The following is a 66,320-nucleotide window of genomic DNA, read 5'->3' as shown; positions in this document are numbered from 1 at the left end:
CCCGGCCTCACCCTACTAGAATCTGAAGTCAAATGTCTACTGTTTGCTGATGATCTGGTGCTTCTGTCACCAACCAAGGAGGGCCTACAGCAGCACCTAGATCTTCTGCACAGATTCTGTCAGACCTGGGCCCTGACAGTAAATCTCAGTAAGACAAAAATAATGGTGTTCCAAAAAAGGTCCAGTTGCCAGGACCACAAATACAAATTCCATCTAGACACCGTTGCCCTAGAGCACACAAAACCTACACATACCTCGGCCTAAACATCAGCGCCACATCTAACTTCCACAAAGCTGTGAACGATCTGAGAGACAAGGCAAGAAGGGCCTTCTATGCCATCAAAAGGAACATAAAATTCGACATACCAATTAGGATATGACCAAAAATACTTGAATCAGTTATAGAACCCATTGCCCTTTATGGTTGTGAGGTCTGGGGTTCGCTCACCAACCAAGAATTCACAAAATGGGACAAACACCAAATTGAGACTCTGCATGCAGAATTCTGCAAAAATATCCTCTGTGTACAACGAAAAACACAAAATAATACATGCAGAGCAGAATTAGGCTGATTCCCTCTAATGATCAAAATCCAGAAAAGAGCCGTTAAATTCTATAACCACTTAAAAGGAAGCGATTCCCAAACCTTCCATAACAAAGCCATCACCTACAGAGAGATGAACTTGGAGAAGAGTCCCCTAAGTAAGCTGGTCCTGGGGCTCTGTTCACAAACACAAACAGACCCCACAGAGCCCCAGGACAGCAACAACAACACAATTAGACCCAACCAAATCATGAGAAAACAAAAAGAGAATTACACGACACATTGGAAAGAATTAACAAAAAAACAGAGCAAACTAGAATGCTATTTGGCCCTAAACAGAGAGTACACAGTGGCAGAATACCTGGCCACTGTGACTGACCCAAACTTAAGGAAAGCTTTGACTATGTACAGACTCATTGAGCATAGCCTTGCTATTGAGAAAGGCCGCCGTAGGCAGACCTGGCTCTCAAGAGAAGACAGGCTATGTGCACACTGCCCACAAAATGAGGTGGAAACTGAGCTGCACTTCCTAACTTCCTGCCAAATGTATGACCATATTAGAGACACATATTTCCCTCAGATTACAGAGATCCACAAAGAATTTTGATAAACTCCCTTATCTACTGGTGCCATCACAGCAGCAAGATTTGTGACCTGTTGCCACAAGAAAAGGGCAACCACTGAAGAACAAACACCATTGTAAATACAACCCATATTTATGTTTATTTATTTTCCCATTTGTACTTTAACTATTTGCACATTGTTACAGCACTGTATATATACATAATTTTTATTATTTATTTCACATTTGTTTACTATCTACTTCACTTGCGTAGGCAATGTTATCATACGTTTCCCATGCCAATAAAGCCTTAAATTGAATTGAGAGAGAGAGAGGGGGAGTGAGAAAGAGAGGAGGGGGTGAGAAAGAGAGAGAGAGAGAGGAGAGGGGGTTGAGAAATAGAGGAGAGAGAGGGGGTTGAGAAAGAGAGGAGAGAGAGAGCAAGAAAGAGAGAGGGGGGTTGAGAAATAGAGGAGAGAGAGAGACAGAGGGGGTTGAGAAAGAGAGGAGAGAGAGAGGGGGGGTTGAGAAAGAGGAGAGAGCGAGAGAGGGAGAGAGGGGGGATGAGAAAGAGAGGAGAGAGAGAGCAAGAAAGAGAGAGGGGGGTTGAGAAATAGAGAAGAGAGAGAGACAGAGGGGGGTTGAGAAAGAGAGGAGAGAAAGAGAGGGGGTTGAGAAAGAGAGGGGATAGAGAGGGGGGAGTTGAGAAAGAGAGAGAGAGAGAGCGGGGGGGTTGAGAAAGAGAGGAGAGAGAGTGGGGGGTTGAGAGAGAGAGAGAGAGAGAGGCAAGAAAGAGAGAGGGGGTTGAGAAATAGAGGAGAGAGAGAGAGACAGAGGGGGTTGAGAAATAGAGGAGAGAGAGAGGGGGGTTGAGAAAGAGAGGAGAGAGAGAGAGGAGAGAGGGGTTGAGAAAGAGAGGAGAGAGAGAGATGGGGTTGAGAAAGAGAGGAGGAAGAGAGAGTGGGGGGTTGAGAGAGAGAGAGAGAGAGAGAGGATAAGAAAGATAGGAGAGAGAGAAAGAAAGGAGTGAGAGAGAGAGAGAGCGAGAGAGAGAGAGGGGGGGGGGCGTTGAGAATGAGAGGAGAGAGAGAGGGGTTGAGAAAGAGAGAGGAGGGTTGAGAAAGAGAGGAGAGAGAGATAGGGAGGTTGAGAAAGAGAGGAGAGGGAGAGAGAGGCGGTTGAGAAAGAGAGGAGAGAGAGAGAGAGAGGATAAGAAAGATAGGAGAGAGAGAAAGAAAGAGGAGTGAGTGAGTGAGAGAGAGAGAGAGAGAGAGAGAGAGAGAGAGAGGGCGTTGAGAATGAGAGGAGAGAGAGAGGGGGGTTGAGAAAGAGAGAGGGGGGGTTGAGAAAGAGAGGAGAGAGAGAGCAATAAAGAGAGAGGGGGGTTGAGAAATAGAGGAGAGAGAGACAGAGGGGGTTGAGAAAGAGAGGAGAGAGAGAGAGAGGGGGTGAGAAAGAGAGGAGAGAGAGAGACAGAGGGGAGTTGAGAAAGAGAGGAGAGGGAGAGAGGGTGGGTTGGGAAAGAGAGGAGAGAGAGAGTGGGGGGTGAGAGAGAGAGAGAGAGAAAGACAGCGATAGAGGGGATAAGAAAAATAGGAGAGAGAGAAAGAAAGAAAGAGAGAGGGGGTTGAGAAAGAGAGGAGTGAGAGAGAGAGAGAGAGAGAGAGAGAGAGGGGGTTGAGAAAGAGAGAGGGGGTTGAGAAAGAGAGGAGGGAGAGAGAGGGTTGAGAAAGAGGAGAGAGAGAGAGCAAGAAAGAGAGAGGGGGTTGAGAAATAGAGAAGAGAGAGAGAGACAGAGGGGGGTTGAGAAAGAGAGGAGAGAGAGAGAGAGGGGGGTTGAGAAAAAGAGGAAAGAGAGAGAGAGAGAGGGGGTTGAGAAATAGAGGAGAGAGAGAGAGAGAGAGGGGGAGAGAGAGGGGGGATGAGAAAGAGAGGAGAGAGAGAGAGAGAGCAAGAAAGAGAGAGGGGGTTGAGAAATAGAGAAGAGAGAGAGGGGGGTTGAGAAAGAGGAGAGAGAGAGAGAGAAAGGGTGAGAAAGAGAGGAGAGAGAGAGAGAGGGGTTGAGAAAGAGAGGAGAGAGAGGGTGAGAAAGAGAGGAGAGAGAGAGAGAGAGAGCGGGGTTGAGAAAGAGAGGAGAGAGAGGGGGATTGAGAAAGAGAGGAGAGAGAGAGAGCGAGAGAGAAAGGGTGAGAAAGAGAGGAGAGAGAGAGAGAGAGTGGGGTTGAGAAAGAGAGGAGAGAGAGAGAGCGGGGTTAAGAAAGAGAGAGAGAGAGAGCGACCAAGAGAGAGGGGAGAGAGAGGAAACGGATTCAAAGTGCAGCAAAAGTGCAGCACATCTAACCAGCACAATCTAACCGAATGGCAGAACGTTCAGTGCATTCTGAAAGTATTCAGACCCCTTCACTTTTTCCACATTTTGTTACGTTACAGCCTTATTCTAAAATGGATTAAATAAATAAAAATCCTCAATCTACCCACAACACCCCATAATGACAAAGTGTAAACAATTTTTGCAAATGTATTAAAAATAAAACACTGAAATCTCTTATTTACATAGGTATTCAGACCCTTTACTATGAGACTCGAAATTGAGCTCAGGTGTATCCTGTTTCCATTGATCATCCTTGAGATGTTTCTACAACTTGATTGGAGTCCACCTGTGGTAAATTCAGTTGATTGGACATGATCTGGAAAGGCACACACCTGTCTATATAAGGTCCAACAGTTGACAGTGCATGTCAGAGCAAAAACCAAGCCATGAGGTCGAAGGAATTGTCCGAAAAGCTCTGAGAAAGGATTGTGTCGAGGCACAGATCTGGGGAAGGGTACTAAAACATTTCTGCAGCATTGAAGTCCCCCAAGAACAGAGTGGCCTCCATCATTCTTAAATGGAAGAAGTTTGGAGCCACCAAGACTCTTCCTAGAGCTGGCCGCCCGGCCAAACTGAGTAATCAGGGGAAAAGGGCCTTGGTCAGGGAGGTGACCAAGAACCCGATGGTCACTTTGACAGAGCTCCAGAGTTCCTCTGTGGAGATGGGAGAACCTTCCAGAAGGACAACCATCTCTGCAGCACTCCACCAATCAGGCCTTTATGGTAGAGTGGCCAGACGGAAGCCACTCCTCAGTAAAAAGGCACATGACAGCCCGCTTGGAGTTTGCCAAAAGGCACCTAAAGGACCATGAGAAACAAGATTCTCTGGTCTGATGAAACTAAGATTGAACTCTTTGGCCTGAATGCCAAGCGTCACGTCTGGAGGAAACCTGGCACCATCCCTATGGTGAAGCACTGTGGTGGCAGCATCATGCTGTGGAGATGTTTTTCAGCGGCAGGGACTGGGAAACTAGTCTTGATCGAGGGAAAGATGAACGGAGCAAAGTACATTAAGATCCTTGATGAAAACCTGCTCCTCAGACTGGGGAGAAGGTTCACCTTCCAACAGCACAACAACCCTAAGCACACAGCCAAGACAACGCAGGAGTGGCTTTGGGAAAAGTCTCTGAATGTCCTTGAGTAGCCCAGCCAGAGCCCGGACTTGAACACGATTGAACATCTCTGGAGAGACCTGAAAATAGCTGTGCAGTGAAGCTCCCCATTCAACCTGACAGAGCTTGAGATTATCTGCAGAGGAGAATGGGAAAAACTCCTCAAATACAGGTGTGCCAAACTTGTAGTGTCATTCCCAAGAAGACTTGAGGTTGTTATCGCTGCCAAAGGTGCTTCGAATAAAAGTACTAAGTAAAGGGTCTGAATACTTATGTAAATGTGATCTTTCAGTTTTGTTTCTGTTATACATTTGCAAAAAAAATCTAAAAACCTGTTTTTATTTTGTCATTATGAGGGGTGAAAAAACAATTTAATCAATTTTAGAATAAGGCTGTAACGTAACAAAATGTGGAAAAGGTCAAGGGGTCAGAATACTTTCCGAATGCACTGTATGTAGATGTAGATTGTTATTGATTATTGCATTGTTGGGTTTTGTTCGCAAGAAAGGCATTTCACTGTACTTGTGCATGTGACATTAAAACTTGCTTCCATTCAGCCACAAGAGCATTAGTGAGGTCGGGCACTGATGTTGGACGATTAGGCCTGGCTCGCATTCGGCGTTCCAATTCATCCCTAAGGTGTTCGATGGGGTTGAGGTCAGGGCTCTGTGCAGGCCAGTCAAGTTCTTCCACACCGATCTCGACAAACCATTTCTGTATGGACCTCGCTTTGTGCATGGGGGCATTGTTATGCTGAAACAGGAAAGGGCCTTCCCCAAACTGTGGCCACAAAATTGGCAACACAGAATCGTCTAGAATGTCATTGTATTCTGTAGCATTAAGATTTCCCTTCACTGGAACTAAGGGGCCTAGCCCGAACCATGAAAAACAGACCCAGACCATTATTCCTTCTCCACCAAACGTTACAGTTGGCGCTATGCATTGGGGCAGGTAGCATTCTCCTGGCATCCGCCAAACCCAGATTTGTCTGTCGGACTGCCAGATAGTGAAGCGTGATTCCACTGCTCCAGAGTCCAATGGCAGCGAGCGTTACACCACTCCAGCTGACGCTTGGCATTGCGCATGGTGATCTTAGGCTTGTGTGCGGCTGCTCGGCCATGGAAACTCATTTCATGAAGCTCCCGACGAACAGTTATTGTGCTGACGTTGCTTCCAGAGGCAGTTTGGAACTCGGTGGTGAGTGTTGCAACCGAGGACAGACGATTTTTACGCGGTACACGCTTCAGCACTTGGCGGTCCCGTTCTGTGAGCTTGTGTGGCCTACCAATCTGCGGCTGAGTCGTTGTTGCTCCTAGACGTTTACACTTCACAATAACAGCACTTACAGTTGACCGGGGCAGTTCTAGAAGGGCAGATATTTGACAAAATGACTTGTTGGAAAGGTGGCATCCTATGATGGTGCCACGTTGAAAGTCACGGAGCTCTTCAGTAAGGCCATTCTACTGCCAATGTTTGTCTATGGAGATTGCATGGCTGTGTGCTCGATTTTATACACCTGTCAGCAACGGGTGTCTGAAATAGCCAAATCCACTAATTTGAAGGGGTGTCCACATACTTTTGTATATATAGTGTATCTCTACAAGACATGACATCATATCCCAATGTTCCATTGTCAGTACTCATGCTAACTGTATGGCATGCCTAGATTAATATATTAATTTGATCAAATATGAAATAACATTTTATTTAGGACACAGTGCCATTAATTTGTTGAAATATGCCTACTGCTGCACTCATGGGTTTCCATTTGTTGCTGTTGGTATGACTGGTATGCAAAATTGTGTTCGCCTACCTATCTGTGTGGAGAGACCCATATGCAATCATTGACATAAAAGGGTCAGTTATTTCCATTCTACACTGAACAAAAATATAAACACAACATACAACAATTTCAAAGATTTTACTAAGTTACAGTTCACATAAGGAAATCATTAAATTGAAATAAATTCAGTAGGCCCTAATCTATGGATTTCACATGACTGGGAATATAGATATGCATCTGTTGGTCACAGATACCTTTAAAATAAAAGGTAGGAGCATGGGTCAGAAAACCAGTCAGTATCTGGTGTGACCACCATTTGCCTCATGCAGCGTGACACATCTCCTTCGCATAGAGTTGATCAGGCTGTTGATTGTGGCCTGTGGAATGTTGTCCCACTCCTCTTCAATGGCTGTGCGAAGTTGCTGGATATTGGCGGGAACTGGAACACGCCGTCGTACACGTCGATCCAGAACATCCCAAACATGCTCAATGGATGACATGTCTGGTGTGTATGCAGGCCATGGAAGAACTGGGACATTTTCAGCTTCCAGGAATTGTGTACAGATCCTTCCGACAAGGGGCCTTGCATTACATGCTGAAACATGAGGTGATGGCGGTGGATGAATGGCATGACAATGGGCCTTAGGATCTCGTCACTGTATCTCTGTGAATTCAAATTGCCATTGATAAAATGCAATTGTGTTCGTTGTCTATAGCTTATGACTGCCCATACCATAACCCCACCACCGCCATGGGGCACTCTGTTCACAATGTTGACATCAGCAAACCGCTCGCCCACACGACGCCATCTGCCCCGTACAGTTGAAACCCGGGATTCATCCATGAAGAGTACACTTCTCCAGCGTGCCAGTAGCCATCGAAGGTGAGCCTTTGCCCACTGAAGTCAGTTATGATGCCGAACTGTATATGCATACATTTAAAAAAGTTATTAAAGTATTAATTACCAAAATTATGAAGATTCCGGTAACTTTGTTAAATTACTGGTAGCATTGCAACCCTACCTATACCTCACCACTGGCACAGAGTTGTTCTCTCTCACATAAGACCCAGCATAATGTCCTCTGTTCTTTCAGAGACACCAGCCTACTGTAGAGACACCAGCCTACCCTGCCAGAGACCCCAGCCTACCCTGCCAGAGACCCCAGCCTACCCTGCCAGAGACACCAGCCTAACCTGCCAGAGACACCAGCCTAACCTGCCAGAGACAGCAGCCTACCCTGCCAGAGACAGCAGCCTACCCTGCCAGAGACAGCAGCCTACCCTGCCAGAGACGCGCCTACTGCCAGAGACAGCAGCCTACCCTGCCAGAGACAGCAGCCTACCCTGCCAGAGACAGCAGCCTACCCTGCCAGAGACAGCAGCCTACCCTGCCAGAGACAGCAGCCTACCCTGCCTCCCTTAGACCAAACCTTGACCAGACTAAGCACTAATCCATGCATTAAGCTAATGTCTCTAAAAGGGATCCTGATCAAAAGTGCCAGGACGATAGTCTATCTTGCCAACTACTTTGATGAGTTACAAGGAGTTGGCAAGACAGCACAAACAGATCTGGGACCAGGCTATGGAGGTCAAATGTAACAACAATTAGGCTACTTTTTTAATACCTGAAAACCAAAATGTAAACAATGGGATGGCATACAGTAACAAAGACCAAAACAAATCTGCAAAATGTTGGTTTGTTTTTGGTTTATGTAAATTGCTTGAGAAGAAAAAAATAAAATGCCAGATTTTGTTTCAAGAAGACACACACTAGACATCCACTCTGGGTTTTCTTCAACACAGTTCAGAATTCATACAAAATTGCACATTTATTAAATCCACAGTTTTCCCAAGCTATGTGAATGGGTAGACAGTGTTTGTTTTGTTTTCTGGGAGTGGGAACTTATCAAAAAACTAGTCGAAAGATCAAAATGTCACCCAACGACTTGTCAAAATACTGTATAGAATATATTACATCATAATTTGAATCTTTTAACAAAATGTCCCACACAAGCATTCATTCACATACCCTGTACATAATATCAGATCAAATTAAAACAAAGAAATTAAAAAAGAAACTTCTCAAACAAAATCAAATTTTTAAGTACAATAATTTACAATTTTGAAAAACAAAATAAACCAAAATAACCAGCAAAATGAACAGTTCCTCATTTAAATATTGTCATGATATCGATGACAGCGTTTCATCAAAAGAATTTCTTTGCTGCTGCTTCTTGTTGACTTCTGTAGAGGGAGATGAAATAATATGAGAGAAAGGAGAGAGAGAGGAGAGAGAGAGAGAGAGAGAGGAGAGAGAGGAGAGAGAGGAGAGAGAGGAGAGAGAGGAGAGAGGGGAGAGAGGGGAGAGGGGAGAGAGAGAGGAGAGAGAGGAGTGAGGAGAGAGGAGAGAAAGGAGAGAGAGAGAGGAGTGAGAGGAGAGAGAGGAGAGGAGAGAAAGGAGAGTTATGAACGAAACAACACTTGATTTTTTAAATGTATGTTTAAGTGTTATACTATTTTGATATTGGAGACTGCACTGTATGGCTTGCAAATTAAGCATTTCACTGTACTTGTGCATGTGATAAATAAAAACGTCTTGCTCTTACTTGTACATAATGTAGCTGAAGAACAGGACTGATTGGATGACCACAAATACCAGGAAGTGTGTGGTACCCAAACAGGAAGGCATTGGAGGAGGGTCAGGGCAGATCACCACCTGCTTTTCACTGGGGCTCTACATGCAGCATAAGACACAAAGATACACTGTAAAAAATACTGTACATATTTATATTCCTCATGTCCTCTCTCTTTACCTCCTTCTCCAAACACATTGGAGGAGAAGGTCTGAGGGAGAGACCCCTTGGATCTTCTCTTCCAATGTGGTGGGCGAAGGAGGCGAAGATCGAGGAATCAAGAAAAGACTTGAGAAAGACGTGTGGAGAACCCCTGGAGATTTACAATCTAATAAGCTATTGACAAACCCCATTGCGCGTGATGAGGTGTTCGATGTTCCTCTTGACCACGTGCAGATGTTCCTTGATGTCGTTGAAGTGCTGGACTGTCTCATACGTCCCCATGCCTACTGCGTTGCCCTGATGCTGGCTGGCACCAATCTGTTTCAGAGACTCATAGAACGAGTTTCTGAGGAGAAAAACAAACAAATGGAAGAGTCAGATCTATGTCACTGTTGACCACAGTCCACACCGCAGTAGAAACATACATACAGTAGGAAAAATTGGAAAGATTTAGCAATTTTCTACATCTCAACATCAGCACACCAGAAAGGTTAGCTAAGAAAACCCCAGCCCAAGGTAAACAACATCTGAAGTAGGCAACAACATGGAATGAATTCCAGCTAATACAGAATGAAGAGGATTCATTGAATATCTCGATGTCTTCGTATACCTAAATAATCTAAATGAGGTATGTGAACTTGAAGTCTAAGGTATTTCGGAGATGATTGAATTAAGGTTGGAGGACATGTTTTCCCTATGATAGTGTGTCAAATCAAATCAAAGTTTATCGGTCGCGTACACCGATTTGCAGATGTTGTCGCTGCTAGCTCCAAAAGTGCAGCAATGCCTAGCAATAAAAATAACAACACACATAATCCAGAAGAAAAAATAATCTGTTATGTAGGATGAGTCTTGACTAGAATACAGTATATACATATAAAGTGGGTAAAACAGTAGGTAAACATTATTAAAGTGTTCAATGACTATGTACATAGGGCAGAAGTCTCTAAGGTGCAGGGTAGAGTACCGGATGGTAGCTGGATAGTAACAGCGACTAAAGTTCAGGGCAGAGTAACTGGGCGGAGGCCAGCTAGTGGTGACTGTTTAACAGTCTGATGGCCTTGAGATAGAAGCTGTTTTTTAATCTCTCGGTCCCAGCTTTGATGCACCTGTACGGTCTCCGCCTTCTAGATGATGTGAATGTGTGACCCAGACAGTCAGACAGGTTTATCCATGTGGTAAAGCTACTGGACAGTCCTCTGGGAACAACGCCCAGAACACTTATCCCAATTAAGAGGGAGATGAGACAGAGAGGGTGGGCAAGCATACGTGACCACAACACACAGGCCGATATACTACACACAATGCATGTGTCCCTTACATGATGCATACGTTATATTATATATTTTATGTTATCCAAACCGTATACTTTGTTTATTATCCAAATCGTATATTAGTCTATATCTATCTATCTATCTATATCTCTGCCTTTGATACTGTGAACAATCAGATCCTTCTCTCCACCCTCTCCGAGATGGGCATCTCCGGCGCGGCTCACTCTTGGATTGCGTCCTACCTCACAGGTCGCTCCTACCAGGTGGCGTGGCCACCTTCTGATAACCAGGTGGCGAATCGCATCTCTGCATGTCTGGCAGACATATCAGTGTGGATGACGGATCACCACCTCAAGCTGAACCTCGGCAAGACAGAGCTGCTCTTCCTCCCGGGGAAGGACTGCCCGCTCCATGATCTCGCCATCATTGTTGACAACTCCGTTGTGTCCTCCTCCCAGAGTGCAAAGAACCTTGGCGTGACCCTGGACAACACTCTGTCGTTCTCCGCTAACATCAAAGTGGTGACCCGATCCTGTAGGTTCATGCTCTACAACAGTCGCAGAGTACGACCCTACCTTACACAGGAAGTGGCACAGGTCCAAATCCAGGCACTTGTCATCTCCCGTCTGGGTTACTGCAACTCGCTGTTGGCTGGGCTCCCTGCCTGTGCCATTAAACCCCTACAACTCATCCAGAACGCTGCAGCCCGTCTGGTGTTCAACCTTCCCAAGTTCTCTCACGTCACCCCGCTCCTCCGCACACTCCACTGGCTTCCAGTTGAAGCCCGCATCTGCTACAAGACCATGGTGCTTGCCTACGGAGCAGTGAGGGGAACGGCACCTCCGTACCTTCAGGCTCTGATCAGTCCCTACACCCAAACGAGGGCATTGCGTTCATCCACCTCTGGCCTGCTGGCCCCCCTACCTCTGCGGAAGCACAGTTCCCGCTCAGCCCAGTCAAAACTGTTCGCTGCTCTGGCACCCCAATGGTGGAACAAGCTCCCTCACGACGCCAGGACAGCGGAGTCACTCACCACCTTCCGGAGACACTTGAAACCCCACCTCTTTAAGGAATACCTGGGATAGGATAAAAGTAATCCTTCAACCCTCCCCCTACCCCACCCCCCTCCAAAAAAAGATATATATATACACAGTGGGGGAAAAAAGTATTTAGTCAGCCACCAATTGTGCAGGTTCTCCCACTTAAAAAGATGAGAGAGGCCTGTAATTTTCATCATAGGTACACGTCAACTATGACAGTCAAAATGAGGAAAAAAATTCCAGAAAATCACATTGTAGGATTTTTTATGAATTTATTTGCAAATTATGGTGGAAAATATGTATTTGGTCAATAACAAAAGTTTCTCAATACTTTGTTATATACCCTTTGTTGGCAATGACACAGGTCAAACGTTTCTGTAAGTCTTCACAAGGTTTTCACACACTGTTGCTGGTATTTTGGCCCATTCCTCCATGCAGATCTCCTCTAGAGCAGTGATGTTTTGGGGCTGTCGCTGGGCAACACGGACTTTCAACTCCCCTCCAAAGATTTTCTATGGGGTTGAGATCTGGAGACTGGCTAGGCCACTCCAGGACCTTGAAATGCTTCTTACGAAGCCACTCCTTCGTTGCCCGGGCGGTGTGCTTGGGATCATTGTCATGCTGAAAGACCCAGCCACGTTTCATCTTCAATGCCCTTGCTGATGGAAGGAGGTTTTCACTCAATCTCACGATACATGGCCCCATTCATTCTTTCCTTTACACGGATCAGTCGTCCTGGTCCCTTTGCAGAAAAAACAGCCCCAAAGCATGATGTTTCCACCCCCATGCTTCACAGTAGGTATGGTGTTCTTTGGATGCAACTCAGCATTCTTTGTCCTCCAAACACGACGAGTTTAGTTTTTACCAAAAAGTTATATTTTGGTTTCATCTGACCATATGACATTCTCCCAATCCTCTTCTGGATCATCCAAATGCACTCTAGCAAACTTCAGATGGGCCTGGACATGTACTGGCTTAAGCAGGGGGACACGTCTTGCACTGCAGGATTTGAGTCCCTGGCGGCGTAGTGTGTTACTGATGGTAGGCTTTGTTACTTTGGTCCCAGCTCTCTGCAGGTCATTCACTAGGTCCCCCCGTGTGGTTCTGGGATTTTTGCTCACCGTTCTTGTGATCATTTTGACCCCACGGGGTGAGATCTTGCGTGGAGCCCCAGATCGAGGGAGATTATCAGTGGTCTTGTATGTCTTCCATTTCCTAATAATTGCTCCCACAGTTGATTTCTTCAAACCAAGCTGCTTACCTATTGCAGATTCAGTCTTCCCAGCCTGGTGCAGGTCTACAATGTTGTTTCTGGTGTCCTTTGACAGCTCTTTGGTCTTGGCCATAGTGGAGTTTGGAGTGTGACTGTTTGAGGTTGTGGACAGGTGTCTTTTATACTGATAACAAGTTCAAACAGGTGCCATTAATACAGGTAACGAGTGGAGGACAGAGGAGCCTCTTAAAGAAGAAGTTACAGGTCTGTGAGAGCCAGAAATCTTGCTTGTTTGTAGGTGACCAAATACTTATTTTCCACCATAATTTGCAAATAAATTCATTAAAAATCCTACAATGTGATTTTCTGGATTTTTTTTTCTCAATTTGTCTGTCATAGTTGACGTGTACCTATGATGAAAATTACAGGCCTCTCTCATCTTTTTAAGTGGGAGAACTTGCACAATTGGTGGCTGACTAAATACTTTTTTTCCCCACTGTGTGTGTGTATATATATATATATATATATATATATATATTGTAAAGTGGTTGTCCCACTGGCTATCATAGGGTGAATGCACCAATCTGTAAGTCGCTCTGGATAAGAGCTTCTGCTAAATGACGAAAACGTAAATATATATACAGTGTCTATATATCTCTATATACAGTATCTATCTATCGCTCTCTATATATACAGTATCTATCCACCTCTAGTCAACGGTGTGCTTAGCAAAACAAAATAATTTGTGAGGATGGCTGGATCACAGCTCCTCCACTCCAAAAGTTTGATGAGAAATAATAATAATAATAATAAGCCATTTAGCAGACGCTTTTATCCAAAGCGACTTACAGTCATGACTGTAAACATACTGTAATGAACAATTTATCATCTTAATATTACAGCGAATAGTCCAAATTCATCCTTAATTCTCTTTTGCTTTCAAAAGTTAATTTATCCTCCAACCCCAAAAAATATCATGAATAATGATTGCTAAATTAATCTCCTCTAAAAACACATTAACCCAGATATACTGTATCTGCAATCTAGCAAAGTTACATTATAGACATAATGTATTGACACCACTTATAACTAAGACCATAAGCATTCATTTTAGCCAAATTTAAAGGCAAATTTAGGATTTGTAATCTCTTAAATGGGTTGTGATGCATTTGACAGTTTACTGAGTATACAATACTCCTGGACAGGGCTTGATTAAGAATTCATAGGCCCCGGGGCTTTGTTTATTTTTTAGCAGTAGTGCTGAGCGATTAACCAACATTTCTGTTATTTGTCCGTTTTTAAACAACTAATTGACCTACATCGGTTCAATTATTTGAATTCCATTTTGTTCCGTTTTTCCCCTGTGAGCTCAATGAGCACATTGCACAGTTTCTCCAGAGGTAAAGCAGATCCAAACTGAACTGTGCGATGTAGTAGGGAGTTGTAGTTTCCAACAGGCCAATATCCTACATAGTTTAGCGCATAAAACGTGGTAATTAACTACAATGACCATAATCCATTGCGCATCTACTTGTCCGGTGGTCAGTGTTTACGCCTTATACAGAAGAGGCAGAAGAATCCAATCGTGAGTGGAGAGAGAGAGCAGCTGTCGCTTCACCAGGTATCTCTACCTGAAAATACATGATCTAAGTGATTGACAGTTGGTATTCAGCAGTCATAAAACATGTAGGCCTTATTTACATTGAAGAACTACTAAAATAGTGATTTAGTCAGACAGCATAGGCAGCAGCTCTATAGAGATGAGATGATGACTTGGAATGAAATAAAGTCATCAAATAAAACAAATGTAATATACACAACAACTGAAATATTTTATTAAAGTAATGTGAATAAATGATTAGTAGGTGATAAGCAGTAATGGGCAGTCACTACCATCATGGGACTTGTATTAATTGTTTTATTCTGTGTTACAGCATTCAACCCAAATAATCGAAACCGAAATAAAAAAAACTATTATTTTCGAACAATCCAACCGAAACGCATTTTTCTGGCATGGTTTAAGTCCACTTGTAGAATCTATGCCAAGGCGCATTGAAGCTGTTCTGGCAGCTCGTGGTGGCCGAACACCCTTTAAAATACACTTTATTAATCAGTTACCTGATCAACGCCAACACAGGCATACGTGCTCTGAAGGCAGCGGCACACATCGGTAGAACACCCAAGGCAACCCAGAAACAATGTGAATGATAGTGCGGGTTTCATACAGTTTGGGTTCGTTAAGCCCCACCAAAAGTCCCCCCCAGAGCTAAGAAATGACAGCCAACGTACTGTAATGAACAATATATAAATCGTAATGTAACAGTGAAAGGTCCAAAGTCAATCTCTAAATCCTCTTTAGGATCTTCTCTTTTACTCCCAAAAGGCCATTTATCCTTAAACTTCAGAAACAAAATCTACCATCCAACAAAAAACGGCATGATTGCTGAATTAATCCCATGTTCTTAACCCAGATGTACAGTATCTTAATAAAAACGACTTACTTAGTGAAATGTTATATATCATATTCAATCTACCAAGGTTTAAAACAGAAAAAAATGTCTTCAAACTATTTATAAATAATACCAAAAGTATTGACCTTAGCCCAGGGCAAATTTAGGATTGGGAATCTCTCAAATGTGTTGTGATGGTGGCCTAGTGGCCTGAGCCGCCGTCTATGGTGTCGGTTTGGGTCTGAATCCCGCCTACTGCCCTTTGACACAAACTCTTCTCTCCAAAACAAACTAAATAGAATTATTGTCAAATTGACTGTGTCTATAAAATATATATAGTATGTACAAGCTGGAAGTAGAGGCCTAAGCATTGTTGTTCACTAGTTTAGTCCAATTAGGGAAGGATGTGTATATACAGTTGAAGTCGGAAGTTTACATACACTTAGGTTGGAGTCATTAAAACTCGTTTTTCAACCACTCCACACATTTTTTGTTAACAAACTATAGTTTTGACAAGTCTGTTAAGACATCTACTTTGTGCATGACACAAGTAATCTTTCCAAGAATTGTTTACAGACAGATTATTTCACTTATAATTCACTGTATCACAATTCCAGTGGGTCAGAAGTTTACATACACTAAGTTGACTGTGCCTTTAAACAGCTTGGAAAACTCCAGAAAATGATGTCATGGCTTTAGAAGCTTCTGATAGGCTAATTGACATCATTTGAGTGAATTGGAGGTGCACCTGTGGATGTATTTCAAGGCCTACCTTCAAACTCAGTGCCTCGTTGCTTGACATCATTGGAAAATAAAAAGATTTTTAAGTAATACATTTGCATTTTATTGCATGACATAAGTATTTGATCACCTACCAACCAGTAAGGGGGAGAAGGGCCTTGGTCAGGGAGGTGACCAAGAACCCGATGGTCACTCTGACAGAGCTCTAGAGTTCCTCTGTGGAGATGGGAGAACCTTCCAGAAGGACAACCATCTTTGCAGCACTCCACCAATCAGGCCTTTATGGTAGAGTGGTTAGACGGAAGCCACTCCTCAGTAAAAGGCATGACAGCCCGCTTGGAGTTTGCCAAAAGGCACCTAAAGACTCTCAGACCATGAGAAACAAGATTCTCTGGTCTGATGAAATCAAGATTGAACTCTTTGGTCTGAATGCAAAGCATCACGTCTGGAGGAAACCAGGCACCACTCATCACCTGGCCAATACCATCCCTACGGTGAAGCATGGTGGTGGCAGCATCATGCTGTGGGGATGTTTTTCTGCGTCAGGGACCGGGAGACTGGTCAGGATTGAGAGAAAGATTAACGGAGCAAAGTACAGAGAGATCCTTGATGAAAAGCTGCTATAGTGTGCTCAGGACCTCAGACTGGTGCGAAAGTTCACCTTCCAACAAGACAACGACCCTAAGCACACAGCCAAGACAACGCAGGAGTGCTTTGGGAAAAGTCTCTGAATGTCCTTGAGTGGCCCAGCCAGAGCCCGGACTTGAACCCTCTGGAGAGACCTAAAAATAGCTGTGCAGCGACGCTCCCCTCCCAACCTGACAGAGCTTGAGAGGATCTGCAGAGAAGAATGGGAGAAACTCCCCAAATACAGGAGTGCCAAGCTTGTAGCATCATACCGAAGAAGACTTGAGGCTGTAATTGCTGCCAAAGGTGCTTAAACAAAGTACTGAGTATAGGGTCTGAATACTTATGTAAATGTAATATTTCAGTTTTCTATTTTCAATAAATTTGCTAAAATTTCTAAACACCTGTAATTGCTTTGTCACTATGGGCTATTGTGTGTAGATTGATGAGGGATTGTAAAAAAATAAAAATAAAAAATAGAATAAGGCTGTAACGTAACAATGTGGAAAAAGTCAAGTGGTCTGAATACGTTCCGAATGCACTAAATGGGTTGTGATGGATTTGTCCGTTTACAATACTCCTTTCTTTTTTAAATTGTTTGCTAGTTAGGGGTTAACCTAAACCAGTATAATACATGGTATTGTCTATTGAAACAAGAATGTTTTTTAATTACATTGTGGCATCTGTAAATGTGCAATCAAAAGTGCCCATATTGAGAAAATTTGCAATACGCAGGAGTTAGTGGCGTGTATCAAAAGAGCAGAATAAGACTCAGTTGACTTTTTTAATAAAGAGAACAAGATCACGTTTCTGATTAAATTACATTTTCTCATAACGTATTATTACTAACAGGAGGGGTACGTCTTTTCCCATTAATATTGTCTTAAGATTTAAGATGATTACAAGCTAAAAACACTTCTGACAAATGAAAGCAAATTGGAAGGCTGTAAGCATGCAGCTCTAGAGGGAACTGCGACATCAAGAAAGCAATCAGAAGGATCCCATGTTTTGTATCTGTGTATGAAGGATGTATTTAAAGACTGATGTCTAATCCTCCAAGGACAAATGGTGCTAAGATGGTGTCCTTTTCTTGCAGAAAGCCCAGGGCCACGTGTCACAGAGCACACAGCTGAGGGTTGGCCGGACAGTTTAAGTCAAAGATGTTTGTATAAACAAAATTAAATTTGTTTCTCAAAATTAAGAAGCAGGCAAATCTCCCTCGAGAAAGTAAGTGAACATTTATTAAACTGTGAGTCTAATCTTTATCTTGTCCAAGTGACCCATTTATGAGAAAGCCCTTCTCAGATCAGAGAACATAATTTACCAGAGACTAACAGTCAGACGAGGTCAATCATAAATCATAATTCACGTCTCTATAGAGGGGTCAAGACCTTAACGAGGGCATCATCTACTAGATTATAATCCCATACAGACCAATCACGTTACTGCATAATAGAGCCAGATGTACAGTTTGTCTGTACTGTGTTTAAATATAGTATGTATTAATGTTGCAGCGGTTGGTATGCATTGTATGCTATAGTATGCATTGGTTGAAGCTCAATGTTAAATTTAAATCTCCCTACCATCATATTTAAACCAACGTCGACGGAAATTCGCAAATCAACTTGGCGGTACACAACACACTCCCCACCTCTCGCCATAATCCATCCGGCCATAACAGAGAATCCCTATATCGGATTTTTGACAGGGGTTGTTAGCACTAGGGTCGTCAGAAAATTGTTTTGCCCAAACCTAGCTCAAATTCATATTATAACAAAGCTACAGTTATAAAAGTTTATTATTAAAATTCACAATTTACCGCTCTCACATGCACATTTCTGCCCAATGAAAACCAACGACGTGCTACCTTTTCTGTAGCATTTCTGACAATGCTAACATCTTTTCAGCCGAATCTCAGAGTTCTAAACCAGTCGAGCAACTCGGTTGCTGTGCAACAGTAGCAGCTAGCTAGCAGAAGGCTAGCAGCTGTAGCTAGCTAGCTAAAAACCAGTTGGCTGAGAAGCAAAAGGAAGCTAGCTCTGTATATTTTGCTAAATAAACGGTTTTATTTGATAAACTGCTTACCTGGACACTTGCGTGTAATCAGAGCACAAATAAGCTAGCAAACCTCCTTGGCTGCTATTAAAGCCAGTCAGATGCACCATACTTTGGGAACTTTGGGGAAACTGCCACGCTGCTAATTTATAACACACCAGACAGACACGTCACTGTTAGAAGATCCAGAGTTAATTCTAGCCCTTAACATATACATTAATTCAGTACGCTCCCTCCTCAGTCAATTACATTTTATTCTTGTCATTAGAATCCAAATGTGCGCCGACTGATTAACACAGTGTCAAGTTACTTTTCAATGTGTTCCTGAAAACCTGAAGTTGCCATCCACAAGTAAAAAGTAGCAAATAAAATAATATTTGATTTGCCACATCTGCCGAATACAACAGGTGTAGACCTTACAGTGAAATACTTGACTCAAGCCCTTAACCAACAAAGCAGTTTAAAAAATATATAAGTGTTAAGTAAAAAACAGATACGTAAAAAATACAAATAACAAATAATTAATTAAAGAGCAGCAGTAAAATAAACAAATTATAGTATTGGCAAGTCGGTTAGGACATTTACTTTGTGCATGACACAAGTATTTTTTCCAACAATTGTTTACAGACAGATTATTTCACGTATAATTCACTGTATCACAATTCCAGTGGGTCAAAAGTTTACATACACTATGTTGACTGTGCCTTTAAACAGCTTGGAAAATTCCAGAAAATGTGGTCATGGCTTTAGAAGCTTCTGATAGGCTAATTGACATCATTTGAGTCAATTGGAGGTGTACCTGTGGAAGTATTTCAAGGCCTACCTTCAAACTCAGTGCCTCTTTGCTTGACATCATGGGAAAATCAAAAGAAATCAGCCAAGACCTCAGAAAAAATATTGTAGACCTCCACAAGTCTGGTACATCCTTGGGAGCAATTTCCAAACGCCTGAAGGTACCATGTTCATCTCTACAAACAATAGTACGCAAGTATAAACACCATGGGACCACGCAGCCGTCATACCACTCAGGAAGGAGACGCGTTCTGTCTCCTAGAGATTAATGTACTTTGGTGCGAAAAGTGCAAATCAATCCCAGAACAACAGCAAAGGACCTTGTGAAGATGCTGGAGGAAACAGGTACAAAAGTATCTATATCCACAGTAAAACGAGTCCTATATCGACATAACCTGAAAGGCCGTTCAGCAAGGAAGTAGCCACTGCTCCAAAACCGCCATAAAAAAGCCAGACTACGGTTTGCAACTGCACATGGGGACAAAGATCGTACTTTTTGGAGAAATGTCCTCTGGTCTGATGAAACAAAAATAGAACTGTTTGGCCATAATGACCATCGTTATGTTTGGAGGAAAAAGGGGGAGCTTGCAAGCCGAAGAGCACCATCCCAACCGTGAAGCACGGGGGTGTCAGCATAAATGCTGTGGGGGTGCTTTGCTACAGGAGGGACTGGTGCACTTCACAAAATAGTTGGCATCATGAGGAAGGAAAATTATGTGGATATATTGAAGCAACATCTCAAGACATCAGTCAGGAAGTTCAAGCTTGGTCGCAAATGGGTCTTCCAAATGGACAATGACCCCAAGCATACTTCCAAAGTTGTGGCAAAATGGCTTAAGGACAACAGTCAAGGTATTGGAGTGGCCATCACAAAGCCCTGACCTCAATCCTATAGAAAATGTGTGGGCAGAACTGAAAAAGCGTGTGCGAGCAAGGAGGCCTACAAACCTGACTCAGTTACACCAGCTATGTCAGGAGGAATGGGCCAAAATTCACCTAACTTATTGTGGGAAGCTTGTGGAAGGCTACCCGAAACGTTTGACCCAAGTTAAACAATTTAAAGGCAATGTTACCAAATACTAATTGAGTGTATGTAAAATTCTGACCCACTGGGAATGTGATGAAATAAATAATTCTCTACTATAATTTGGACATTTCACATTCATAAAATAAAGTGGTGATCCTAACTGACCTAAGACAGGTGTGTTTTACTAGGATTAAATGTCAGGAATTGTGAAAAACTAAGTTGAAATGTATTTGGCTAAGGTGTAGTTAAACTTCCGACTTCAACTGTACATTTGAATAATAAAGAAACACAGTACATCGCCATTACAACTTAGTGCTTTCAAAAAGTATTCATACCCTTTGACTTATTCCACATTTTGCTGGTGTTACACAGCCGGAATTCAAAATGGATTATATATATATTTTTAATTCTCACAAATCTTGCCCTAAACATAACGCTTTGTATTCAGGACATAAAGTTAATTTCTTGCCAAATGTTTTGCCGTTTTACTTTAGTGCCTTATTGCAAACATGCATGTTTTGGAATATTTGTATTCTGTAAAAGCTTCCTTGTCACTGTCCTTTAGGTTAGTATTGTGGAGTTACTACAATGTTGTTGATCCATCCTCAGTTCTCATATCATAACCATTACATTCTTACTGTTTTAAAGTCACCATTGGCCTCATGGTGAAATCCCTGAGCGGTTTCCTTCCGCTCTGTCAACAGAGTTAGGAAGGACGCCTGTATCTTTGTAGTGACTGGGTCTATTGATACACCATCCAAAGTCCAATAAATAACTTCACCATGCTCAAAAGGGATATTCAATGTCTGTTTATTTTTTTTACCATCTACCAATAGGTGCCCTTTTTGCGAGGCATTGGAAAACCTCCCTGGTCTTTGTGGTTGAATCGGTGTTTGAAATTCACTGCTCGACTTAGGGACCTTACAGATAATTGTATGTGTGGGGTACAGAGATGAGGTAGTCATTACAAAAAACCACATTAAACACTATTATTGCACACAGAGTGAGGCCATGCAAGTTATTATGACTTAAGCAAATTTTTACTACTGAACTTATTTAGGCTTGCCATAACAAACGGGGTTGAATACTTGACTCAAGACATTTCAGCTTTTCATTTGTTATTAACATTTCTAAAAACAGAATTCCACTTTGACATTATGGGGTATTGTGTGCTGGCCAGTGACAAAATTCATGCTGTAACTATTAACATATTACGGTGAACGTTTTACCGCCACACCGGTAGTCACAAGTCATGACGGCAGTCAAATTCCAGTGACCGTTTAGTCACGGTAATTAGGCTTCTCCAAGCTCTGATGCTGCCGATGGTCATTAGTTGCCTACCAAACTTGCTAACTGCCTTGTACTCAGCACTCTATTGTCCCACTAATCACTCTGACATCAATGCAAACGTAATTGGAAATCTAATCAAACACTTCATGAGAGCCCATGAGCTCATCCAGTGCACATTACTTTAGGCTATGCAATTGCGAGAGAAAATAGAGTTTTGGTGGCCTCTATTAAAAAGAGGAGGATCCCATCAGCTTTCTATAGGCTAGGCCTACTATATTTATTTCTTAACTTTCCTAATATTAAGCACATTGCTTCTTACAACAGGAGTATAGCTTGCCTGGCTGGCATGAAAATGAACCACGGGAAAAGCGTCCTCCATTCGCTATTGAAGCGCATAGATGACACATGTATTTTCCCCCTGCCCCTGTTTCGAGACAGGTGCATGATAACGGTCCATTCTAAAATCAAAACAAAATGTCACACATATTATTTAATATATGTAAAGACAAGTTTAAATCAAGAATAGTCTGATGGGTGACAATATTAGCCTATCACTTGTGAATGATATATTATCACTTGAATGATGTCCAGCTTGTGTGCAGTAAGACAAGAAACAGCACAGGCCTTTTTTATGACTTTTTCTAATCATAGTCGTACAACTCATGTAGCCTAGCCCATAGGCCTATATGTTTTGATAAGGTTTGTATCACAGTGGCCAAACAACTTCTTAAAATGAAGCACATTATTCAGCTTTACAACGGGTGTAGAGCACTAACTGGCATACATACGCAGCGGGTGAGTTTCACGTTTGGGGAAGATCATTTTTCACCATACAAATGCACCTTTACAATAAAAGCATTACATGCATAATCGCATTTGCGGTCACTTTTGAGAATGGTGTTTTCCCGCTAACTGATTGCATTTTGGAACATTTGCCGTGTGCGCATTGCTGCGCATATGTGAAGAAATAGCCTAATAGTTTATCAACATTTTATGCTAAACCTTCTGATCTGTTGTGTCAGCCTCATTGCTTTTAAAAGGTTTTATTTATTTTTTATTTTTTTAGTCATTTAGCAGACGCTCTTATCCAGAGAGACTTACAGTTAGTGAGTACATACATTTTTCATTCTAATTTCTTATTAATTTGGGATCTATCGCAAAACACAACTGTCCCAGACTATGGAATATTTCTTTCTCGCACAGAATAGGTCAATTTTTGTACTATCGGGGATAGTAGATTGACATAGGCTAGTGCTTCTGCTAGTGCAGCCTGCGCATACCATCAGTCGCATCATGCAGCCTTAGAATGTATAAAAAATCCATGTTTGTATCATAACTCAAGTTGCATAAATAACTCTAAATTAAGCATATAAGAGGACCTGTTTCTTTGTTAACCACTCACAGAATAGCCACATGTGCGCACTCCCTCAAATCGTTTGAAGAAAATATCCTTTATTTTATTCAGCTACATTCAATTGTATTCTTCATACTATAAAATCATATAAAAATAATGCCATGGAATTCTAAGCACATCTTGTCTGCTAAATGAACTGGTGTAGCCCACAGCCATATGGCATGGCCAGATCAGGACCTAACATAAGGACAACTCAGAGTATGCTATTATTTTCTTCTGAAATAGACTATATTTTGGCAGTCATGACAAAATGTAATGTGGAAAAGGTTAAGGGGTGTGAATACTTTCTGAAGGCACAGTATATACTTTTACAACTATATAATTCTACAGTTATGAAAAACTAGTCCAATAATAATAATAATAATAATTAACACTAGTTAGCCTTGATGAATATAATCACTAAGTTTACTGCAACATAATAAAAAATAATAATAATAAAAAATTGACAATTGAGTAAACAAATGTTATCTGAATTTGATCATATCAAATTATTATTTTGGTAAGACTTTATTTGAATAGTCTATAGAGCATCTAGAGATGGACCATCTATACACTATCAGTAACCTTAACCCTTATCCTAAACTTAACCCTAACCTTAGCAAGCAGTTGCTTATCAACAGATGGTCATACCATCAACAAAATATCTGTAGAGCATCTACTGACGTAAAATCTGGACTATCCAAAATAAAGTGTGATCATTCTTTTCTAATTTTCTTGGAATATGGCTTTGTCTCGCCATTATTGTTGAATATTTTGTTTGTGTGATCGGATCTGTCTGTCTACACCTTTTCTCCAAAGCACCTTAGGACAACATAATACTTAAGCACAAATATGTTATTGTTAATCGTCAACGGACAAGAAAAAAATTGATGTAACTAATGTTTTCGACAAAGAACGGAGATTCTCATCTTTCATCAGGATTAAGTACCACAATCAAACCTTTATTTGTATCGCCAGCCTCAAACAAAAGACTAACATAGTCTTAATCTGTATTATCCTAAAATGATATGAAAAGCCTGGGATGCTGACAGATGACAGGTAGTTAAAGAATAGGGACATTTACATGTATTCCATTTACTTTACCAGTGCATTCAGAAAGTATTCAGACCCCTTGACTTTTTCCACATTTTATTACGTTACAGCCCTTATTCTAAAAATGATTTAATTGTCTCCCCCCTCTCATCATTCTACACACAATACCCCATAACGACAAAAGCGAAAACAGGTTTTTAGAAATTTATTAAAAATAACACATTTATATAAGTATTCAGACCCTTCGCTATGAGACTCGAAATTGAGCTCAGCTGCATCCTGTTTCCATTGATCATCCTTGAGATGTTTCTACAACTTGATTGGAGTCCACCTGTGGTAAATTCAATTGATTGGACATGATTTGGAAAGGCACACACACCTGTCTAAATTAGTTCTCACAGTTGACAGTGCATGTCAGAGAAAAAACCAAGCCATGAGGTCGAAGGAATTGTCCGTAGAGCTCCGAGACAGGATTGTGTCGAGGCACAGATCTGGGGAAGGGTACCAAACAATTTCTGTAGCATTGAAGGTCCCCAAGAACACAGTGGCCTCCATCATTCTTAAATGGAAGAAGTTTGGAACCACCAAGACTCTTCCTAGAGCTGGCTGCCCTGCCAAACTGAGCTATCAGGAGAGAAGAGCCTTGGTCAGGGAGGTGACCAAGAACCCGATGGTCACTCTGACAGAGCTCTGGAGTTCCTCTGTGGAGTAGGGAGAACCTTCCAGAAGGACAAGCATCTCTGCAGCACTCCTCCAATCAGGCCTTTATGGTAGAGTGGCCAGATGGAAGCCACTCCTCAGCAAAAGGCCCACTTGGAGTTTGTCAAAAGGCACCTAAAGGACTCTCAGACCGTGAGAAACAAGATTCTCTGGTCTGATGAAACCAAGATTGAACACTTTGGCCTGAATGCCAAGAGTCACGTCTGGAGGAAACCTGGCACCATCCCTTCGGTGAAGCATGGTGGTGGCAGGATCATGCTGTGGGGATGTTTTGAACGGAGCAAAGTACAGAGAGATCCTTGATGAAAACCTGCTCCAGAGCACTCAGGACCTCAGACTGGGGTGAAGGTTCACCTTCCAACAGGACAAGACCCTAAGCACACAGCCAAGACAACGCAGGAGTGGCTTCGGGACAAGTCTCTGAATGTCCTTGAGTGGCTCCGCCAGAGCCCGGACTTGATCCCGATTGAACATCTCTGGAGAGACCTGAAAATAGCTGTGCAGCGACGCTGCCCTTCCAACCTGACAGAGCTTGAGAGGATCTGCAGAGAAGAATGGGAGAAACTCCCCAAATACAGGGGTGCCAAGTTTGTAGCGTCATACCCAAGAAGACTCAAGGCTGTAATCGCTGCCAAAGGTTCTTCAACAAAAGTACTGAGTAAAGGGTCGGAATACTTAAGTAAATGTGATATCATTTTTTTTATTTGTAATAAATTCGCTAAAAAATCAAAAAATCTGCTTTTGCTTTGTCATTATGGGGCATTGTGTGTAGACTGAAGAGGAAAAAAAACAATTTAATCAATTTCAGAAAAAGGCTGTAACGTAACAAAATGTGGAAAAAAATCAAGGGGTCTGAATACTTTCCGTAAAAAGTAAAGATCTGGAAACAGTGGCCAGGTAATCAAACTAAAGTATGGATTGCTGTCAAAACCTTGTCAATAGACTGCTTAAAGGGTAAGGAAACCAATATGTCATTTTGTAATTTGGTTCAACTATCCCTTTAAATCTATCAGAACTTGAAAATATAGACATATTTAGGAAACAATGGTTATCTCAAATAACAGACATATATAATGGTTAGGCTATATGGTATATCACCTCAAAGAACTGACAAGGTCCACGTTAGAAACAGTCCAACAGTCATGATGTTATCAGAAAAAAAAAAAAAATATATATATATATATATATATATATATATATATATATATATATATATATATATATATATATTTAATCCCCTAGAATGCAGCTCTGACGCTCTATAAAACTAAAGATCCGCAACCCAGACTCATATTTTCATGCACAAAACACAGCGAGAGTCAGCAAACAAAAGCTGAACATAAATATGGATTAGGGATGAGCTACTGGGGAGATAAGGTGTCTATCCCACTTGGGGAGGGGGGGTTGTAGTGGAGGAGGTTTAAGGTATCATAGTCTGGGGGGCTTGTAGTTAAGGTATCATAGTAAATCCTACAGACCAGGGGGGGATTTCAGACGGGAAAGCAAGAGACTAAAGATTGCAGATTATTAGATCTAGGCTGAGACACCTGCGGTAGCAGAGTACTGTATTGTGAGATTAAATATGAGATTTAATAAGGATTTCTTTATGGCCTGGATTGAAACAATAGCTTGTTTGTCTGGAATATCAGCTCTACATACAGTACTGTGTGTGATAAACAAATACAGTTAAAGAATAATAACAAAACAACAAATGTCTGTTACGGTACCCACCTCAACTCGTTCAGGTTCCTCAGTACCTCCTGTTGTGTTGCAACCACTGCACCCATCTCTTGACTAGGAGCCTGAAGAATAAAACAATTCAATAAACGTATTCGTCACCCAAGGGGCAATTATTGAAACATGTTATCATTCTTTTTAGTAAAGTGATCAAATTCTGTATTTGTGTGTGGCTCTATTGATATGAACAATGTGTGTGTGTGTTCTTGTACGTGTGTGTTTGTATGTATGTGCACTCGTGGGTTCCTAGACTTTCTACCTGTCCCACCTGTCCTCCAGACTCCCCTTGGCGCTTGGAGATCTCATCGGTAACCACGGAAACGTAGCGGCGCTGTTCGTCCAGGATCATGGCCAGCTGACGGTGAAGCTGCTTGATCTCCAGATGGATCCGGTTCTGGCCCTCAAACACTTGGCGGATCTCCATGTCGTTCACACTCTCATACATGTCCTCAACTACACAGGACACAAATCAGACAGAAGGTCTCATTAGCATCTAGTATTAGCATCTGGGCAGCCTAGCATCTATCGTTTGCATCTAGTATTAGCATCTGGGCAGCCTAGCATCTATTGTTAGCATCTAGTATTAACATCTGGGCAGCCTAGCATCTATCGTTAGCATCTAGTTTTAACATCTGGGCAGCCTAGCATCTATCGTTAGCATCTAGTATTAACATCTGGGCAGCCAAGCATCTATCGTTAGCATCTAGTATTAACATCTGGGCAGCCTAGCATCTATCGTTAGCATCTAGTATTAACATCCGGGCAGCCTAGCATCTATCGTCAACATCTAGTATTAGCAGATGGACACATCCATCCATTCATCCCCCCTTGCGAGCAAAACATTTTAGCGGCCACCCTCGTGACAGCAAAATAAATAAAAGTGTTTTAAAGTTCATTTCCTGCAATTCTACCTATTTTGCCATGGGGCGTAGAGAAAAATTAGCAGTTTTACAGCTAATTTCCTGCAATAATACACATTTTCCTATAGGATGGAGTTAAATGTTTGCAGTTTTTAATATGATAACTGATGATCAAATGGGCCCCACCCCGGTCGGCAATTCGACTATGATTACTACAAGTTTAGATAGCTGGCCGCTAGACTAACTTACCATTCAAAAAAAAAATTGCTGACATGGGCTAATTGAGTGACTGCTGATGAACAACCACATGTTGAAATTGTACCTTGTGTATTCTAACTCTCAACGAGACAGAGACAGAGAGAGATCTCAGTGGGGGTCTCAATTTACTGTTGATATATACAGTGAGGGAAAAAAGTATTTGATCCCCTGCTGATTTTGTACGTTTGCCCACTGACAAAGAAATGATCCGTCTATAATTTTAATGGTAGGTTTATTTGAACAGTGAGAGACAGAATAACAACAACAAAAAATCCAGAAAAATGCATGTCAAAAATGTTATAAATTGATTTGCATTTTAATGAGGGAAATACGTTTTTGACCCCCTCTCAATCAGAAAGATTTCTGGCTCCCAGGTGTCTTTTATACAGGATGAGCTGAGATTAGGAGCACACTCTTAAAGGAGTGCTCCTAATCTCAGCTTGTTACCTGTATAAAAGACACCTGTCCACAGAAGCAATCAATCAATCAGATTCCAAACTCTCCACCATGGCCAAGACCAAAGAGCTCTCCAAGGATGTCAGGGACAAGATTGTAGACCTACACAAGGCTGGAATGGGCTACAAGACCATCGCCAAGCAGCTTGGTGAGAAGGTGACAACAGTTGGTGCGATTATTCGCAAATGGAAGAAACACAAAATAACTGTCAATCTCACTCGGCCTGGGGCTCCATGCAATATCTCACCTTGTGGAGTTGCAATGATCATGAGAACGCTGAGGAATCAGCCCAGAACTACACGGGAGGATCTTGTCAATGATCTCAAGGCAGCTGGGACCATAGTCACCAAGAAAACAATTAGTAACACACTACGCCGTGAAGGACTGAAATCCTGCAGCGCCCGCAAGGTCCCCCTGCTCAAGAAAGCACATATACAGGCCCGTCTGAAGTTTGCCAATGAACATCTGAATGATTCAGAGGAGAACTGGGTGAAAGTGTTGTGGGCAGATGAGACCAAAATAGAGCTCTTTGGCATCAACTCAACTCGCCGTGTTTGGAGGAGGAGGAATGCTGCCTATGACCCCAAGAACACCATCCCCACCGTCAAACATGGAGGTGGAAACATTAAGCTTTGGTGGTGTTTTTCTGCTAAGGGGACAGGACAACTTCACAGCATCAAAGGGACGATGGACAGGGCCATGTACCGTCAAATCTTGGGTGAGAACCTCCTTCCCTCAGCCAGGGCATTGAAAATGGGTCGTGGATGGGTATTCCAGCATGACAATGACCCAAAACACACGGCCAAGGCAACAAAGGAATGGCTCAAGAAGAAGCACATTAAAGGTCCTGGAGTGGCCTAGCCAGTCTCCAGACCTTAATCCCATAGAAAATCTGTGGAGGGAGCTGAAGGTTCGAGTTGACAAACGTCAGCCTCGAAACCTTAATGACTTGGAGAAGTTCTGCAAAGAGGAGTGGGACAAAAATCCTTCCTGAGATGTGTGCAAACCTGGTGGCCAACTACAAGAAACGTCTGACCTCTGATTGCCAACAAGGATTTTGCCACCAAGTACTAAGTCATGTTATGCAGAGGGGTCAAATACTTATTTCCCTCATTAAAATGCAAATCAATTTATAACATTTTTGACATGCGTTTTTCTGGATTTATTTGTTGTTATTCTGTCTCTCACTGTTCATATAAACCTACCATTAAAATGATAAACTGATCATTTCTTTGTCAGTGGGCAAACGTACAAAATCAGCAGGGGATCAAATACTTTTTTCCCTCACTGTACAGTGAGGGAAAAAAGTATTTAGTCAGCCACCAATTGTGCAAGTTCTCCGACTTAAAAATATGAGAGAGGCCTGTAATCTTCATCATAGGTACACGTCAACTATGACAGACAAATTGAGAAAAAAAATTCCAGAAAATCACATTGTAGGATTTTTTAATGAATTTATTTGCAAATTATGGTGGAAGATAAGTATTTGGTCACCTACAAACAAGCAAGATTTCTGGCTCTCACAGACCTGTAACTTCTTTAATAGGCTCCTCTGTCCCTCCACTCGTTACCTGTATTAATAGCACCTGTTTGAACTTGTTATCAGTATAAAGACACCTGTCCACAACCTCAAACAGTCACACTCCAAACTCCACTATGGCCAAGACCAAAGAGCTGTCAAAGGACACCAGAAACAAAATTGTAGACCTGCACCAGGCTGGGAAGACTGAATCTGCAATAGGTAAGCAGCTTGGTTTGAAGAAATCAACTGTGGGAGCAATTATTAGGAAATGGAAGACATACAAGACCACTGATAATCTCCCTCGATCTGGGGCTCCACGCAAGATCTCACCCCGTGGGGTCAAAATAAATCACAAGAACAGTGAGCAAAAATCCCAGAACCACACGGGGGGACCTAGTGAATGACCTGCAGAGAGCTGGGACCAAAGTAACAAAGCCTACCATTAGTAACACACTACGCCGCCAGGGACTCAAATCCTGCAGTGCAAGACGTGTCCCCCTGCTTAAGCCAGTACATGTCCAGGCCCGTCTGAAGTTTGCTAGAGTGCATTTGGATGATCCAGAAGAGGATTGGGAGAATGTCATATGGTCAGATGAAACCAAAATAGAACTTTTTGGTAAAAACTCAACTCGTCGTGTTTGGAGGACAAAGAATGCTGAGTTGCATCCAAAGAACACCATACCTACTGTGAAGCATGGGGGTGGAAACATCATGCTTTGAGGGCTGTTTTTCTGCAAAGGGACCAGGACGACTGATCCGTGTAAAGGAAAGAATGAATGGGGCCATGTACGGAGATTGAGTGAAAACCTCCTTCCATCAGCAAAGGGGCATTGAAGATGAACGTGGCTGGGTCTTTCAGCATGACACGATCCCAAACACACCGCCCGGGCAACGGAGTGGCTTCGTAGAAGCATTTCAGGGTCCTGGAGTGGCCTAGCCAGTCTCCAGATCTCAACCCCATAGAAAATCTTTGGAGGGAGTTGAAAGTCACGTGTTGCCCAGCGACAGCCCCAAAACATCACTGCTCTAGAGGAGATCTGCATGGAGGAATGGGCCAAAATACCAGCAACCGTGTGTGAAAACCTTGTGAAGACTTACAGAAAACGTTTGACCTGTGTCATTGCCAACAAAGGGTTTATAAAAGTATTGAGAAACTTTTGTTATTGACCAAATACTTATTTTCCACCATAATTTGCAAATAACATCATTCAAAAACCTACAATGTGATTTTCTGGAAAAAATTCTCATTTTGTCTGTCATAGTTGACGTGTACCTATGATGAAAATTACAGGCCTCTCTCATATTTTTAAGTGGGAGAACTTGCACAATTGGTGGCTGACTAAATACTTTTTTTCCCCACTGTATACATACACACACAGTATATACAGTGGGGAAAAAAAGTATTTAGTCAGCCACCAATTGTGCAAGTTCTCCCACTTAAAAAGATGAGAGAGGCCTGTAATTTTCATCATAGGTACACGTCAACTATGACAGACAAATGAGGAAAAAAATCCAGAAAATCACATTGTAGGATTTTAATGAATTTATTGGCATATGATGGTGGAAAATAAGTATTTGGTCAATAACAAAAGTTTCTCAATACTTTGTTATAAACCCTTTGTTGGCAATGACACAGGTCAAACGCTTTCTGTAAGTCTTCACAAGGTTTTCACACACTGTTGCTGGTATTTTGGCCCATTCCTCCATGCAGATCTCCTCTAGAGCAGTGATGTTTTGGGGCTGTCGCTGGGCAACACAGACTTTCACCTCCCTCCAAAGATTTTCTATGGGGTTGAGATCTGGAGACTGGCTAGGCCACTCCAGGACCTTGAAATGCTTCTACGAAGCCACCCTTCGTTGCCCGGGCGGTGTGTTTGGGATCATTGTCATGCTGAAAGACCCAGCCACGTTTCATCTTCAATGCCCTTGCTGATGGAAGGAGGGTTTCACTCAAAATCTCACGATACATGGCCCCATTCATTCTTTCCTTTACACGGATCACTCGTCCTGGTCCCTTTGCAGAAAAACAGCCCCAAAGCATGATGTTTCCAACCCCATGCTTCACAGTAGGTATGGTGTTCTTTGGATGCAACTCAGCATTCTTTGTCCTCCAAACATGACGAGTTGAGTTTTTACCAAAAAGTTATATTTTGGTTTCATCTGACCATATGACATTCTCCCAATCCTCTTCTGGATCATCCAAATGCACTTCAGACGGGCCTGGACATGTACTGGCTTAAGCAGGGGGACACGTCTCGCACTGCAGGATTTGAGTCCCTGGCGGCGTAGTGTGTTACTGATGGTTGGCTTTGTTACTTTGGTCCCAGCTCTCTGCAGGTCATTCACTAGGTCCCCCTGTGTGGTTCTGGGATTTTTGCTCACCGTTCTTGTGATCATTTTGACCCCACGGGGTGAGATCTTGCGTGGAGCCCCAGATCGAGGGAGATTATCAGTGGTCTTGTATGTCTTCCATTTCCTAATAATTGCTCCCACAGTTGATTTCTTCAAACCAAGCTGCTTACCTATTGCAGATTCAGTCTTCCCAGCCTGGTGCATGTCTACAATTTTGTTTTTGGTGTCCTTTGACAGCTCTTTGGTCTTGGCCATTGTGAAGTTTGGAGTGTGACTGTTTGAGGTTGTGGACAGGTGTATTTTATACTGATAACAAGTTCAAACAGGTGCCATTAATACAGGTAACGAGTGGAGGACAGAGGAGCCTCTGAAAGAAGAAGTCACAGGTCTGTGAGAGCCAGAAATCTTGCTTGTCTGTAGGTGACCAAATACTTATTTTCCACCATAATTTGCAAATAAATTCATTAAAAATCCTACAATGGGATTTTCTGGATTTTTTTTCCTCAATTTGTCTGTCATAGTTGACGTGTACCTATGATGAAAATTACAGGCCTCTCTCATCTTTTTAAGTGGGAGAACTTGCACAATTGGTGGCTGACTAAATACTTTTTTTCCCCACTGTATGGCCAGGCTCTGCTAGTCTTCTATGTATACAGTACCAGTCAAAAGTTGACACACACCTACTCATTCAAGGGTTTTTCTTATTTTTTTAAAACTATTTTCTACATTGTAGAACAATAGTGAAGACATCAAAATTATGAAAGAACACATATGGAATCATGTAGTAACCAAAAAGTGTTAAACAAATCAAAAGATATTTTATATTTGAGATTCTTCAAAGTTGCCACCCTTCACCTTGACGACAGCTTTGCACACTCTTGGCATCCTCTCAACCAGCTTCATGTGGAATGCTTTTTCCAACAGTCTTGAAGGAGTTCCCACATATGCTGAGCACTTGTTGGCTGCTTTTCCTTCACACTGTGGTCCAACTCATCCCAAACCATCTCAATTGGGTTGAGGTCAGGTGATTGTGGAGGCCAGGTCATCTGATGCAGCACTCCATCACTCCTTCTTGGTCAAATAGCCCTTACACAGCCTGGAGGTGTGTTTTGGGTCATTGTCCTATTGAAAAACAAATGATAGTCCCACTAAGCCCAAACCAGATGTGATGGCGTATCGCTGCAGAATGCTGTGGTAGCCATGCTGGTTAAGTGTGCCTTGAATTCTAAATAAATCACGGACAGTGTCACCAGCAAAGCATCCCCACACCAGCACACCTCCTCCTCCATGCTTTACGGTGGGAACCACACATGCGGAGATCATCCTACTCTGCATCTCACAAAGACACGGCTGTTGTAACCAAAAATCTCAAATTTGGACTCATCAGACCAAAGGACAGATTTCCACCAGTCTAATGTCCATTGCTCGTGTTTCTTGGCCCAAGCAAGTCTCTTCTTATTATTGGTGTCCTTTAGTAGTGGTTTCTTTGCAGCAATTCAACCAGGAAGGCCTGATTCACACAGTCTTCTCTGAACAGTTTATGTTGAGATGTATCTGTTACCTGAACTCTGTGAAGCATTTATTTGGGCTGCAATCTGAGGTGCAATTAACTCTAATGAACTTATCCTTTGCAGCAGAGAAAACTCTGGGTCTTCCTTTCCTATGGCGGTCCTCATGAGAGCCAGTTTCATCAATTCCACAAATTAACGTTAAACCTGTTAATTTAAATGCATTTGAGTTGACTACCTCATGAAACTGGTTGAGAGAATGCCAAGAGTGTGCAAAGCTGTCATTAAGGAAAAGGGCGCTACTTTGAAGAATCTCAAATATATTTTGATTTGTTTAACACTTTTTTGGTTACTACATGATTCCATATGTGTTATTTCATAGTTTTGATGTCATTCTACAATGTAGAAAATAGTAAAAATTAAGAAAAACCCTTGAATGAGTAGGTGTGTCCAAACCTTTGACTGGTACTGTATAAGCCTAAGACTATATATTTTTAATGGTCCGCGGGCTTATTAAAATGTTTTACAAAGTTGCATGCTTCTGACATATGAAATAAAGGTCATCACACAATTAACCTAATTTCAAATGTAGGTGTAACTGCAATACTTCGATTTGTATGTTGTTGTTTTTTTATTTACCAAACTATTTAATAACCTCAACATTAAAAGGATAGAAAAAATATATATATTAAGTCAATATAACACGTATAGCAAAGAGAGGATGAAGTATGAGAAATATTATTGAGTGAAACTAACTGGGTTCTCCCTGGATGTCCGGATGCTCCTTCTGATAGTCCTCCTTCTTTTTGTCCAGCTCCTGCTGAAAGTTCTCAAATTCTTCCTGGTACTTGTCCTTGTCCTCCTTGGGCATCTCTGCTTCAGGTGGGGGCTTCAATGGGACAGACAAAACAAGTCCTGTGAACCAGCGCTGAAGAGACTGAGGCCCCTTATTCACATAATGCTTTCGCATACCTCTATTGAAGAAATATGGCACACAATTCACAATTTCACTCTGATGTTCTTCCAATTAAAATTGTACTGAGTGGTACTGTAAGTGGTTTAACTTATGGTAAGTGGAAAATGTAGTAGTTACAGTTATGAGTGGTATAACTAAGAAAATCTAGTTACCAGTTCTTGGCCAGGCTCTGTTAGTCTGAAGGTCAGGAAGGACAGGACATCATGATCGTCTGGAAAACAAAAGTTACATACAAACAAATTAGTAAAACAAAACACATTAAAACATGATTAAACAAAATAATTGTATCATTATTAAACAATATAACCTGACAATATCCAAATTTGACAATTTAAGCAGTTTAATAAATTAGGAATAGTACAAATCAAATTTGAAAGAAATGACATACAAAGGGGGTCATACATGCTTATGGCAAGTTTAATAATGCATTACAACCACATCATAATGCATTATACCTGCAGGCCTCAATTAAACCGTTACCAAGATAACCACCTGCTAGACCACCAGTGGCAGCTGAGATGCCAAAGTAGCCCTCCTGTGGAATGATCATGTTGTCCACCTTTGTACAGAACTCATAGTCATCCTTATCTGGCGTGAAACCATTGTTGATCAGCACCTGACAGGACAGACAATGGTATACCACATTAACCAAGGGCAATCAACTACTATGTTTTTTTTTTTTTTAATGGCATATTTCTGTGTTGTTTGATGCATTTGGGTGTTGATATTTGTATCGTGTTCTCAATAAATGACCAATATAAAAACACCAGTCAAATTTGTCTCTGTTTTTGATTTGAGGGGATTGATCATTGACTTACTGTTAGTGTTTTCTTATAGTATGTTATTTTGGCTCTGACGGGATAGGGTTTGTTACGGAAGTCTCTTAAGCATGTCCCCAGGGCCTGAGTCGTGCCATCACTGAAAATAAAACATCATTTTTAGACACTAAAGAAACATTACATAGTAGTATTAGAATCAGTAGTAGTAGTAGTACTTTATATATCACAAGAACGGAAATTCATTCATCCCAACAAGCATCGACAATACAAAGTACAAAGGCAGATTTATAACAAGTATAAAGGACACATGCACCATAGCAGCAGGAGAAGCAAGTACAGAGAATATAGGGCTCCATACAAACAAACAGAAAATACATGGTTTGGAGAGTTCAGAAATTAAGGAAAACAGTTCAAATTAATTTATCCTATTATTGTAAACAGATAGAGTAGTGACGACACAGAATACAGTGGTGTGAGCTCTAAGACATAAGGCTAGATCAACTGGCACAGAAAAGTGATTTAAAGCTTTCACTGCCCAGGGAGATTAGGATGAGATAGAGGATTATATAATCTCCAACCACAAATATATAATCATATTTTCTAATCTTCTTTAAGTTGTAAAATGTTCAGTTGGTGATGTCAGCGAGGCGAAGGAAATGTTGACTTACTTTGGGTGATCATAAACAAGTCCACCATTGTTTCCCACTACCAGCACAGCAGGGTTATTTTTCTAAAACAAACAGTAAAACAAACAACAATCTGTAATCTACCTAATCTATGTTTTAAAGGACATTGTGTTTCTTTAATTCCATTCAATATACGTTATCAGACCTAGGTTACAACTTGAAAATATGAAGAAAAATATATATATCCAAGATAAGAAAGTGTGTACAGTATTAACATAATAATAATAATAATAATAATAATAATAATAAAGCCATTTCGCAGACGCTTTATCCAAAGCGACTTCCAGTCATGTGTGCATACATTTTTACGTATGGGTGGTCCCGGGGATCGAACCCACTACCCTGGCGTTACAAGCGCCATGCTCTACCAATTGAGCTACAGAGGACCACATGCATTTCCAATTATTTGCATTGTAGTATTTGAATTAAAATATTAAAATGACAGATATTATAAAAAAACGGTTAATTGTCATTTTACCTGAATTCATTTACAAGATCCTTTTGACTTTTTTTGGTTTACCTATAATTAAATAAATAAATACATTTATTGTAAATTGATTAAATGAATATAATAAAATCATTGATTTGGCCACCAACCTTCCCATCGTTGTCAAAGGAATCGAAGAAGATGCCGAGGCCGTTCCAGTTGTCAGCGGCTCCATAGACAGGACCATCCAGGCCTTGGGCAGTGGTGAACCATATTGCCTGTTAGAGGGGCAGACAGGGAGAGATGAGGACCGGGAGAGATGAGGACCGGGAGAGATGAGGACCGGGAGAGATGAGGACAGGGAGAGATGAGGACAGGGAGAGATGAGGACAGGGAGAGATGAGGACAGGGAGAGACTGTGAATGTCCAAAAATTCTTGTTTAACTGTCTGAATAACTATAGGTAACAGTAGAGTAGCAGAGGGACGGCAGATACAGTGAAACGTACAGTACAGTGAAAGCATAATGTAGGACTTGAACCCACGACCTTGGCGTTACTAGCGCCACGCTTTTACCAACTGAGCCACACAGGGACAGGACAGACATGGACAGAAAAACATGGGGACTAACCTGAAGTCTGAGCCTAAAGGTCAGCACAACTCCACATTCACTACCAGCAGACTAGCTGCCAGGATATAGGTGTAGGTAGCTCAATGGGACAGACAGTGCCTTCGGAAAGTATTCAGACCCCTTCACTTTTTCCACATTGTTACATTACAGCCTTATTCTAAAAATCCTCACTAATCAACACACAATACCCCATAATGACAAAGTGAAAACAGTTAATTTTTAGTTTTTTTGCTAATTTACAAAAAAAAACAGAAATACCTTATTTACATAAGTATTTAGACCCTTTTTTATGAGAGTCGAAATTGAGCTCAGGTGCATCCTGTTTCCATTGATCATCCTTGAGATGTTTCTACAACTTGATTGGAGTCCACCTGTGGTAAATTCAATTGATTGGACATGATTCGGAAAGGCACACACCTGTCTATATAAGGTCCCACAGTTGACAGTGCATGTCAGAGCAAAAACCAAGCCATGAGGTCGAAGGAATTGTCTGTAGAGCGCTGACACAGGATTGTGTCGAGGCACAGATCTGGGGAAGGGTACCAAACAATTTCTGTAGCATTGAAGGTCCCCAAGAACACAGTGGCCTCCATCATTCTTAAATGGAAGAAGTTTGGAACCACCAAGACTCTTCCTAGAGATGGCCGCCCGGCCAAACTGAGCAATCGGGGGAGAAGGGCCTTGGTCAGGGAGGTGACCAAGAACCAATGGTCACTCTGACAGAGCTTTAGAGTTCCTCTGTGGAGATGGGAGAACCTTCCAGAAGGACAACCATCTCTGCAGCACTCCACCAATCAGGCCTTTATGGTAGAGTGGCCAGACGGAAGCCACTCCTCAGAAAAAGGCACATGACAGCCAGCTTGGAGTTTGCCAAAAGGCACCTAAAGACTCTCCGACCATGAGAAACAAGATTCTCTGGTCTGATGAAACCAAGATTGAACTCTTTGGCCTGAATGCCAAGCGTCACGTCTGGAGGAAACCTGGCAGCATCCCTACGGTGAAGCATGGTGGTGGCAGCATCATGCTGTGGGGATATTTTTCAGCGGCAGGGACTGGGAGACTAGTCAGGATCGAGGCAAAGATTAACGTAACAAAGTACAGAGAGATCCTTGATGAAAACCTGCTCCAAAGCGCTAAGGACCTCAGACTGGGGCGAAGGTTCACCTTCCAACAGGACAACCACCCTAAGCACACAGCCAAGACAACGCAGGAGTGGCTTTGGGACAAGTCTTTGAATGTCCTTGAGTAGCCCAGCCAGAGCCCGGACTTGAAAACGATTGAACATCTCTGGAGAGATCTGAAAATAGCTTTGCAGCAACGCTCCCCATCCAACCTGATAGAGCTTGAGAGGATCTGCAGAGAAGAATGGGAAAAACTCCCCAAATACAGGTGTGCCAAGCTTGTAGCTTCATACCCAAGAAGACTTGAAGATGTAATCGCTGCCAAAGGTGCTTCAACAAAGTACTGAGTAAAGGGTTGAAATACTTATGTAAATGTGATTTTTTTATTTTGTAGATTTTTTTTATACATTTGCAAAAATATCTAAAAACCAGTTTTTGCTTTGTCATTATGGGGTATTGCGCGTACATTGATGAGGGGAAAAACTATTTATTCCATTTTAGAATAAGACTAACGTAAAAAAATGTGGGAAAAGTCAAGAGGTCTGAATACTTTCCAAATGCACTGTAAATAGGCCTTCCAACAGTCTCATAGAAAAGGCTCAGAACACTTACGTATCACACTATTGAGCTGACCCAAAAACATACTGCGCTGGCTCTGATATTTCATTTTCACGTTGTGTTTTCCAGCACGGCTCCAGCAACTATGGCGGATGTGTGACCAGGCCAGTACAGCTTGGCTCAGCTCAGTAGGGTGACCAGGCCTAGAGCATAGATAATGATAGAGGACACTAGCGGCCAAAAGGCTGAATGGGCAGCGCCATTGAGGACTTTCACCATAGAGCCCCACAGTGGAGGTGTCATAATACCCATAAAACCGAGCGGTCAAACAGGGAAATGGTTCCAATCGTTTTTTCCACCATTAAATTTTTCCCCATAAGGGATTTTTTAGAAACACTTAAAATAAGGGCTGTGTTTTGTGTAGGCTTACCCTGGCATAACGTTTTGATAACCATGTAAATCTCTCTCGGACAAGGTGAATTTGATCAATATATTACAAATTCCTGCAAGCTTCTGCATGTCATCTCAAGCTGACACCTTTGCTAACAGGTATTGTGTCAATTTAAAACTTGCACAAGATAGTTCACAGAATTGTGAATTTAAAGAAATGTTGCCAATTTATTAATTACTACATTTAGCCAACATTAGATAGTTAATCCAGAGATTCTTACCTTCGCCTCGATTCGGCAGTCTCTTCCAGATCATCATGGCATTTGTAGTTCTTAATGATAGCCACATTAGCATTTAAATTTGGGGGAGGTAAATACAGGCGACTATATTGATAAAAATCACCTTGTCCTAGAGAGATTTACATGGTTATCAAAACATCACGCCAGGGTAAGCCTACACGAAACACAGCCCTTATTTTAAGTGTTACTTAAAAAATCCCCTATGGGAAAAATGAATGGTGGAAAGAATGACTGGAACCATTTCCTTGTTTGACCGCTAGGTTTTATGGGTATTATGACTCGTACTGTGGTACTCTATTCTGAAGTAGTCAACTGGGTGGGACTTCCTATGGGTTAAGGAAGGTTCACATAATTCCACCCAGGTCATCAGGAGGCATCAGCCAATTAATTATACTTGTGAGCCAACAGAAGTAGTAGTAGAAGAAAACGGACTACTTCAAAATGGAGATGGACAAAATGGAGCTGCCTGTGGGCTCGCAGACTCCATAATTGGACAGATACAAAGAAGAGTCCTCTATCATTCTCTATGGGCTAGAGTCAGTATATGGAAGCCATAGGAAGGAAGGTGTTCTTGCTCACTTGGCTAGCTTCACAATAACAAGATGCATACATATGCTGTAGCCAGTGTTTTTAAAGCACACTGCAGTTAGCCCAGGGTTAAGTAATGCTTGTGTGAAAGGAAGATAGAATAGCCCTGGGCTAAATTTAACCCAGGTTTAAGGATAGCCCTGTGCTAAGAAAATGCTGTGTGAAAAGGCCTAGTGTGAAGCTAGACATGAGTGAATTTCCCAATCTTTATATAATAAAGGAGAATTGTTGGTGTTCCTTTTACCAGGCCGTCCGCTCCCATCCTCCCTCGTCCAGACACACGGAATGTCACCTCTGCTTCCCAGTTGTCAAAGTTGACCGTGGTCTTGGTCCAGACCGAGCCCTTCTGACTCCTGAGAGAGGGGGTGATACGGACCTGGTCGGCACTGGGGATGGCATCTGGAATACAGACACAAGACGTTAACGTTAGTCAGCAGGGTTGGGGTAAAGTCTAAGGCATGAAGTCTTAAATTCATACCGAGCAAACCCTTAAGTGACAGAAGGCTAAGACAGCTCAGGTACCAGAAGCACTAGCGGTCCGTTGCGTTGTGACTGTACCGTACAGAAGCTTTGTGACTGAGTGTGAATGTCCAGAAATACTTGTTTAACTGTTTGCATAGCGTAACTACAGTAAAGTAAGTCTTGTCCAAGCCAGAATGGCCCATAGTGTAACTACAGGTGGAGAACCAGTATTGGTCCGGGGTAAACAATTGACCAGAAGGTAATTTCTTTACAAACATTGAGGTTAGCAACATCATTGTGCCTTAAGCCTACGTACACATGTACATGTGTTACTGGGATTGTTATTATTTCCATGGTTCTTTGTGGACAACATTAATATGGATTAATTACTTTCTGAAACCTTATGTAAAAGACAAAAAATAGGTGTCCTATACATAGTCCTAGTATTGTTAGCATTGCAGTCAAGGGTTTGGCAGATAGCCAAGGCCCACAATAGTTTATGTATATATTTTGAGGCCAAATTCAAAATGTCACAGTAGTACAATCGTGTGCGTAAAACAACATGCCATATGCTGTACCCTGATAAGAAACGGCCAACAGTATCAAATTGACTCCTAAATCAGGTTGCGTCGACACCAGCCTGGGACCTTTGCACTGCTTCTAAAGATACTGATTTGTTAACCCTTTGCGTTACACAAAACAAAATTAAAATGTAGGTTTGGCAACACCAGATGGTATACTTTGGGGTAGGGTGATTTAGCCATCTGGCAGGCATGAATGTAGCTAGCTAGCTAGCTACTTGGTAACTTTACTTATGTCAGCATGTTGCATGATGGTGCATGTGTATCCTGTTAACATTTCCCTTCTCCTACTTCTCTCCCCGTCTCCTGATGCTGCTGGCTATTTCACTGCCATGACATATTGAAACAAGTTTGATATCAGGCCACTGTGTTTGATACTGATAGCCATGTGTAGCAAGCCATGTCTGCACTGACAAGTCATCAGTGGGTACAGGCAGTAGCCGGCTAGCTACAACAATCGTGTCATAAATGTTCCCCCACATGCAAAACCGCTAGCTACAATCGCTGGCTAGAGTGGCAAGATATCTATTGCAGCCGATTCACCTTACTATAATGATTGATAACGGTCAGCAATAGCCTAGCCACCGGCACAAACTTAAACTTACTTCCACTGTGTACCCAAAAAGGAATACTCCCGTCGGCTTGAGACAGGTGCGGTCCCTTGAAACTGTACTTGTATTCAAACCGGCGGTTTGGTGTTTCTGCGGTCGAAGCAGCGGCGGCAATATTATTTGCATTACTGTGGTGGAATATGAAAGTTAATATCAATAAACACGCATCAGCAGCCAGGCGGTTTCCTACTGACACTGCCATCTTTTTGGTACCACTGCTGACGTAGCATTGAATCAGAGAGGATGATGGGAATGCCTGTAGGGCCAACAGGGCGCTTTCTTATTGGTCGAATCCCTACACATTGTAGGCTGAAATGATACGTTGTAGGCTGACACATGTCTGCATTTCTTTCACAATGGAAACAACGGACCGTCACCTTTTGTTTTCACAATGTAGCCCAACCAGTCTTACTTTCTGTTGTATTTTCTGAAATCTTTGCCATATTTTAGGAACAGATTTTATGGATTTTATCGAGTCGTGTGATGTGGCCACATCTTTCACCTCAAGTGACCTATAGGCTGTGCAAAAATAACAGTGTGACCACATCATACACGACATGATTCATGATTGTCGTAGTAAATATATAATGTTATAGCTTGGTCTGACTAAAATCTTGTGCATGACCCATCTTGTGTTGGGCCTTTGTATTTAATACAATGCACAAGAGACTTCTATCTTGTCAGCCTTATCAGCAGGTGGCTATGGACAACACCCACGCCATAGGTCTCTCAGTTCTTCCAACTCACGAGTTCTTGCTCTGAGGACACACACACACACACCCACACACACACACACACACACATCATCACTGATAAACACACACACACACACACACACACACACCACTGATAAACACACACACACACACACACCACTGTTAAACACACACAAACACACACACACACAAAAACCCCCCTTCTCTTAGGGCTGAACATCTGAAGACAGAGAACCCGACTCAGAGCCAATGCAACAGTGACACTAGCCTGGAGGTGACCTCGCCCAACTCATCAGGACCAATCAGAAGATCAGAACTACTAGAATCAACCTACTTTATTTTATTGTATAAAATGTCAGCACACAATGTTTAGGGGCTCTCGCTCAGATATCTCCCTACGAGATTGACGAACGGGTCCGTGCACGCTATTTACAGATATCTTTACCTCTGAATAAACTGCCTTATATTATACAATTATCCACCTTGTCCGAAAGTCTCTACTTGGTCTCCGTTCTCCAGTAAACTTGTGATCATCAACAAAATGTATAATGATTTGTTGTTTGGTGGAGGGATATACCTACTGTATTGTTGTGAATAATATAAGCATTTTTCGTTAGCATAACAGCCATAACATAATGATCCTGAATAACAACAACAATAAAAGTAGTTATGGTACATGTGTTTTTACATCTGTGAGTCTTTCTGGGTAGGTCTCTAACATGCTGACCATGCCGCTCGCGTTGCGTGCGCAAGCGTTGCAAAATAAATGCAATTCAATCATTGCACCCACACTGCGAGTAGCCAGGCGCTAAAATATAACTTGGTTCTATTTGTGATGCTTGACTCACTGCAAGCCCTGCCTCTCCCATCTCCTCATTGGTTTTTAGGAGCATATACCCACGTGGGTGATTGAAAAATGAACTGAGGTCCACACTCCAGTACAGTTGGTAGTGGTAATGCAATTTAAAGTTGGTTGCCAACCGCCATATAAAGTCCAAAGAAGAAGAAGAAGAAGCCTGAAGGTAAAATAACAACCCAATGTTTATATCCCAGGACAAATTAGCTAGCAACAGCAAGCTAGCTAGCTAAATTGCCATACATGTTAATGCTTTTTGACCTGTCCCCAAATTAATTAGTTAATTTTGATATTTCAACCTGCATGTCCTGATCGTGTCTGGTGTGGGTGGACAAAATCAACATGCGCGTGATGGCGTGTGCGGTCTGGTCAGCATGTAAGAGATTTCCACACCTGGGTTGTACAACATTTTCCCATTATTCTTTTCAGAATTCTTCAAGCTCTGTCAAATTGGTTGTTGATGATTGCTAGGCAACCATTTTCAGGTCTTGCCATAGATTTAAGCAGATTAAAGTCAAAACTGTATCTCGGCCACTCAGCAACATTCACTGTCTTCTTGTCAAACAACTCCAGTGTAGATTTGGCCTTGTGTTTTAGGTTATTGTCTTGCTGAAAGGTGAATTCATCTCCCAGTGTCTGGTGAAAAGCAGACTGAACCAGGTTTTCCTCTAGGATTTTGCCTGTGCTTAGCTCCATTTCATTTATTTTTAATCCTGAAAAACTCCCCAGTCCTTAACGATTACATTTACATTTACGTCATTTAGCAGACGCTCTTATCCAGATTACAAGCATACCCATAACATGATGCAGCCTCCACTGTGCTTGAAAAGAATGGAGAGTGGTACTCAGTAATGTGTTATATTGTATTTGCCCCAAACATAACACTTTGTATTCAAGACAAAAAGTTAATTGCTTTGCCACATTTTTTGCAGTATTACTTTAGTTCCTTGTTTCAAACAGAATGCATGTTTTGGAATATTTTTATTCTGTACAGGCTTACTTCTTTTCACTCTGTCAATTAGGTTAGTACTGTGGAGTTGATCCATCCTCAGTATTCTCCTATCACAGCAATTAAGCTCTGTAACTGTTTTAATGTTACCATTGGCCTCATGGTGAAATCCCTGAACGGTATCCTTCCTCTCTGGCAACTGAATTAGGAAAGATGCCTGTATCTTTGTAGTGACTGGGTGTATTGATACACCATCCAAAGTGTAATTAATAACTTCACCATGCTCAAAGTCTGCTTTTCTAAAAATGTTCACCCATTTACCAATAGCTGCCCTTCTTTTCGAGGCATTGGAAAACCTCCCTGGTCTTTGTGGTTGAATCTGTGTTTAAAATTCACTGCTCGACTGAGGAACCTTACAGATAATTGTATGTGTGGGGTACAGAGATGAGGTAGTCATTAAAAAAATTATGTTAAACACTATTATTGCACACAGAGTGAGGCCATGTAATTTATTATGTGACTTGTTAAGCACATTTTTACTCCTGAACTTATTTAGGCTTGCCATAACAAAGGGGTTGAATAATTATTGACTCAAGCCATTTCAGCTTTTCATTTTTGATTAATTTGTTAAAAATTCCTAAAACATGATTCCACTTTGACATTATGGGGTATTGTGTGTAGGACAGTGACACAGCATCCCAATGTAATCCATTTTTAATTCAACACAACAAAATTGGAATAATTCAAGAGGTGTGTGTATACTATCTGAAGGCATAGCTGCACTTGTTTGGGTGTCGTGAAGTTGTGCACAAAAACTACATACATCTTTAGCAAGTTAACATTAAATAATTTGACACAGCTCTGTAATTGGGAGGAGAATGCAACACTTGCTGTTCCCATCTCCAACCCCTTGTATCCATCCATAATGAAGGTTAAACGAAGCAGCAAAGCGGATATGCTCTTGGAAAAGTGCTAATAACGCACAATTGGTTCTGTATTACAACAATACTTACTGACGTTTTCATTTTCACCAGGCCTTGGCCTAAGACCAGAGTCATTAAAAAAGCTCAAGCAACTTTAAGTAATTGATGGACAGTCAAACAGGATGTTTAGTGTCCACTTTGCTTTTCGCTATGTCAACGTCTGGGGAACTTGGCCGCTTTCACATAAACCCATTGAGAGATTCTGGGTTTGCTTCTGTACTGTGTAGACAAACCAGAAATATCACTCCAACAAATTCACATACAAAAGCCCAACACCCTCCCAAGCTCTCACACTTCTCTTTTAAACATAATTCTGATTCTGAATGATGACTGAATCCAGCCAACTCAAAGATTGTGAATCCAGCCCAAAAAATTATCAAGACTGTCCACGTAACAGGACAATAAGTAACAACAATAATCAAGGGTGCGGGGGATGCAGTTGTAATAGAAATGAAAATCAGTAAATAAACATATTGTACAATGCAATAGAATTATCAAAAACAACAATGGCATAGAATACATGTGCTGGTTGGTTGGTCTGTCAGACACTTGTCAGTCGTCTTATGGCACGCATCAATGTAGTACGCCTCAAACCCACATCTCTCTGCATCTTTCGTCAACAGGATGGGTAGCCTATTCTCATCAGAGAGGTCTTGGAAACCTTTTAATGATGATTTTAAATTTGTGGAAATTAAACACTAATTGCTTTATATTTTTGACATTGGCAACCCTGTCTCGGGTTCTGTGGCGGTGTAGTGACAACACAGGTTTTCCTGTTTCTACTGTTCTCAATGACAACGCTGTGCTCACTGAGCCTATACTTTGTCAAGGTTTTTCTAAGGTTTTGTTCAGTAACCATGGTCAAATAGTTTACTGTGGTGTACTGGCGATTTTAGGGCCAGATAGCACTGCATTTTGCTTTGTGCTTCTTGTGTTTGTGTTTCCCAATAGGTGATGTAGTTTTGTTTTGACTGTGTTGTAATTTGGTTTATTCTGATTGATTGGATGTTCTGGTCCTGAGGCTTCACTGTTGTTAGTAGAACAGGTTTGTGAACGCAACCCCAGGACCAGCTGGATGAGGATACCCTTTTCTTTGCTCAGCTCTTGGCATTGCAGGGCCAATTAATTAATTTTTTATTTTTTATTAGTGGCAATGGCCTAATTCTGCCCTGCATGCATTGTTTGTAGTTTTCCTCTGGACATGTAGGATAATATTACTTAACTCTGCATGCAGCGTTTCAGTGGGGTGTTTGTCCCATTGGGTGAAATCTTGTTTTACAAGTGGACCCCACACCTCGCTGCCATAAAGTGCAAATATTTTAATGACATATTTCAATTTGAATTTGTTTTTTTTAATGGCGAAGAATGCCCTGCTTGCTTTCTTTCTCAGTTCATTCACTGTCTCATTTACGTGTCCAGCTGAGCTTATTTTTAACCTAAGTCATTTTAGTGTGTGCAGGACTCTGTATATTACTATGTGTTTTGGACTCTGCGTTTTGGACTCTGTGTTTTGGACTCTGTGTTTTGGACTCTGTGTTTTGGACTCTATGTTTTGGACTCTATGTTTTGGACTCTTTCCCTCAACATGGGTCAAATTTATTATTTTCCTTCTGAGAACAAATAACAGCTATGTCCCAATTGACAAGGGTGCAGCCCATTCCCAAGGTACCTACAATTTTAAAAGTCAGCATCAGCATCCGTGCCTTCGCCAGGTATATCCCATACACCTTTGCGACACAACTTCCGGTTAATTAATTGCGGATTGAAGTCCTCGCTTCAAATAACATTTCTTCCAGAAGAATGAGGAATAACTTATTGTAATGTGAGTATTACGTTTGTTTATTTACCAATTTATGTTCAAATGTTCATCAAATTACTGTCATATATATTGTCATATATACAGTATTTTAAATAGAATCATTTGTACATACAACGCTGAGTTTGCGCTTAACAGCCAGCTAGCCAAGCCAGTCTAGCTAGCTAAAGATTGACTTGATCTAGCTAGCTAGCTGGCAAGCGATCTCGTCCGAATTTGCTGTTTAGCCAAACAACGAAACGAACTAATTGCAAATTCAGAAGAAGAAACGGACCGTTTTTAAATCCTGAAATGGCGATCTTGCTTGCAAGCTAATGACAAAAGTTGCAAATCATTCTTTTCCAATCTGTTTTCAGGGACTAAAGAGTCCAGGGGCTGATTATTCATTAAACACTATATCATTGTTTACATGTTGTTCATTTGTTCCACAATGAGGCCATGCTCAGAGAGAGAACAGTCAGTGCCATAATTTGCATTTGATTAAAGGGAGACCGAAATAAAAGGGCCTGAGCACATCCTTTTAACAAGCTTAGATGAAGAGGAGAGGAGGGGGGAGAATATTTGGCAGGAATATTTCTACCAAATCCCATCTGGAAGTAATTAATCGAACAGTGTACGAGGGCCAGCCTTAAAAAGATTTCACATATTTGCTGAAGTGCCCCTTGTTCCTAATTATATATTTCCAATCATTATTTAGAACTTCCCACTAACAAAAATGTGAAAGTGAATGAATGCCCCCCTCCCTCTTCTCCCCCTTCATCCTACAGCATTAAATTAATTCCCAATGGCAGAGAATGAATCAGTTACTGTGCTGGAATAAAGACATTAATGAGGTAATTTTATTAGCACAGTGGTCCGGCCGGTCCAATCTGGTTCCAAACGGGGGGGCAGAGAGAACAGAGAGGTGGAGCCATGGAGGAAATTAGGGTTACCCTGCGTAGACACTAATTATGTGTTTAATATATTTAGTGGAGAGCAGCGAGCTCCAAATTAACTGCCCAAAAAAACTGCTGCATTGATGATGAAACGAGGAAAAAAAGACATTGTTGCCCTCCCATATAATTACAGGACAGTGCAAATTTGTTTCTAATGAGGCGAAAGCCATGCACCCCCTTTAAACATAAAACTAGTCTCCCTAGAAACTGGTGAAAGCTGGCTCTTGGGGCTTGTTGGGACCTAAGTTTAAGGAAGCATTGAGGGAGGGGGACAATGAGGTATTGTCAGGGTCCTGAGTGCTTTGTGTGCTGTAAACAGGTAAGTGGTGAATAGCTCCCCTTCTGAGACTCCTGGGGGGCCCATCTTCCCAGCACAGCAAAACTTGGCCCTGAAAAAGAGGTCCAAAGGGGTCCGGTAAAGAGCAGGAGGGTTAGTGAATGGGCCCGCAGCAACGAGCTGCTCTGAATGGGCCTAGTGGTTCTTAAGCGATTACACTGTGTTGTGCCGACTCCCTCTCATCGAGTTATCTTTACACAGGCTTTGTCTCCTCTGATTGGACCTGATGAGGGACTAATTGGTAGCTTTTTTACAAACGGCATACTTAAGCCAATGGCAATCTGTGGAACGTGGTACTTAAACCAATGGCAAGCTGGGGAAGACAGCATGAGCAGAGTTAATGAGAGGCTTTGCACAAATAAAGGCTTCAAAATGGGCCTGTTTTCACACAATGGAGAAAAAGGAAAGTTGAAGATATCCTTTGGTTTTTCTCCACATCTTTCACAATTTTACGTGCAGGTATCTGAAAAGAGAAAGAGGGGTGACGGGGGGGACACACGGTGCTCATAGAAAGTTTGAGGTACTCGAGGTCTGCATAAAGGAATCTATTCTATATTGTTTGGGGGGGCCCTTGGTTTAGTGTGTCTATAAATAATGAGAGAGAGGACTACTCCTCATAATGAATGTGCTTTAGTCTCCCTAGACAATGACAGGCCGCTCTTCACTGAGGCACACCGGACTGTGTGGAACCACTTTGAGGTAAATGTTTTAGTCCCCCCTAGCCTAAAGAATAATAACACCTTATGGGCCCACACACTACTTGGGTAATAGGGAGGGAGGGAGTGCAGGTTAGCAGACTTTGTCCAACTAATATATTGCACTGAAGATAGCATGGGACAAGTGGAGCCAAACGTTGAGTCAGCTAACTGTTTATATAGTCAAAATATACTATACAGTACCAGTCAAAAGTTTGGACACACCTACTCATTCAAGGGTTTTTCTTTATTTTTTACTATTTTCTACATTGTAGAATAATAGTGAAGACATCAAAACTATGAAATAACACATATGGAATCATGTAGTAAACAAAAAAGTGTTAAACAAATCAAAATAGATGTTATATTTGAGATTCTGCAAAGTAGCCACCCTTTTGCCTTGATGACAGCTTTGCACACTCTTGGCATTCTCTCAACCAGCTTCACCTGAAATGCTTTTCCAACAGTCTTGAAGGAGTTCCCACATATGCTGAGCACTTGTTGGCTGCTTTTCCTTCACTCTGCGGTCCAACTCATCCCAAACCATCTCAATTGGGTTGAGGTCGGGTGATTGTGGAGGCCAGGTCATCTGATGCAGCACTCCAACACTCCTTCTTGGTCAAATAGCCCTTACACAGCCTGGAGGTGTGTTGGGTCATTGTCCTGTTGAAAAACAAATGATAGTCCCACTAAGCGCAAACCAGATGGGATGGCGTATCGCTGCAGAATGCTGTGGTAGCCATGCTGGTTAAGTGTGCCTTGAATTCTAAATAAATCACTGACAGTGTCACCAGCAAAGCACCCCCACACCATCACACCACCTCATCCATGCTTCACGGTGGGAACCATACATGCAGAGATCATCCGTTCACCTACTCTGCGTCTTACAAAGAGACGGCGGTTGGAACCAAAAATCTCAAATTTGGACTCATCAGACCAAAGGACAGATTTCCACTGCTTGTGTTTCTTGCCCCGGCAAGTCTCTTCTTCTTATTGGTGTCCTTTAGTAGTAGTTTCTTTGCAGCAATTCGACAATGAAGGCCTGATTCATGCAGTCTCCTCTGAACAGTTGATGTTGAGATGTGTCTTTTACTTGAACTCTGTGAAGCATTTATTTGGGCTGCAATTTCTGAGGCTGGTAACTAATGAACTTATCCTCTGAAGCAGAGGTAACTCTGGGTCTTCCTTTCCTGTGGCGGTCCTCATGAGAGCCAGTTTCTTTATAGCGCTTAATGGTTTTTGCGACTGCACTTGGAGAAACTTTGAAAGTTCTTGAGATTTTCCGGATTGACTGACCTTCATGTCTTAAAGTACTGATGGACTGTCATTTCTCTTTGCTTATTTGAGCTGTTCTTGCAATAATTTGTTTACCAAATAGGGATATCTTCTTTATACCACCCCTACCTTGTCACAACACAACTGATTGGCTCAAACGCATTAAGAAGGAAAGAAATTCCACAAATTAACTTTTAACAAGGCACACCTGTTAATTGAAATGCATTCCAGGTCACTACCTCATGAAGCTGGTTGAGAGAATGCCAAGAGTGTGCAAAGCTGTAATCAAGGCAAAGGGTGGCTACTTTAAAGAATCTCAAATATAAAATATTATAATTTTGTTTAACACTTTTTTGGTTACTACATGATTCCATATGTGTTATTTCATGGTTTTGATGTCTTCAGTGTTATTCTACAATATAGAAAATAGTAAAAATAAAGAAAAACCCTGGAAGGAGTAGGTGTGTCCAAACTTTTGACTGGTACTGTATGTATGGTGTACTTGATAAGCATTAACCACGTAATTACACATCCAACCATGAGGCAAAATAAATGGTTATTTCAGATAATTATTGATAGAGATTTGCAGCAATCATGTCAATGTGAACCATTGTTCTAGTGGCTTAATCTGCAGGTTCTGGGACATTACGTTTTGGGAACGTAAGGCTATTTGCAGCAATCACTTCAAACGAAGCCAGTTTTAGTTGTTATAGCCAGTTGTTATAGCCAGTTGTTATAGCCAGTTGTTATAGCCAGTTGTTATAGCCAGTTGTTATAGCCAGTTGTTATAGCCAGTTGTTATAGCCAGTTGTTATAGCCAGTTGTTATAGCCAGTTGTTATAGCCAGTTGTTATAGCCAGTTGTTATAGCCAGTTGTTATAGCCAGTTGTTATAGCCAGTGTGAGTTGTTATAGCCAGTTTTAGTTGTTATAGCCAGTTGTTATAGCCAGTTGTTATAGCCAGTTGTTATAGCCAGTTGTTATAGCCAGTTGTTATAGCCAGTTGTTATAGCCAGTTGTTATAGCCAGTGTGAGTTGTTATAGCCAGTGTGAGTTGTTATAGCCAGTTGTTATAGCCAGTTGTTATAGCCAGTTGTTATAGCCAGTTGTTATAGCCAGTTGTTATAGCCAGTTGTTATAGCCAGTTGTTATAGCCAGTTGTTATAGCCAGTTGTTATAGCCAGTGTGAGTTGTTATAGCCAGTTGTTATAGCCAGTTGTTATAGCCAGTTGTTATAGCCAGTTGTTATAGCCAGTGTGAGTTGTTATAGCCAGTTGTTATAGCCAGTTGTTATAGCCAGTTGTTATAGCCAGTTGTTATAGCCAGTTGTTATAGCCAGTTGTTATAGCCAGTGTGAGTTGTTATAGCCAGTTTTAGTTGTTATAGCCAGTTGTTATAGCCAGTTGTTATAGCCAGTTGTTATAGCCAGTTGTTATAGCCAGTGTGAGTTGTTATAGCCAGTGTGAGTTGTTATAGCCAGTTGTTATAGCCAGTGTGAGTTGTTATAGCCAGTGTGAGTTGTTATAGCCAGTGTGAGTTGTTATAGCCAGTTGTTATAGCCAGTGTGAGTTGTTATAGCCAGTGTGAGTTGTTATAGCCAGTTGTTATAGCCAGTGTGAGTTGTTATAGCCAGTGTGAGTTGTTATAGCCAGTGTGAGTTGTTATAGCCAGTGTGAGTTGTTATAGCCAGTGTGAGTTGTTATAGCCAGTTGTTATAGCCAGTGTGAGTTGTTCTTGCTGCTGTTGAGTTGTTATAGCCAGTTGTTATAGCCAGTTGTTATAGCCAGTGTGAGTTGTTATAGCCAGTTGTTATAGCCAGTGTGAGTTGTTATAGCCAGTGTGAGTTGTTATAGCCAGTTGTTATAGCCAGTTGTTATAGCCAGTGTGAGTTGTTATAGCCAGTTGTTATAGCCAGTGTGAGTTGTTCTTGCTGCTGTTGAGTTGTTAATGTTCACTGCAGGTTATTGAAAATTCCATTTCCTACTTTACTTTCCTATAGCCTGCTGTCCTCTAAGCTGCTACTAGCTGGTCCTGTTTGTCCTCGTGTTGTTGTGGTAATGGCTGCTAGGCCTTGTGCTGCTGAGGCATGAAGAAACACTGTATGGTAGCCTCATTGAGCTAAGCCTTGGACTCACACTGAGAGGTGAGAAGCCACACTCTCTCTCTCTCTCTTTCTCGCTCTCTGTCTATGTCTCTCTCTCTATATATATATATCCCCCTGTGGTTAAGGTATCTGCTCCACTACATGCAGACAAACTCGTAGACAAAAAAACTCAGACTCTATACAGACCCAATCTCCATCTAGCTTATTAGTATAGGGACTGTCAATGCACTAGTGAGCCATCTGTCTTTCTCTGATATACTGAGCATACTGATCAACTATGAGTGTACTGGTTTATTAGATCTCCATCTATCATTCACCGAAGCATGCTCAATGTACCCTTTTCCATTTCCTGATCCCTTGGTATAAGCCTTGGTGTAATTGGCTGGCCAAATATTTGTGCTGACTAATTAGTAATGGTATTCAGAGTCTAAGTGAACCATTAGCTTACTACAGGTCTCTATTGTCTAACATCCAAAGAGGCTATTTGCATGTCTATTGTCATGGAAATAGTAGATTTCCTCCAGATAGAGAAATTAACGTCCTAATGAAGTGAACCCTGGGCAAAGGAGAGGGACCTCAATTACTAACTCTCTCTCTTTACCACCCCCTGGGTCAATGACATGGATAAACTAAGACTCTCAGGTCATTCATGAGAATATCATGAATATACACAAGGAGAGTACCAATTAATTACAGGTTAGGTTGAATTAGGCAGCAGTGTTATGGTACTGATTTAAAGTGTAACAGGGTTGGTAATAAGGTGGGATGTCATTGGATCGCAAACGTCAATTCTTCCCAGTCTGATATTGACATGCAAGCGGTAGGTCATAGGTCATGTTCTGAAATATTGCATTCTATTTACGTAGCTTGCTAGCTATTTACAATGTGTACGACTTCATATATGTGTGTGTGTACGGTACCTGTTAGATATTGGGGGGTTCCTGGGATGTGTTTTGTATGTTATTGCTGTAATAATAATATAATATGCCATTTAGCAGACGCTTTTATCCAAAGCGACTTACAGTCATGCGTGCATACATTTTTTTTTTGTGTATGGGTGGTCCCGGGGATCGAACCCACTACCTTGGCGTTGCAAGCGCCGTGCTCTACCAGTTGAGCTACAGAGGACCACGTAAGAGTGAGTTAGCTAGCATGCTCTAATTGTAATTGTCGCATAAGCTCCCTGCTAATTCACAGTTATTTCCATGCTAACAGCCGAATCACGAATCTACAGCCATCAACATACTGTTGTCCTGCACATCTGATGTGCTTCCTTGTGTCTATCGTCAGGTACTTACAAAAGCACTGTCTAACTGATTATCTCAAGAGTATAATCATTACATTGTTGTGTAGTGGGGTTATGTCAAGATGTCCACTGTTGTCCAAATCAAATCAAATTTTATTTGTCACATACACGTGTTTAGCAGATGTTATTGCGGGTGTAGCGAAATGCTTGTGCTTCTAGCTCCGACAGTGCAGTAATATCTAACAAGTAATATCTAACAATTTCACAACATATATCCATTACACACAAATCTAAGTAAGGAATGGAATTAAGAATATATACATATATGGACGAGCAATGACAGAGCGGCATGGACTAAGATACAGTAGAATATTATAGAATACAGTATATATATATATATATATATGAGATGAGTAATGCAACATATGTAGACATTATTAAAGTATTTAACAGTCTGATGGCCTTGAGATAGAAGCTGTTTTTCAGTCTCTCGGTCCCAGCTTTGATGCACCTGTACTGACCTCGCCTTCTGGATGATAGCGGGGTGAACAGGCAGTGGCTCGGGTGGTTGATGTCCTTGATCATCTTTTTGGCCTTCCTGTGACATCGGGTGCTTTAGGTGTCCTGGAGGGCGGGTAGTTTGCCCCCGGTAATGCGTTCGGCAGACCGCACCACCCTCTGGAGAGCCTTGCGGTTGCGGGCGGTGCAGTTGCCGTACCAGGCGGTGATACAGCACGACAGGATGCTCTCAATTGTGCATCTGTAAAAGTTTGTGAGGATTTTATGTGCCAAGCCAAATGTATTCAGCCTCCTGAGGTTGAAGAGGCTCTGTTGCGCCTTCTTCACCACACTGTCTGTGTGGGTGGACCATTTCAGTTTGTCAGTGATGTGTACGCCAAGGAACTTGAAGCTTTCCACCTTCTCCACTGCGGTCACGTCGATGTGGATAGGGGGTACTCCCTCTGCTGTTTCCTGAAGTCCACGATCAGCTCCTTTGTTTTGTTGAAGTTGAGTGAGAGGTTATTTTCCTGCCACCACACTCCCAGAGCCCTCACCTCCTCCCTGTAGGCTGTCTCGTCATTGTTGGTAATCAAGCCTACTACTGTTGTGTCGTCTGCAAACTTGATGATTGAGTTTGAGGCGTGCTTGGCCACGCAGTTATGGGTGAACAGGGAGTACAGGAGGGGGCTGAGCACACACCCTTGAGGGGCCCCAGTGTTGAGGATCAGCGAAGTGGAGATGTTGTTTCCTACCTTCACCACCTGGGGTTGGCCCGTCAGGAAGTCCAGGACCCAGTTGCACAGGGCGGGGTTCAGACCCAGGGCCTCGAGCTTAGTGATGAGCTTGGAGGGTACTATGGTGTTGAATGCTGAGCTATAGTCAATGAACAGCATTCTTACATAGTTATTCCTCTTGTCCAGATGGGATACGGCAGTGTGCAGTGTGATGGCGATTGCATCGTCTGTGGATCTATTTGGGCGGTAAGCAAATTGAGGTGGGTCTAGGGTGACAGGTAAGGTAGAGGTGATATGATCCTTGACTAGTCTCTCAAAGCACTTCATGATGACAGAGGTGAGTGCTACAGGGCGATAGTCATTTAGTTCAGTTACCTTTTGCTTTCTTGGGTTAAGGAACAATGATGGCCATCTTGAAGCATGTGGGAACAGCAGACTGGGATAGGGATAGGGAGAGATTGAATATAATACACACCAGCCAGCTGGTCTGCGCATGCTCCTGAGGAAGTGGCAAGGGATGCCGTCTGGGCCGGCAGCCTTGCAGGGGTTAACATGCTCCACTGTTAAGAAGTGACACAGCAAATAATTGTAAGCAGGGAAAGTATCTAGAACCGTTTTGTGGGAGTCACCTGTGATCAGAGAAGTAGAACAGGCCTTCTACCACAGTAAAGCAGCAAAAGTCAATTGTAAGAAAGATAAAACTTCCGAAATTCCTAATAAAGCCATCCATTCCTATAGACAGAACACACAGCATTCCCTAAATGTTCCTAATAGCCAGCCTACAGACCCATGGAGAGAGGAACACACATCGTTCACAGATTAGTGACACGTTGACCCGCTCTCCAGCGAGGGGGGCCGTGCAGGAGAGTATCCCTCATTATCCAGACCTCCAGGAGCATGGAAAGTGAATAGTGGAGGGATTGTGTCAGTCCCTAATAGAACCCCCTACCTCCTACTGGGCTTTGGGTTCCCCCTGAAAGACTCTCTCTTCGGGGATCATGTCATCTGAACCCCTCATTAATGGAGGACTTAAAGCTCTGTGTCGTTTTAGCTTGACCACCTCCACAGCAGTCCAGCATGTTAGTTAACACCTGCTAATGGTTTCATACGGAGGAGTCTCAAGTAGACAGGAATTATCATATCACATGCAAGATGATGAAGCAGCTAATTGGAAAGATGCCTGAAGATAATCATCTGTTAATTTTACATTTTACATTTTAGTCATTTAGCAGACGCTCTTATGCAGAGCGACTTACACGTTAGTGAGTGCATACATTTTCATACTAAATAATATTTAATGTAGATATTTATTAATTTTTGTTACTGCAAAAATATTCACCTTGATGTGATGATATTCAGACTTCTGGCACTTAGCTGTAACTTTTGGATGGATTGCTTCAAAGTTTACAGAAGAAACGGCATCAGCAGGAGCCTGAGAATAGAGTCAGGATAATCACTGCCATCCAGTGGATTCAGTGGGGAGCACACGCTTCAGCCAAGACTCAAATCACTAACGACATCTAGTGGCTGGTAAGCGATACTACTGCAGAAAGACGGGGCGTCTATCAGGCCTATTTTATGCAGTAGTAGCATCCTATGAGGAGTCTATGCCTAGAAGTCTGAGTCCGTATCTACAAAGGTCTCTCAGAGTAGGAGTGCTGATCTAGGATCAGGAACCCCCACCTGTCTATATAATCTGATCAATTATGATCTGAAAGGCCAAACTGATCCTATGTAGATAAGCACACTCGGACGCTTTGTGGAGACGGACCCTGCTCTGTGCAGATAAGACGTCGGGCACAAAGTAATCTCCATCTCCACAAATGAAGTAGACCTAAGGTGAACAGGTATAGCAATATCACCAAATGTGATGTAGTGGCGACAGCAATGGTCTCGTAACAAAAAGTATTGTTTTTCAAAGCTAGATCAAATTGTTCAAGTTTCAAGTTTTATCAGTCGTATGTACGGGATACGCATGGTACACACTGTTCAACGAAATGCTTACTTGCAGGTTCCTTCTGGACAATGCAACAACAATAAGAAATAATAAAAGATAAGAATACGAACAGAAAGTAAATGGCTCAGTAGAATAGAATAAACATTTTATAGGAAGGCACAATTTATAGAACAATATTTATATGTGTTTTGTAGAAGGGGGGATTGGTGTTTAAATTGTGCAGTATTTAGCAATCATAATAAGAGTCTTGTAGCAGCAGTTGTAATGTGTGTGTAGCATGCCTTCATAAAGTATTCACACCCCTTGACTTATTAAACATTTTGTTATGTTACAAAGTGGGATTAACATTGATTTAATTGTCCTTTTCTGTCAACGATCCACACACAATACTCTGTAATGTCGAAGTGGAAGGAAAATTATACGATTTGTAAAAAAAAAAACATGAACAATGTTTTCAACCCCCTGAGTCAATAGATGTTAGAATCACCTTTGGCAGCGATCACAGCTGTGAGTCTTTCTGGGTGAGTCTCTAAGAGCTTTACATACCTGGATTGGGCAATATTTTCCCATTATTATTTAGAAAGTTCTTCATACTCTGTCAAGTTGGTTGTTGATCATTGCTAGAAAGCCATTGCCTGTAACTATCAAATCAAATCAAATCAAATTGTATTGGTCACATGCGCCGAATACAACAGGTGCAGACATTACAGTGAAATGCTTACTTACAGCCCTTAACCAACAGTGCATTTATTTTAAACAAAAAAAGTAAGAATAAAACAACAACAAAAAAAGTGTTGAGAAAAAAAGAGCAGAAGTAAAATAAAGTGACAGTAGGGAGGCTATATATACAGGGGGGTACCGTTGCAGAGTCAATGTGCGGGGGCACCGGCTAGTTGAGGTAGTTGAGGTAATATGTACATGTGGGTAGAGTTAAAGTGACTATGCATAAATACTTAACAGAGTAGCAGCAGCGTAAAAAGGATGGGGTGGGGGGGCAGTGCAAATAGTCCGGGTAGCCATGATTAGCTGTTCAGGAGTCTTATGGCTTGGGGGTAGAAGCTGTTGAGAAGTCTTTTGGACCTAGACTTGGCACTCCGGTACCGCTTGCCGTCGCGGTAGCAGAGAGAACAGTCTATGACTAGGGTGGCTGGAGTCTTTGACAATTTTGAGGGCCTTCCTCTGACACCGCCTGGTATAGAGGTCCTGGATGGCAGGAAGCTTTGCCCCAGTGATGTACTGGGCCGTACGCACTACCCTCTGTAGTGCCTTGCGGTCAGGGGCCAAGCAGTTGCCATACCAGGCGGTGATGCAACCAGTCAGGATGCTCTCGATGGTGCAGCTGTATAACTTTTTTGAGGATCTGAGGACCCATGCCAAATCTTTTCAGTCTCCTGAGGGGGAATAGGCTTTGTCGTGCCCTCTTCACGACTGTCTTGGTGTGTTTGGACCATGATAGTTCGTTGGTGATGTGGACACCAAGGAACTTGAAGCTCTCAACCTGTTCCACTACAGCCCCGTCGATGAGAATGGGGGCGTGCTCAGTCCTCTTTTTTTTCCTATAGTCCACAATCATCTCCTTTGTCTTGGTCACGTTGAGGGAGAGGTTGTTGTCCTGGCACCACACGGCCAGATCTCTGACCTCCTCCCTATAGGCTGTCTCATCGTTGTCGGTGATCAGGCCTACCACTGTTGTGTCGTCGGCAAACTTAATGATGGTGTTGGAGTCGTGCCTGGCCATGCAGTCATGGGTGAACAGAGAGTACAGGAGGGGACTGAGCACGCACCCCTGAGGGGCCCCCGTGTTGAGGATCAGTGTGGCAGATGTGTTGTTACCTACCCTTACCACCTGGGGGCAGCCCGTCAGGAAGTCCAGGATCCAGTTGCAGAGGGAGGTGTTTATTCCCAGGATCCTTAGCTTAGTGATGAGCTTAGAGGGCACTATGGTGTTGAACGCTGAGCTGTAGTCAATGAATAGCATTCTCACGTAGGTGTTCCTCTTGTCCAGGTGGGAAAGGGCAGTGTGGAGTGCGATAGAGATTGCATCATCTGTGGATCTGTTGGGGCGGTATGCAAATTGGAGTGGGTCTAGGGTTTCTGGGATTATGCTGTTGATGTGAGCCATGACCAGTCTTTCAAAGCACTTCATGGCTAGGCCACTCAGGAACATTCAATGTCGTCTTGGTAAGCAACTCCAGTGTAGAGTTGGCCTTGTGTTTTAGGTTATTGCCCTGCTGAAAGGTAAATTAGTCTCTGTGTCTGTTGGAAAGAAGACTGAACAAGGTTTTCCTCTAGAATTTTGCCTGTGCTTAGCTCTATTCCATTTATTTTTATATCCCAAATAAACTCCCTAGTCCTTGCCGATGACAAGCATACCCATAACATGATGCAACCACCACCATGCTTGAAAATAAGAAGAGTGATACTCAGTGTATTAGTATTTGTATTTATTATGGATCCCCATTAGCTGTGTGCCCTCAGGCCCCTACTCTACTACCACATATCTACAACACAAAATCCATGTGTACGTGTGTAGTGCGTATGTTATCGTGTGTTTGTAAGCATGTGTCTGTGCCTATGTTTGTGTTGATTCACAGTCCCAGCTGTTCCATAAAGTGTATTTATATCTGTTTTTTAAAGTCTAATTTTACTGCTTGCATGAGTTACTTGATTTGGAATAGAGTTCCATGCAGTCATGGCTCTATGTAGTACTGTGCGCCTCCCATAGTCTGTTCTTGACTTGGGGACTGTGAAGAGACCTCTGGTGGCATGTCTTTTGGGGAATGCATGGGTGTCCGAGTAGCTGTGTGCCAGTAGTTCAAACAGACAGCTCGGTGCATTCAACATGTCAATACCTCTCACAAATACAAGTAGTGATGAAGTCAATCTCTCCTCCACTTTGAGCCAGGAGAGATTTACATGCATTTTATTAATGTTAGCGCTCTGTGTGCATCCAAGGGCCAGCCGTGCTGCCCTGTTCTGAGCCAATTGCAATTTTCCTAAGTCCCTCTTTGTGGCACCTGACCACACGACTGAACAGTAGTCCAGGTGTGACAAAACTAGGGCCTGTAGGACCTGCCTTGTTGATAGTGCTGTTAAGAAGGCAGAGCAGCGCTTTATTATAGACAGACTTCTCTCCCAATCTTAGCTACTGTTGTATTACATTTACATTTTACATTTTAGTCATTTAGCAGACGCTCTTATCCAGAGCGACTTAAAGTTAGTGCATACATTATTTTATATTTTTCATACTGGCCCCCCGTGGGAATCGAACCCACAACCCTGGCGTTGCAAACACCATGCTCTACTGAGCTACATCCCTGTATCAATATGACAGTTTACAATCCAGGGTTAATCAACTTGCTCAATTTCCATATTAATCGTTACAAGGTTTAGTTGAGGTTGAGGTTTAGGGTTTAGTGAATGATTTGTCCCATATAAAATGCTTTTAGTTTTTTTATATTTAGGACTAACTTATTCCTTGCCACCCATTCTGAAACAAACTGCAGCTCTTTGTTAAGTGTTGCAGTCATTTCAGTCGCTTTAGTAGCTGACGTGTATAGTGTTGAGTCATCCGCATACATAGACACACTGGCTTTATTCAAAGCCAGTGGCATGCTGTTAATAAAGATTGAAAAAAGTAAGGGGCCTAGACAGCTGCCCTGGGGAATTCCTGATTCTACCTCAATTATGTTGGATAGGCTTCCATTAAAGAACACCCTCTGTGTTCTGTTAGACAGGTAACTCTTTATCCACAATATAGCAGGGGGTGTAAAGCCATAACACATACGTTTTCCCAGCAGAAGACTATGATCGATAATGTCAAGAGCCGCATTGAAGTCTAACAAAACAGCCCCCACAATCTTTTTATCATTATAGGGAATGTCCTTCCCTATAAGCGTGCTGAAAGTTTGTTGTAAATTTTACTGTAAAATAGCATTGTATCTGGTCAAACACAATTGTTTCCAAAAGTTTACAAAGGGTTGGTAGCAGGCTGATTGGTTGGCTATTTGAGCCAGTAAAGGGGGCTTTACTATCCTTACAGTTGAAGTCGGAAGTTTACATACACTTTGGTTGGAGTCATTAAAACTTGTTTTTCAACCACTCCACACATTTCTTTTTAACAAACTATAGTTTTGGGAAGTCGGATAGGACATCTACTTCGTGCATAACACAAGTAATCTTTCCCAAAATTGTTTACAGACAGATTATTTCACTTATAATTCACTGTATCACAATTCCAGTGGGTCAGAAGTTTACATACACTAAATTGACTGTGCCTTTAAACAGCTTGGAGAATTCCAGAAAATTATGTCATGGCTTTAGAAGCTTCTGATAGGCTAATTGACATAATTTGAGTCAATTGGAGGTGTACCTGTGGATGTATTTCAAGGCCTACCTTCAAACTCAGTGCATCTTTGCTTGACATCATGGGAAAAGCAAAATAAATCAGCCAAGACCTCAGAAAACAAATTGTAGACCGCCACAAGTCTGGTTCATCCTTGGGAGCAATTTCCAAACGCCTGAAGGTACCACGTTCATCTGTACAAACAATCGTACGCAAGCATAAACACCATGGGACCACGCAGCTGTCATACCGCTCAGGAAGGAGACGCGTTCTGTCTCCTAGAGATGAACGTACTTTGGTGCGAAATGTGCAAATCAATCCCAGAACAACAGCAAAGGAACTTGTGAAGATGCTGGAGGAAACAGGTACAAAAGTATCTATATCCACAGTAAAAACTAGTTCTATATCGACATAACCTGAAAGGCCGCTCAGCAAGGAAGAAGCCACTGCTCCAAAACCGCCATAAAAAAGCCAGACTACGGTTTGCAACTGCACATGGGGACAAAGATCGTACTTTTTGGAGAAATGTCCTCTGGTCTGATGAAACAAAAATAGAACTGTTTGGCCATAATGACCATCGTTATGTTTGGAGGAAAGAGGGTGAGCTTGCAAGCCGAAGAGCACCATCCCAACTGTGAAGCACGGGGGTGGCAGCATCATGCTGTGGGGGTGCTTTGCTGCAGGAGGGACTGGTGCACTTCACAAAATAGATGGCATCATGAGGAAGGAAAATTATGTGGATATATTGAAACATCTCAAGACATCAGTCAGGAAGTTAAAGCTTGGTCGCAAATGGGTCTTCCAAATGGACAATGACCCCAAGCATACTTCCAAAGTTGTGGCAAAATGGCTTAAGGACAACAAAGTCAAGGTATTGGAGTGGCCATCACAAAGCCCTGACCGCAATCCTATAGAACATTTGTGGGCAGAACTGAAAAAGCGTGTGCGAACAAGGAGGCCTACAAACCTGACTCAGTTACACCAGCTCTGTCAGGAGGAATGGGCCAAAATTCACCCAACTTATTGTGGGAAGCTTGTGGAAGGCTACCCGAAACGTTTGACCCAAGTTAAACAAATGAAAGGCAATGCTACCAAATACTAATTGAGTGTATGTAAACTTCTGACCCACTGGGAATGTGATGAAAGAAATAAAAGCTGAAATAGATAATTCTCTCTACTATTATTCTGACATTTCACATCCTTAAAATAAAGTGGTGATCCTAACTGACCTACGACAGGGAATTTTTACTCGGATTAAATGTCAGGAATTGTGAAAAACTGAGTTGAAATGTATTTGGCTAAGGTGTATGTAAACTTCCGACTTCAACTGTAAATAGGGGAATAACTTTTTGCTTCCTTCCAGGCCTGAGGGCACACACTTTCTAGTAGGCTTAAATTGAAGATATGACAAATAGGAGTGGCAATATCATCCGCTTTTATCCTCAGTCATTTTCCATCCAAGTTGTCAGAACCTGGTGGCTTGTCATTGTTGATAGACAATAATAATAATAATAATAATAATAATAATAATAATAATAATGTGATGTGTTGTGTTGGATTTGCCCCAAACATAACACTTTCTATTCATGACAAAAAGTTAATTGCTTTGCCACATTTTTTGCAGTAATATTTTAGTGACTTATTGCAAACTGGATGCATGTTTTGGAATATTTTTATTCTGTACAGGCTTCTTTCTTTTCATTCTGTCATTTTTAGTATTGTGGAGTAACTACAATGTTGTTGATCCATCCTCAGTTATCTCCTATCACAGCCATTAAACTTAACTGTTTTAAAATCACCATTGGCCTCATGGTGAAATTTCTGAGCGGTTTCCTTCCTTTCAGGCAACTGAGTTAGGAAGGACGCTTGTATCTTTGTAGTGACTGGGTGTATTGATACACCATCCAAAGTGTAATTAATAACGTCCCATGCTCAAAGAGATATTCAATGTCTGCTTTATTTTATTTTCACCCATCTACCAATAGGTGTCCTTCATTGGAAAACCTCCCTGGTCTTTGTGGTTGAATCTGTGCTTGAAATTCACTGCTCGACTGAGCGACCTTACAGATAATTGTATGTGTGGGGTACAGAGATGAGGAAGTCATTCAAAAATCATGTTAACTACTCGTTGCATAGAGAGTGAGTCCATGCAACTTATTATGTGACTTGTTAAGCACATTTTTACTCCTGTACTTATTTAGGCTTGCCATAACAAAGGCGTAGAATACTTATTGACTCAAGACATTTCAGCTTTTTCTTTAATTAATTTGTATAAAGTCCTAAAAACAAAATTCCACTTTGACATTATGGGGTATTGTTTGTAGATCAGTGACACAAAATCTCAATTAATTAATTATTTAATCCATTTTAAATTCAGGCTGTAACACAAAATGTGGAAAAAGTCAAGGGGTGTGAATACTTTCTGAAGGCACTGTATACAGTGAGGGAAGAAAGTATTTCATCCCCTGCTGATTTTGTACGTTTGCCCACTGACAAAGAAATGATCAGTCTATAATTTTAATGGTAGGTTTATTTGAACAGTGAGAGACAGAATAGCAACAACAAAATCCAGAAAAACGCATGTCAAAAATGTTATAAATTGATTTGCATTTTAATGAGGGAAATAAGTATTTGACCACTCTGCAAAACATGACTTAGTACTTAGTGGCAAAACCCTTGTTGGCCACGAGGTTTGCACACATCTCAGGAGGGATTTTGTCCCACTACTCTTTGCAGATCTTCTCCAAGTCATTAAGGTTTCGAGGCTGACATTTGGCAACTCGAACCTTCAGCTCCCTCCACAGATTTTCAATGGGATTAAGGTCTGGAGACTGGCTAGGCCACTCCAGGACCTTAATGTGCTTCTTCTTGAGCCACTCCTTTGTTGCCTTGGCCATGTGTTTTGGTCATTGTCATGCTGGAATACCCATCCACGACCCATTTTCAATGCCCTGGCTGAGGGAACGTTCTCACCCAAGATTTGACGGTACATGTCCATCGTCCCTTTGATGCGGGGAAGTTGTCCTGTCCCCTTAGCAGAAAAACACCCCCAAAGCATAATGTTTCCACCTCCATGTTTGACGGTGGGGATGGTGTTCTTGGGGTCATAGGCAGCATTCCTCCTCCTCCAAACACGGCGAGTTGAGTTGATGCCAAAGAGCTCGATTTTGGTCTCATCTGACCACAACACTTTCACCCAGTTCTCCTATGAATCATTCAGATGTTCATTGGAAAACTTCAGACGGGCATGTATATGTGCTTTCTTGAGCAGGGGGACCTTGCGGGCGCTGCAGGATTTCAGTCCTTCACAGCGTAGTGTGTTACCAATGGTTTTCTTGGTGACTATGGTCCCAGCTGCCTTGAGATCATTGACAAGATCCTCCCGTGTAGTTCTGGGCTGATTCCTCATCGTTCTCATGATCATTGCAACTCCACAAGGTGAGATATTGCATGGAGCCCCAGGCCGAGTGAGATTGACGGTTATTTTGTGTTTCTTCCATTTGCGAATAATCACACCAACTGTTGTCACCTTCTCACCAAGCTGCTTGGCGATGGTCTTGTAGCCCATTCCAGCCTTGTGTAGGTCTACAATCTTGTCCCTGACATCCTTGGAGAGCTCTTTGGTCTTGGCCATGGTGGAGAGTTTGGAATCTGATTGATTGATTGCTTCTGTGGACGGGTGTCTTTTATACAGGTAACAAACTGAGATTAGGAGCACTCCCTTTAAGAGTGTGCTCCTAATCTCAGCTCGTTACCTGTATAAAAGACACCTGGGAGCCAGAAGTCTTTCTGATTGAGAGGGGGTCAAATACTTATTTCCCTCATTAAAATGCAAATCAATTTATAACATTTTTTACATGCATTTTTCTGGATTTTGTTGTTGTTATTCTGTCTCTCACTGTTCAAATAAACCTACCATTAAAATTATAGACTGATCATTTCTTTGTCAGTGGGCAAATGTACAAAATCAGCAGGGGATCAAATCATTGTTTCCCTCACTGTATCTCTGTGGGTGTGTGCGTGAGTGAGTGCATGTGTGCCAAGGTGCGGAGAGTCAGTGCAGGTGGTCAGTCCAGTTCAAGAGTTCAGCAGTGTGATGGCTTGTAGATAGAAACTGTCTCTGAGCCTGTTGGTATCAGACCTCATGGTCCGATACCATCGGCTCGAACAGCTCGTGGCTGGTCCTTGATGATGCTGCGGGCCTCAGGCACCGTTTTGAGTAGATGTTCTGGATGGATGGGAGCACAGTCCCAGTGATGTACTGGGCTGTCTTCACCACCCACTTGAGGGTCTTGCGGTCTTGGACGGAGCAATTCCCGTACCAGGCCGTGATGCAACCGGTCAGGACACCCTCGATGGTGCAGTGGTAGTATTTGGAGAGGACCCGGGGCGGCATTCCACATTTTTTCAGCCTCCTTAGGAAGTACAGACGCTGTTGTGCCCTCTTGATAGGAGTGGTGGTGTTGCTGGTCCATGTCAAGTCCTCAGTGATGTGGACGCCAAGGAACAGAAAACTGCCTCCTCTCTCTAAAAAAAACTGTTCCTTTCTCTGCTTCTTGAAGTGAACAATCAACTCCTTTGTTTTGCTGACGTTGACTGTCAGGAAGTCCAGGATCCAGTTGCAGAGGGTGGTGTCCAGACCCAAGGCTCTGAGCTTGGTGTTGAGCTTGGAGGGAACAATAGTGTTGATAGCTGAACTGTAGTCCATGAACAGCATTCTCACATAGGTGCTTCTCTTGTCCAGATGTGCTACGGCCGTGTGAATAGTGATGGAAATGGTATCTTCCATGGATCTGCTGGAGCGGTAGGCAGATTGGAGTGGGTCCAGTGGGCATGGCAAGCTGGCTTTGATGTGGCCATGACCAGCCTCTCCAAGCACTTCATGATGACCAAGGTGAGCACGACGGGGCGATAATCATTTGGGCATGTCACTTTGTTTGTTTTGGGCACTGGGACGATGGTGGTGTCCTTAAAGCAGGTGGGGACTACAGCCTGGGACAGGGACAGGTTGAAGATGTCCAAGAAGATGGCCACCAGCTGGTGACTGAGGACGCGGCCAGGGATACCAGCTGGGCCGGCGGATTTGTGAGTATTCACTCTTTTGAGAGATGTCCTCTCATCAGCCTCGGAGAGAGAAAGCACCTAGTTGTCCGCAGCAGCAAGAGTCTTCCAGGATGGCTAAGTATTGTCTGCCTTGAAGCAAGCATAGTATGTCTTAAACTCATCTGGG

General features: G+C 42.2%; 1 protein-coding gene across 3 annotated transcripts; it reads right to left on the bottom strand.

Annotated features, from left to right (window-relative positions):
- Positions 1-8,064: 8,064 nt before the first annotated feature.
- lman1 (lectin, mannose-binding, 1) lies at positions 8,065-41,870 on the bottom strand. 3 transcript variants are annotated; one of them, XM_041885358.2, is made up of 13 exons: positions 41,637-41,870; positions 40,233-40,387; positions 36,574-36,681; positions 35,959-36,020; positions 35,330-35,429; positions 34,992-35,127; positions 34,664-34,722; positions 34,292-34,424; positions 26,839-27,032; positions 26,574-26,644; positions 9,354-9,513; positions 8,979-9,106; positions 8,065-8,616 (listed from the first exon to the last, which is right to left on the bottom strand). In XM_041885358.2, exons 1-13 carry the CDS (start codon positions 41,842-41,844, stop codon positions 8,580-8,582), a joined length of 1,551 nt encoding a protein of 516 aa, XP_041741292.2. In that variant the 5' UTR covers positions 41,845-41,870; the 3' UTR covers positions 8,065-8,579. The 3 variants fall into 3 exon arrangements, with proteins under 3 accessions (XP_041741292.2, XP_041741293.2, XP_041741294.2); XM_041885359.2 differs by having other exon boundaries at positions 26,848-27,032; XM_041885360.2 differs by having other exon boundaries at positions 35,004-35,127.
- Positions 41,871-66,320: the final 24,450 nt, after the last annotated feature.

Source organism: Coregonus clupeaformis, chromosome 9 (genome assembly GCF_020615455.1).
Source record: "Coregonus clupeaformis isolate EN_2021a chromosome 9, ASM2061545v1, whole genome shotgun sequence".
NCBI classification, from domain to species: domain Eukaryota; kingdom Metazoa; phylum Chordata; class Actinopteri; order Salmoniformes; family Salmonidae; genus Coregonus; species Coregonus clupeaformis.
The sequence above is the reverse complement of the archived record's forward strand: the minus strand, read 5'-3'. Positions and strand labels throughout refer to the sequence as shown.

Coding starts and splice junctions, on each gene's coding strand:
- lman1 (XM_041885358.2), bottom strand. CDS start 41,844: ATGGCAGTGTCAGTAGGAAACCGCCTGGCTGCTGATGCGTGTTTATTG. Junction 34,425..34,663: donor CAGAGCCTGGCCAAGAACTG/GTAACTAGATTT, acceptor GTCCCATTGAAG/CCCCCACCTGAAGCAGAGAT. Junction 9,514..26,573: donor AGGAACCTGAACGAGTTGAG/GTGGGTACCGTA, acceptor TTTTCTCCTCAG/AAACTCGTTCTATGAGTCTC.